The 72,089-nt window shown below is 34.3% G+C and overlaps 1 protein-coding gene across 1 annotated transcript; it reads left to right on the top strand.

Annotated features, from left to right (window-relative positions):
• The first annotated feature begins 13,089 nt into the window (after window positions 1-13,089).
• LOC145695053 (uncharacterized) lies at window positions 13,090-43,406 on the top strand. Its single transcript, XM_081771886.1, has 3 exons — window positions 13,090-13,248; window positions 36,145-36,714; window positions 43,262-43,406. Exons 1-2 carry the CDS (start codon window positions 13,105-13,107, stop codon window positions 36,694-36,696), a joined length of 696 nt encoding a protein of 231 aa, XP_081628012.1. The 5' UTR covers window positions 13,090-13,104; the 3' UTR covers window positions 36,697-36,714; window positions 43,262-43,406.
• The last annotated feature ends 28,683 nt before the right edge of the window (window positions 43,407-72,089 follow it).

Genomic DNA, 72,089 nt, shown 5'->3' on the forward strand with positions numbered 1-72,089 from the left:
GAGAGAGTTCCTGTCTTCTTCTTGCGTGGGCGTATGTAAAAGTACTTAATGATGACACTATCAAAGAGGCGTTAAAGTATACTCTTCTGAAGAAAACTATCACTTTTATTGTTAATTTGGTATTAAAATACGTGAGAAAACTTATCAGATGCAGGAAAAATAATATCCAGAGGAGATTTTAGTAATAAGTAACTGATGTTTATTTATTTACAATCAGATTGAATACATATTATTTATAGAGATGTACGGACTGACAATGCACAATACAATAATACAGAAATATTAATATAATGAGATATTCTATTCCCGGTGGGGGACATTCGGTCAAAAAGGTCCTGAAACCCTTTTTCAGGCAAGCCATCCTGAGTGAGGTTTTCCTCATTTACACCAGAATAATGCTGGGATGGTACATAAAATATGTCCCAGGCCGTTTCCTTCCTCTCCTAATCTTTTCTTCTTTCCCTTTCCTTGGATAGTGTGATCACCGAGGGACGGTTTAACATGAAAATAGACAAGGCCGCCGATCCTGTGGGGCCGAGGGGGCCCGGCCCCCCCAAAGCTCATGTGGGTCCCCGTATTGCATTTATAAATATACAATATTTTGCATAATTTGAATGCAATTTGTCTTAAAATCCTCATATACGTACTTTCTGCATCTGAATGGGCCCCCTCAAATTTACAGAGAAATAGGAGCCTTTGAAAATAGATGCCGAAGGCCCAGAAATTGAATTGCCTAATGTAATGAAACATAAAGAAAAATTATGATGCAGAGCGTAGAATACATATCCGTTGCTGTTTTCGCTTTCTAAATTTTATGTTATATTTTCCGTTACAGACTCCGCCTATTTCATGTCTATTTTTATGTCTTAAACATCAGCTACTGGATAAATAATAATAATAAGAAAAAATCATTAGAACGCCCCTACCTAATTTCGTATTCTATGAGAATACAGTGAAAGTTTTTTTTGGAGGTATAATAACAATTTGCTATAGAAGAATAATATACATTCAATTAACATCATCAAAAGGAAATCTAGTTTTTCAACTAATTTTTCTTTTCCTTTTTTTATTTCTAAAATTTCCAGTTGTGGATTTCTGACCTTTGCTAACCCTGGATAGATTAATGGATCCAGATATTTTTTCCTTTTTTTTCTTTCTTTTTTTTTAATCTGTCAATCTTACTTTCTCCAACCTGCAAATTCATCGAAATCCCATTTTACTTAGACTTAAAGCAATACAAACATCTGCCTTTAAAGAGAAGAAAGTCCAGATGATTACAGCATATCGAACTAACGAGTGAAAATAACCCTAATGATACATATTCGACGTCACCTCCAAAAACGAGACATCTATATGAAGTTGTTTGTTAAGTATCGCTTTATAAGTGTAAATCAAAATAAAGAGAACCAGTTTCTCGAAATGATGATAGTGAAACTTGTCGTTTGTCGACAAGGATAGAAAGAAATATCGTTTTGGAAGAGTACTTGAATTAATATGTTTAATGTCATTCAAAGCTCTCTGTTTGTTTCTTGAATTCAAACCTGTTGAAAGTAGAGTCAATAAACTGACTTTTGGGAGCGTTACAAAAATATTAATGGTCACATATATTTTATGGCGAAGGAATTTATGTCATGAATATGTCAGTGTTTCTAAGATGTTCATGGGAGACATTTCAATTTAGAAGATGGAAAAAAAATGTAGCCTAATATTTAGCTAGCTAGCAATTATTATGCGGGATCCCGGGTTTGATTCCAGATAAAAACTTAATATATATATATTTTTTCAAAGTGTTGATCCAGAAATGTGAATGGAAGTAAAAGGCGGATAGCTGTTTGTGTAAAGAATTACGAAACTGTATGTCAAAAATATAGTGACAACCTTTAATAGTTAAAACAGAGAACATTTTGATAATGCACATTTTTTTCTTTCTCGGTTTTCTTTCGTTTTTGCTGAAGTATTTTATTAATATAAAAGAGAAAATGACTTGAATTTATCAAGATAGCTAGCGATGAGTAGGTATCCGGAAATTGAACAACTGAACACATATTTAATATAGAAAAATGTATAACGATATCCTTATGGTTCTTAAATCCTTTATATATTGAGCCGTTGAAACACACTAATTACCTTTTATATTATTAGTTTAATAAATATGTTGGAGAAGCGTACAGTTTACTTTTTATACAAATTTCTAAGATATCTGCTTTCTTCTCTGAATAATTCTATTTATTTTTGTTGTCATGACGACGACATCGAGATTAGATTACATAAAACATTTGAATAATCTTTTTATTTATATATTAACATTATAACCTTATTATTTCTTTTTCTTTTTCTTCTTCTATTAGCAGAACCTGCCTAGTATATATTTAAAATATTTAAAACACATTATAGCCCAATATTACAAGTTAATAATTGTTACAAGTAGGAATATACAACATATCGTTGTAAAGGAAATCTTTCAGTTTAAAGTTCTACGATTACGCCCTCTAAGCTAAAGGAGACAGTAAAGCAAGTGAATGATGATGGAAGAATTGGTGACATCAGAATGTGGGAGGAAATGAAGTACCTGAAGAAACTTACGAACACTATGTTGTCCATCATGAACTTACGTGGCTGGGGATCGAACCAGGGACCCCAAACACCAGAGGTAAGAACTCTACCACTGAGTAATCGTGTCGACATATTTTATTTAGAACCGCAGTAGCCAGGTCCGTAGGAAGTCTACTTGCCAACTATACAGCCGAGTTCGTTCGTGTCAGAGTTGGAAAATTTCCTCGACCTAATATACCTATATATATTATGTATTTATATCAAAGGTTCATCTAGCCTGTTTAAAATGTATCCTTGGGACACCTGGTGAAGCAAAGGAGTTATGGGTAGGGTGCTAATTACATTACCTTCATGAGTGCCCAAGCTGAGAAAATGCAGAGCTTTTATCTTGGACTTTCATGGACTGTCTCTTAAGGTGTGCAATCTCGATCTACCACTTCAGCCGGCTTGTTAAATCCGTGCTAGAGAATGATATATCCAGGTTCTCTGAAGAAATAATTCAAGTCTCCATTCCTAACAATTTCTCACGTATTTCTAACAGTAAACTTACTACTTGTAAACTTATGAGGAAGGCTCAAGAATAACGTAAAATCTAATTTGATCCAGTATATAAAAATGTTTCTAATATTCATGCGGTTTCGTATGCCCCAAATATATCTCCTGATATAGATATTATATATATATATATATATATATATATATATATATATATATATATATATATATATATATATATATATATATATATATATATATATATATATATATATATAGTGAAACTTTATCTTATGATGCACCTGCTTGACGGTGCGTATTTGCTTGACAATCTTTATATTATATTTGTAATCAAGATTAACGATACTAACAAGTAACCTTACCAAGTGTAACACTCCGATTTTGATAAAATTTGGCTGGTAGATATTGCACATGAAATAAACGGACAAATAAAAAAACCCGTATTCGTTTATTTCTTGCGTATTGTCCCTACACAAAGTTTCGTTGCAATTCTTCATGTTCTTTAGACACATCTGGCATACTGTTATTAGCACTTTTCATATTTCGTGATCAAAGATTTGGAAGGATCCGTGCCCCCTTCAACCGCTTTTTCCGGAAAAATACGAAACACGTATTCCCTCATTTTAAGTTTACAATATCTGTGCACAATTTCGTTCACTTCGGTTCATTTGTTTTTGTCTTTCGGACGTCAACTTCCAAAAGAAAATTAAAAAAAAACGTATTCGTTTATTTTATGTATAATATCTACCTGCCAAATTTTATCAAAATCGGAGTGTTACACTTGGGAAGTGTTACTTGTACGTAACGCATAAAAGCTCACTAGTTATGTTTGGATCGCAAGTAGGTCCTGCATTATTTTGCCTTGATCTACAAAATGTTAGGTTTAAAATACAGTGTATCCGTAAAGTTGCGCAACCCAAAGTTTGATTGCGTATATCTTGAACCAAGAACAATAAAGATATGAGACTTGAAACAAATGTGCGTGTGCTATTTGGATATTTTCGAGATCATGACCAATGTTGGAATTTGTAACGTTTTTATATAGTGACGAAAGAAAGTACTGAAAGTGAAAAATAAAAAAAAAATGTACAAAATGAAAAAAAAAATCAATATTCAGTTGCAGAAAACTGATTTCCTGCGGGTGAATCCCTGTGTATATGTGCAGTATGCATCAACATTTACATATTAGTGCGAAAATATGACAAAGTTGATGCAGTGTTGCCATGCAAGAAGACTATTTAACATAAGCCCGTAAAATGGGTGTTTTTTTTGGCAGAAACGCGGCCCCCGGCAACACTGTTGTCGTACAATTACTGCAACAATTGTGTTTTAGGTTACTTAATGATAAACAATGAGAATTTGCACATAATTGATAACCTGAGTTTTTATTCAAAAATTTGCGATAAATAAGTACCCACCCGGCATAAAACTTTATGGACACACTGTATATAAATTGATTCTTAAATGGGGCGCTCAGAGCACAAGGAATTTAAGTCCAATTACCGAAGTTGTGATATAAAAAGATATAAAGTTCCTACGTTCCGTTTAAATATATTTTAAAGTGAACACTGTGTTTTGACAATGTAAGAGTTATTTATAATATCTAGACATGAATATCCTAAGCAGTAGTTGAAGCTTCAAATAGAGATCTTAAATATGAAATATGTTAAGACATTACCAAAATTGGACTTGAATCCCTTGTGCACTGAAGGAATCGGAAGAGGTTTCTTCTTCTTTTTTTTTAATTTTACATTGAGATAGTAACATCTCCATCTATAAAATAAGTAATTACAATAATTGAATCCATGATGTTTACCTCTCACTTGGTGCAACTATACTTTTACCATATAATTAGCTTTCAGAAAAATGAATACAAAGTTTAATCAACTTTTTTGGATCATACATTTTATTATCACTTTCTATACGAACTGATTACTGATATGTTATTTCGTAACAATCTCCATATGAGTTATACCTATAGGACATAGTTTAACTTTTTAAAGAAGTTTATGTTGAACAATTTTTAAAACTAAATTATTCAATACTGAAATGTACGTACATATCTGCAAGAAAATCATTCTTCTAAAGTCTACAATTTTGTATACACAATTCCAACTGTACACAAACACAGGTAAAAAAAAATCTATATATATAATAAAACAAACTACAACTTTTCTAAAATATAAGTTACTTTCCGAATTATAGCACTTTTCACCTAAACCTACTAAATTTAAGCAAACTTCATTTTTCAACCCCAACGAAAAGGATCGTTCACCTCTAATGAATCCATATGAGATTAGTATTACACTAATATTAGAACAACTAATATTACACAACTAATTCAAACGAATTTGCTATAGAAAATGATGTAAACATTAGAAGCCTCTTTGTCAGCGATTTCAATGCCGTACTTGACACTATCCTCAAATACCTGAATTACCTGAATGAGACAGCTACTATGCTTATGTCATATCACTCAACTCTAGTTTGTTACTTACATACTGAATAATCAAAAAAATATTGTAAGATGTAATCATTTCCAATGTTAATACCTATTTATAAATAGGCTATAACTATTTGTCTCGTATAATCATATTGATAATATGTCCCACTGTTTGTAATAAGGAGTCAAGTATTTTGAATAATACAAAGGCTATCTTTGAATCGAAGGGATTCTTGAAAGTTATATATATATATATATATATATATATATATATATATATATATATATATATATATATATATATATATATATATATATATATATATATATAATTTATTCTAATTTCTTGATAAAGCACACCGAGACAAATTTAGTTGACTGTGCCTGCCACATAAACATACATGTTTACGTGTATACAATAGTTCTTAGATAACCATTTATTGTGATTTATCAATAATGTAATGTAATATCAGCGTTGCTTAACAACAGTTAACGAAAAACTGAGAGTTTATTTAAAGTTACTAAATATCGCTCTTTCTTTTTAATATTATACGAGGAAAATCATAAAGTGAGTTTTCCTTATATATATATATATTTCACTATTGCAGGTAGAAAGCTGTTACCTGACTAACACGAAGTTCAGATCTTGACAATTTAGTGGTAGCGTAAACAGGTTTCAGTGCCTCATACTCCCTGAATAAGAGGTGCACAATATGGCTTCTAAACTCTCTGTGTGGATATTATAATATGTAGGATCTGTTATTCGGTTCTTGTAAACAAAAAGCTCAGAATCAGTTCAAATTCATAAGGATTTCAACAAGTATATGGCACAAATGTGATGACAGTGCAACATGAATCCAAGATTGCCAACAGATAAGAAGGTCAAGACATCACTTAGTACTGGTTAACTGATGACAACGATCTTTTGAGATATCCATGGTGAGCTCTTGGTGGACTTTTGTGCACCTTATCACATATTGAGGCTTATCGGGTAACACTCCGGAAACTGAAGAGATCTGTTCAACGCAAAAGGCCTCAACTGTTAGTCGAGACGATGTCATTATTCCACGACAATGCACACTTGCATACAGATCATGCGACAGTGAATCTTTTGCTGGATAATATTTTTGCATCCATTATACCGTCCGGATCTAGCCCCGTTCGATTTCCATCTTTAACCAAAATAAAAGAATATCTGTACAGCAAACGATTGAAATGACCACATGATGACGTCAAGCATACGGTTCAAACTGACATCGTGATCAGGATCCCAGCTTCTATCATCAGCATTTTGGATTTTCCGTACTGACATGTGCTTCAACAGAGGAGATGACTACGTCAAAAAAAAAAAGTCAAAAATGATATATTTATTCTTTACATATAAGCATTTCTCTTTATCTATATTAACAACAGATCTTAGGGCTTTCTTTCTTTTCGTATACTTATTTTATTTAGTTTATAACATTTTCAAATACAACACTACAGGAAGCAAGCTATGCAGCTGCAGCAGTTTGCATGATTACGCACAGTGCAAAATTTTATTTTCAGACATTTCCTGAAAAGTTTTTTTGAAATCTTAGGGTGTAAGGAAGATAATAGTACCTTTGTTATTCAGTGCAAGACGAAATCGGTGCAGCTTGCAAGAATCGAGCTGGGACCAAACCAGAGACCTGACGCAGCAGAGACGAACACTCTACCACTAAACCACCGTGCTCCCTTTGTTGAAATTGAGTTTAACGCTAATTTTAACAGCGATTCTATAAGAGACAGATACCTATACCACAACTTGGGATCTGAACGACGTGGCTCCTGCAGAAAAACGAACCAGGATCCTTTCAGCACCAAGTTTAAGGTGGAATCCGACCCATCGTAATGTGTCATGCGTGTAATTCTAACCTCACCCGCCAGGAATTGAACTATGCACCAAACGAGCGTGAAATAGTTATTAGAGGAAGGGAGAGAGCTACTATGTTCGAGTAAAATTTTTTTTATGCTTCGTTGATAGTAGGAAATGGATATTGAATAGCTGCTTAATACTTATTAGAACTCATATATTTACATACTACACTTACAATGTTCAGTTTTCCGTTACATCACTCATGAACAGTAATGTTACTGAGACTAATAATAGCTTTCTTCGTTTGCTCACATTTTGAAGACTTGTAATGACCTTCACGATACAATCTTGACATATCCTGTAACATGAGGTAGTATTCCTCATTTTCTTTCTTTTATTAGTGCACAGTTGTTAACGAGTATTTCATTTTTAAATTATTGTAAAAAAGCAAACTTTGATATCAATGTCGTATTTCTTCCTTTTCTTCCTTCCTTTGTTTATTTTTTTTAAACATCTAATGTTACTTTTAACCTTGAATCCATTTAAATAGAGTGTAGTTAGTTTGAATTAGTTACGTTTCAAGAGATTTCACCAGACACGACGCAATAGAAAAATATGTAATTTGCAATATACATCTACATGCATTAATTTACAAATTTTTGTAATGAATATTTGAGTAATTGAATTGCCAACTGTTCTTTTAATGTTTGTTGCGAGAGAGAAGGGGGATTCGAATTCAATCGAATCGTGGCAATGTCGGTCCTACACATTGTAGAGGTTCAACTTATGATACTTGAGTATATATTTTTTTCTTTTTTGCTTCTGCTAGTGTCAGGAATGGCAATGGCAGTTTCGACGCCACTGATTCGTACAATGGTAAATAGGCTTGTTCAGCGGCTTTACTAAAATAGTACGAAATAACAATTATTAAAATAACAATTCTATGACTAACTTAAAGGATTTCTTCGGCAACATCTGACATATGATCATACATGTTGAGCCAGCACTAACAATGACTTATATAACAGACTCTAGGTTCCAGAGCGTCATGACTTATATAGCAGACTCTAGGCTCCAGAGCAGCATTACTTATATAGCGAACTCCAGGCTCCAGAGCACCATGACTTACAGAGCAAACTTTAAGTTCCAGAGTGTCATATAGCTGACTCTAGGTTCCAGAGTGACATGACTTATGTAGGAGACTCTAGCTCCAGACCGTCATGACATATAGCGGACTCCAGGCTCCAGAGCAGCATGACATATAGCAAACTCTAGGTTCCAGAGCGTCATGACTTATGTAGCGGACTCCAGGCTCTAGAGCAGCATTACTTATATAGCAAACTCTAGGTTCCTGAGCGTCATATAGCTGACTCTTGGATCCAGAGCGTGATGATTTATATACCAGACTCAAGGCTCCAGGACGGATCGCGTATTAATATAACCATTTGCAATATCTTATTACAATTTATGATCTCACACATGTCTACTATCCTGATCATTACATCTTTCAAGATAATTACCAATCCATCCGGAAATTTATCTATCTTTAATACAGTACGAAGCTCTAGTAGTTAAGACTTTTGCTGTCTTTCCCATTGATCAACTGAAAAAAAAATGAAAATGAAATCTTTAACCATTACTGTTAGGCTAAGAGGGACGATGATTAAAGCAAGTGAATGATGATAGAAAAATTGGTGAAAAGAGAAAGAGGGAGAAACGGAAGTAGCTTGTGAAAACCCACAAGCACGATGTTGTCCACCAGAAACTTATTTAGCCAGGGATCGAACCAGGAACCCTGGACACCATAAGTAAACGCTTCATCACTGAGCCATCGTGTCCCTCTTGATCAACTGAACATAAATCTATATCGAACTGAGTTATCTATTCAGGTGCACACTTTATGTTTCACTATTAACTCTTAATACGACTATATCATACTTTAAAGTAATCATTATTCAATAATTCAGTCAAAAAATAAGTTAAAATAATATAAAAACTACGAAAAATGTCTAAATACCAATCCATCCGGTAAGGGCCACTGCACTAAACTTTTTTGTTCCAATTCCTCAAACTAAATCGTGTTGTGTTACAGTTATTAATAAAACTTTTTTTTTTGTAAAATATGAATAAAATAAAAGACGTTTTCGAAAAATTTCACCGAAATAAAACATTCCCAAAAGTAAACAACCCTTTCTAAATTTTTCCATAAGAAATAATTTATAAAATATGTTAGGGATTTTAAAGAAATATTTGTTTAGAAAAGAATAACATAATTGTATGAGTGGTATTTTAAAAAATTGTCAAAACAACCACCCCAGAGTAAACTATCTCTTGTGAATATTCTCATAAAAGTGATTTATGCAACATTACAATATAAGAATAATAATGATATGTTTATTTGTGAAATATGACCAAAATTTTCCGTATCGTTTTTTGAGAAAGTAGTATGCAAAGAAACTCATCACCAAGAGTAGACTATCTCTTTTGATTTTTTACGTAAGGAATTATTTACCAGTGTTATAGAGTAATTAGTCAAGCATTTAATTATGAAATATGAACTAAATGACATGACTCTTTTTTGAGAGAATCGTCCGCAAACAAATTAACCCCGAAGAATAAATTATCTGTCGTAAATCTTTTCAGCACAAATAAATTATGTTGTCTTGTCAGTTTATTAACGAAATATTTAGTTATAACATATATACACAAAATCTCCTGAGTCGTTTTTGAGAACACCATCTAAAACACCACCACCAAGGATAAGTTACTTTTCGTAATTTTTTTAATGCACAAACAGGGTCGGATCTTGAAGAGGGGCGCACCAATAACTACCACTATTTAGATTTAATTTTTTTAGTTATTAAATGCCTTTAGGCATCTGTGGTTTGAATGAGGAATATTACTTTGTTCAGTGAATCATTGTCCTTCAACCTTCAGAAAATCGATTTAAACTATGCTTTATTTTAAGCCTCAAATGGACACATGACAGCAGTAAGTTTCGGAATGTTGCTTTTTCACTGCTAGGTTCTCATTTTAGATAGTATATATTTACAGTGAATGGAGGTGCATGTGCTCCGGTGCACCTCCCCTTAAATCCAGCTGAATTATGCCATGTTGCCATGTTATTAATGATACAATTGTTTATGGAATATGGACAAAATTGCCTGAATCCTTTTTGAAAAAATTATCTGAAAGAAAACTCACTACGACACGATGGAATTGTTTTTGGAAAATTGATTTTTGAAATATAAACCAAATCGTTGGAGCCCATTTCGAGAAAATCACACTTTTTTATTTAAACTCTTAGGTAAGTTACCAATATAAAGAAACTTAAGTTTAAAATTTAGTTTTGATACGTTGAGTGGTATGGCCTTTAGGTAAGTAAGTGTACATCAAGACGACTGAACGAACGGATATCAAAAATCACTTCCTTGATATCAATGGCCTATGAAACGTGTAACTCCATTGACATTTCGAATTCAATTTTTCTTTTCATAATCATCAAATTGTCTTTTCACCTTTTGTCTCTCCAAAATAAAAATTAATGAAAGGTATACACCACCGCACTGAACTTTCTCGTTCCAATGTTGTGTTGCACTTATTAATGAAAGATTTTCTTGTGAAATATGTACAAATTATAAGATACCTTCGGAAAATTTAGCCCAGAGAAAACACCCCCCAAAATAAATTACTCCTTCTAGATTTTTCCATAATAAAATGACTAACGACTTTCAGCCATTTCAGCACATACATTTTGACTTCGTCGTCGCTGAACTCGGAATGCTGGAGCACTTTGACTCCGAAGTGTTATGATGTACTCAGCTCTCATCGCAGATGATTATTTTTGCAAGGAAGCTCTCGTCTCCCCCTGAAATCGCTGCAAACGCTTAGATGAGACGTTTTCCCTGCACTGCTTCTGGTCGTACGTTAGCATTTTGGGGACCCATCTGTCTGTGATTTCCTGGAAGTGCATGTGTTCGTGGATGGTCAATTCTACACTTCCGACGCTGATGATTGTTTCCGCACTCAAATCTCTCACACTGATGCGTCGATTACACCAATGAGCTGCTCTACCTGATGAATGTTGGTTTCATTGACTGCAGCAGTTCGACTGAAGTAAGGGCGAAGTTGAGAACGGATTCTCTTCCTACTTTGAATTTTGAACACCACTCTTACACTTGCGACTGAGATTTCATCGCCATATTGCGCACTTAATCTTCTGAAGATTTTAGAAGATTTCACATCTTCTTTTAGGAGGAACTTGATGATACAGCGCTGCTTCACCGAGGCCGCCAGATCTACTCTGCCAGGCTTGTTGCTGTCGTCCATTGCCGCTCTCTAAAAGTTTATTTCCTCAACCGCCCGTTGTCGCAGAAGTGTTCAGTTTGATATATATTTTGTGAACATGTGATATGCATAGTGAATTCTCATTTACAAGTGGAAATTAACAAAAAAGGATATTGAGACATGAAAGGATATTCACTCATTATACACTGTGTTGAAGTGTCCACTGATATCCAAACATGATTTTCCAATAGTATACATGGATGATTGTCAAACCATGGACTACTTCCATATTTACTAACAGTTACATGTTTTGTTGGTTTCTTGGTCGTGACATGGATTTCCATTGGATTCTTTGAATTTTGTTAGTTTGAATTTTGCTTTAAATATTTTTCTAATCCAGCTTTTAGTAAAAATTATACTGGTTAGAGCTAACAATGGAAGATTGGAAGGATGATTCTTCCTAGGATCTTCACCTTATATGACTGAAAGAAAAGGAAGAAAAAATTTGAACAAAATGACTATCAATAGGATTAAAACGCAATACCTCTAAATTGTGCACGATAGCTCATTGGTATAGCATTCCTTTTTGATGCGAGTGGTCCCTTCCTCAACTCGAGGCTAAGTGAGTGAATGGTGAACAACATCGCGTGAGTTTTCTCAAGGTTTCCCGTTCTGTTGCGTATTCTTATTAAACGAATTCTGTCATAATTACCTACTTTTATTAATTATTCCTCTCTCCTTTATCTTACAGAATATTTGTATAATCATGAGACATCGAACTAGAAATTTTATTTCAATTCATTTCATAATTACACGGAAAAGAATTTTATAAATTTACAGAAATTGTGTCTTGTCGATTTTCAAAATTAAGAGATTTCTAATCATGATAGTTCTAATTCTGAAGGAACAGTTGTATGACTTCTTCAATAACCTTTTTAATAAATAGAAACGAAAATTCCATAACAAGAACAAACCCTAATAAAACAGTAATGGCAAAACACCATTAGAAAACTTTCCACTGCCAACCTATATTAGACAACTTATATTACGAATAACGAAAAACGAAAGAAAAAATATATATGTATTAATGATAATACCATTCTCGTAATTCGTATTTAACGGACAAAGTGACATCTTAAGGATTGAAAAAAATACGTATGTGTATATTTTTTGGCAGGGTTTATTTTCACTTTTCTCCTGTCATCCGGTCATACAAAACAAGAACGACAATTGTTAATCATCACCAGGAGGAGTCAAAGAGGAACATAAAAAAATATATATTACACCCTCCTTCGTCTACTCCGCCCCAAAATAAACGACATAACCGGATTAAAACACTTTCGATTTTTCTTCCCAACTGACCAATTTGATTGCAAATAAAGAAGAAAAACCACAAACAAGATAGGGAGGAGAAGTATCAAAGAACGCATTTGATCTTATAAGAAGAAAAAGAGAATGAACAGGACGGATGGAAAGTGAAATCGGGTCTTGCGTCTTACATATAACAGGAAGTTGCGCTGATGGAGTTTGCTGTTCCATTCACCTCGCTGTTGAGGCACCAGTGACTCAACCCAACCTTAAGAACATTTCTCTTGTAGTCATGAAGATACCGGTGAGTGTATCAGACGCTGTTGCTGTCGGTAGTTTTGTGTGATTCTCTATCGTGCGTTTCTTGTTAAGAGGAAACATAAGGAAAAGGAAAGTTTGGTTGTTGTGTGTTTGTAGAACTCTTTCCTCTCTCTCTCTCTTGTATAACCTCACTTGACTTGAGAGAGAGAGTTGTTACCATACAGTCGAGGAGAGTCTGACTGACTGTTGCTGCATGATGCTGTGGTGTTATTGTTATCGGTGACTTTTTTTACAGTGGTGGTTCTGTTTTTATTTTTTTTAAAGTCCTCTTTATTTTCTTGCGGAGTGCTGTTGTTATCTAACATCTGTCATAGAGTTGTATGTATTACCTAATTACTATTTTTTACTTTACATTTAACATAACAATGTAATTATGTTATTATTTTCTAACAGTGGGTTCTTTTTTATTATTGGTATTTGTTAACTTATTACAATATTTCGTAGTTAACAGTTTTAAAAGTAGTTGTGGCTATTTAGGGAAATTGCATCGGTAAAAATTTAATTTTTATTCTTACGATATAACAGAAGGAAGTTTACCTAAAGTACCAATTATTGTATACAGCTTTCAAAAGTATATGAAGCATCCTTCTCTTAGCTGGTTAGATGAAATTTTAATCTTCGCTGATGTGAATTCCTTCAAGAGCCGCAACTATCTGGAGGGAAACAAAGAACAATTTGAAATAGTCTATTTAGTAAATGGACACTTTAATTGAACGATTATGCACTTTAACGTTAATTGACAAAAAATGTCAGTTAATGATATTGAAAAAACGTAAGTAGGATTAAGGAAAGATACGTAAGTATGAAAAGAAATTACAGATATCCTTTAGTGCCATCGAAAAAGCATTTCCACATGTTCTGGGATCAAATCTGTAAATACTCATTAACTGGACTTTGCGAATGTTACCTAACATCTGTCATAACGTTGCACGCGTTACTAAATTACTATTTTTTTTTTACTTTTCATTTAGCATAATATTGCAATTATCTTAATATTTTCTAAAAACGGTTTTGGTTTTTATTATTTGTTAAAATAGAAACATTTCCTAGTTGACAGTTCTGAATGTTATGGTAAAAAAAAAAAAGAACAATATGAAGTATTTAGAAAATGAAATCTTAGTGATTGTTAAATGATTTACGCACTGTAATGAATGAAGAATGTAAATTAATGAGAACGGAAGAAGTAGGCGGATTTAAGTTAAGCAACAAAAAGTATTAGAAGATCGCTTACGAGTAATACCTTACCAAACAAGAAATCGAACGAGTGTGGGATAAATTCTAAAAACACTCTACAACTAATTGAACTGTTTCTATTGCTTAAAAAGAAAAATCTACCAAAGTAGTGTTAAAAAAAATAATTCTACTGAAGCGAATATAGGAATATTACGTATCTTCTTCCACAAGCTGAATACCTTCCTTCCAAACCCGTGGACGACAATTTTAGTTGAACCTTTTCTAAAGGTTTTCCTCACTTTCATATCGGTATGATATTTTGAAATATAGGCTCTTCATTTGCCATTGTTATAAATCAGCAATTTTAGACAAGATTGCCGTCTTAACAATTGAATGAAACATTACCATATTCCAACAAAACTGTTCGAATGATTGTTCTAATAATTTATGTAAATAAAAGTATGAAGTTAACGTCCCACAGTTATCCCCTTAAAAAAGATAGATGATTAATGAAAGTGAATGATTGTGACACTTAATTTTTACTGTCCTTCCAGGAATCGAACCCAGGACCACGCGATCTAAGGCATACGTGCTAGTCACTTTATTAGCGGAAGGGCTAACGAATTATATAAATAATGATCGACTGTAGCAATAAAAATTCTTAATTGTGTGAATATTTTTTTTCGAATAACGTACAATTGTTCAAATTATTTAAAGAAGAATTTGTCAATTTTTTCTGCTAATATTGTTATCATAGGCGACTGAGACTCGATAGGACAGACCTGAGACTTACGGTTGAATATATTGAAAGAGTGTTTTACCACGAATAAAATGTGTAAGTCTATTTAGTTGCGATTTAACTTACTATATGGTAAGTTATGAGCGGTAAGTATTACCTCAAACACGTTGATCAATTTATTGCATAGTCATTTGTAACAAACTCCAAGCCACCATGCTATCCAAATTTTGACCTTGCTTCTTGTTTTAATGCAGTTTCACAATTCGAACAAAAAGAGTTAATCAGTATTGTTTGAGAATTACTTCCAGCTTAAGAACATTTTTACTTAAATAGAGCAATACTATAAATGAAACTTCTTTGGAGCGTTCAGAGCACAAAAGAATCAAGTAAAATTACCAAAGGTGGAGGTAAAGGATAAATATTATGTTCGTACGGTACGCTTAGGTACTTACTACTGTTTTTTTTTTTTTTTAATTATAAGAGCTATTTACAATATGTGCGCATGACCCTTTTATGCACTGAAAAGAGCTTCAGTTAGAGATCTTAAAGAAGAAACACGTTCAAAATGACCTAAAAGTAGACTTGATTGTTTGTACTCTGAACTTGCCATTTTATGTATGTAATGTGATGCAAGTTTCTATCTAATTAATTAGAAATTAAGATTTTCTTCTTGTTAGAGTAAATCTTTCTTGAAAGTATTTTAGGTGACATTTAATATTTTATATGTAATTCATAAACAATACTTTGACATTAAGAACATTATACTGTAATGCTGAAAATCTATTTACATTGTATTTAGCAAAACTTGCATGATTATTAATTTAGTAATGAGAGTAATGATAATTTATTTATGCCTACGGAGTGCAACTGTAACACATACAATTTTACAATTTAATTTTTTATTTCATAATTCGTGCAGTTCGCCTGAACATTGTAAGCAATGTTGCTACCAAATATTACCAATATGAAGAGATTCAGTGGATTGAACTTCATCTCAGACTGACTATATACTCCTCTTTCTCGATTTTTCTGCAGATTTATACCAATCAAAATATTAAAATTCACTATTAGTAGCTATTAATACAATTCTATTTTTGCCTTAATTATAAGCATATAATATAAGCATTATAATATTTTTTATGAACCTTATTTGAACTAGGCAAACGTGAAAATTCTTATGAAATAATACATACACAAAATGTATAATAAATTAAACTTAATAAGATATTGATTAGGTTATTGATTTATTCAATGCTAATCAGACCCCATTTTTAACTGCTATCAGAAAACCAGAGTTTTTCATTCAGTTGTCTATTACTTTTCATATAATCAAGAACTTTTGCTGGAAATGTTTCAAAAAGACATGGAACGTTATAAAAATACAGTTAATGGAGAAAAGTTATCAAATTATGCTAATTGTTGGATTTTCTTATCATATTCAGGATGTGACTGTACAGTGGAGATTTTTAAATGTAAATAAATTGATACTTCTTTTAATTAGAAAACAATTTCTAGATTCTGATGTATTCCCCTAATAGGCTACCTTAAATAATAAGTGAATGTTCGTTGAGTAGTCTGTGAGAAGAAAGTCCACGGCACGTTTCGCTATGGGGGCACAATGGATCAGTGATAGAGTGCTTAGCTCAGTGTGGTCCCTGGTTCGATCCCTGACCAAGTAACTTTGTGGTGGACAACATCGTGTTTGTGTTTTTCTCCGGCTACTCACGTTTCCCCCAACATTCTCATCCCATTACTTTTTCTCTTCATTCACTTGCCTTAATCATCAGTCTTCCTTAGCCTAACAGGCATAATCGTTGGACATTAAACTTTAAGCTTTTACTCAACACCATCAGAATAATGTTTCTGATTTGCATCGAGAGAACGTTTTTCAGATTAGCAATGGTAAGTGGCTGATCTACTTACACCATTGCTTCTCAATCTGAGGTTCGCGAAAGGGTTTCATGCGGGTCGCGAAGATAAGCGGAAGATGAATGAACTGACCAAATTTGGTTACAATCCATTTGTTTTAGGGAGGTGACTTTATCGACTACATACAAGAAATGGATTCTGTTATTACAGAAATAAGTTAGATGGATATCGTAATCTCCGGTACATTAAAAATCGGAGGTCCTATATTAAAACAGGTATATTAAAAATCCCACAAAAGCTTATTACAAATCATAAATTATAAGGAGGTCGCTGGCAAGAGGAAGTGATAAAATGGGGATCGTGATAGGAATTAGATTGGGAATCACCACAGTACACTGTATGATTACCCCCACATGAAGTAATCAAAAATTGAAATGTCTGGTCATTTGGTGTGCCTCGAAATGTTATCAGATAGACACTGATTTCATTAAACTGTTTGAGGCAAGACATTTTCATTCTCTCAGGAATACTTCCATAAATGTATGAATTTTTGTCAACCATATCATATTAACGAACATAATCTTTCAAAATCGTTTTCCGAAATCATTATTGTTAGTCTATCTTTATTATCTGTGGAGATATCTCGAAAATAAGGTTATGCAGATCGACCGCATCATAGTTTAGTGCCCAGCTGAAAAACAGCATTTATATAGAAGTCAAAAACTTTCTTATTGCGACATTTAAACGTTCTATGGATGGATTTTCGATGGAGCTACACAAAGGTCATATAAAACCAGAATATGGGTGCCCTCAGGATTTTCTTAACAATGCAAAAAGACTGTATAAAACCAAAACTTTTATGATTGGAATCTTGGGAGAAATAAATTGAACCAAACAGAAAGCTCATGTTCGGCTCGGCAGATCCATGCTCGATTCTCTCCTTAAACTATAAATTCACGTCTTATATAGCCTCGGTGCTGAAAGAAACTCAAAACATCAAACCAGGAGTAATAAAAAGCCAAATCGTGAAAATTAAAGATTTATAAAAGCATTAAAGTATAATATCGATTTTAAATTGACTGAAGCTACCGTTATTTTTATAATCTGAGTTTAACCAAAAAGAAGGAAAGGAAAAGATCAAGTATGCAATATTCCATTGTTACTTTCATATTTTAATATACATTTGTTTAATTAGTTAATTAATTTACTAATATTGCGATTTACTATGCATTCTATTCTCTTATGCAACCTAAAATGCTCTGAAAGTATTTTGTACAGTATAACATTCAGGGAATTTTTGTAAATTATGAAATTTACGATAGACTTTAAAGATTGGATTTGAGTTTAGCATCCCGTTCAGCAGCTACACTATATGAGACGTGGGCCTAGAAATTAATGTAGAATCCGAACCACATGAGCTCACGACGAGAACCGAAACGATAGATTGCTAGACTGAATGCAAAAACAGTTTGCAACAGAAAAGTAAAAATAATAAATGTAAATGTATTTTTAAAGTGCAATTTCATTCCTATCCAAAGAGAGCGGGGCGCAAAAGGTAATGGCTTCTCTGGGTCCATGACCATCAATTTATTTGTAGATCTATTTGGAGATGGGTATCAAGATTTCATTTATTTATTTATTTCGTATTTATTTATCCATACATAAGAAAGTGACATGAGCATGGCACGTAATGGTAATGATGAAGTGAACACAAGATATTAGTTAGGATGATTGGTTTAATCTTCTGCTCTGGGGCTACTCAGAGTGTTTTTAAATACTTGGTGCATTGATGAAGTTACATGCAATGCATGAAAGATTGCGACAATAGATAGGGGGGGGTGGGGTGGCAGAGCAACGGCCTGATAACATTCGTGGCGAGAAGATGATCTATTGGTGAATAAGCAGAACGTGGTAAAGCTGGAGTTCATGAAGTATCAGATGAGCGTCGGAAATGCGGCGTTGAATGTAGCAGATGTAGAGACTATACAGATGACGTAAGAGTGTTGGCATTGTTGTGCGACGGTAGATCTCGGGAGTCGAAGTGTGTAGCGGTAATGAACAAGCAAGGTGTAAGACAGCAGCATGGCCTTCCACGCCCTGTAACCTAGTTTTTCATAAAATGTTTGTGGAGCTGATACCAAGCGACATGTCCATGCGTAAGAGCAGGACAAACAAGAACTTTATATGTATGAAGATTTAGTTTGGTGCTAAGACTCCAGTAAGTGCCTTTCAAACCGCGTAACAATTTGATCCGACGGCGAATGTTAGCTTGTAAATTCGAAAATAAAAGTAATATTTAATGCTTTTATAAAACGTGCAAAAAAACGGAAATATTTTGTGAGTACAATAAATAAATGAGTGTAGGACAATAAAAAACACTGAACGTGATTGATTATAATGGATTAAAGCGAATCATTTAATTCTCCTAATGTTTTTTTTCTAAATCTTACTTTCGTTACTTCATTATACCCCAAAAAGAAGAAAAAACAATATTCTATAATGATAGAAAATGCATTTAGTTATTACTAACATTTGGAAAATAAAATTTAATATATAGGGTTATTTAAAAAGCGCACCGGATTTGTTACAGCAAATTTTAAACTTCATTAAAAAAAACACACATTAACAAAATTGATAAACATGTCATCACACATTCCGATTTCAGGTATGGTGAATGACGTCGGGCATATGACCTCCTCTACTGTGCTAGCATGCAATAAATCTGTTCGTGAAATTCGCTATGACTGCCTGACACCGCAATATTGTGCTTAGAACGACCACTACGACGACACCCAGGACTTTTTCACTGTTGAACTCGTTTCATTGAACTTTATCATAAGTCTGTGAACTATTGATTCATTCGGTGCCTCATTTCTCCCTAGAACTGCGTGAAGTTGCCTGACAGTTGCTGCATATCTTTCTCCGTTCTGATAGAAACTTTTCACTATTAGCACACATTGGGCTATAGTAAACTGCTCCATGGCGAGACACAGACTGAAGAAATGCGAAAAATTCAAACTAAGGCCACAATCGGAATGTTTGTGGGTAGATCAACAATACAAAACAATGTCTGCAACCGAGAAACAAGAATTTGCCAGACGATCCAAATCCGGAGTGCGTTTTGAATGTTCTGAATAACCCTATATAACCCAAGGAGGGCTATAGGGGTTACAGACCCCCTTTATGCTCAGGTATACACTGGATAAAATGGGTTTCAGTCCTGCTTTACGCTGGATAAAGCGACAAACTATGGTTTAGCCCCTCCCTTGATCATATCCTGGATCCGCCACTGTATATATATATATATATATATATATATACACTGAGAAAAATCCGTTCTCCGGACAGCGGTATATTCTTCAAATATACGGTATCCTCTTGCTTACTATAGAAATCAGTACGGAGCATACGTTATCCGTATGCTACATAGGCACTGCCCTTAGATGTTACATCATGTCGTTGCAGGATGTCTAACATCTAACAGTTTTCCGTATATCACTTACATATACTTATGTTACCTTGGTCGGCTATATGTTATATACGTCCATTTGTATGTGAAATCCTGACCGCCTACATTGTTTCATACGTAAAGTGCGTATAGATGGAACACTTATACAGAAAGTATTGTAAAACATGCGTTTTCAGTTATACGTCTGCTGTACGTTAAGTCCAAAAACTACAGGAATTACGCATGTAACCTATCTTTTTAAGTACGCCACCTACAATTTTTTTTCTCAGTGTATATATATGTGTGTGTGTGTGTGTCTTACGTATGATTAAAAACGATAGCATGGGTAGCGCGTTCATTTACAACATTTGGCTTATATGAGAGTTGAAGTATTTATAATTATAACATTACTTATTCTTTTTAAAGTAAAGGGTAAATACAACCTTTATTTTAGATGTAGTTTTCTTGAAAAATAGAAAATGAAATGAAGTGAAAATTTGAGTTATACGTCCCTCTTTTATGCCGGCTAGGCTTAAGGAGATGGTGATGATGAGAAATGAATGGAATGGTAGAATGAAGAAAGTGGGAGGAAATGGGAGAACCCCGAGGAAACCCACGCACACGATGTTTGTCAACCACAAATTCACTTGGCGGGAGCTGGAATTGAACCCGTGGTCCCATACACCAGAGGTGAACAATCTACCACTGAGCCACCGCGATCCCCTCTTGAAAAACGGAATTATTTTTTATTTTTAGCATGATTTGTTTTACTGCTTATTATTATTATTATTATTATTATTATTATTATTATTATTATTATTATTATTATTATTATTATTATTATTATTATTATTATTATTTAAAGAATGTATGTTTCTTTTTCATTAACACATGTAACACAATCAATTAAATTCTATTATGTAAAGCTCAATAATTAAATAATCCTTTTCAATCCTCTACGATTGATGGATTCTGTATTATGTCTGAACTACACATTTGTCAGAGTATTTTGGTAGAAGGTCCGTAGCCCGATATGTAAATGGCCCATTAATTAAATATTAAGAATACAAAATTTACGCATATTTTTTTTTCTATAAAATGTTATGTACTTGTACACGATGTCTTGCAAGAAGTTTTTGCTAAGAAGGAAAAAAATTCTTCACAGGTCGTTAACCCATACTTGGATTTTCCCCGATTCTTTTATCCCACTCTTTGAACGGCATGCGGTCATAAAACATATTAATATGTGAAAGTTATTTCTTAAAAAAAGAATTATTTTTTCTTTAGTTGTCAATTATAGTAATTGTCCTGTGCAGAAAACTTCCTATTTTCCTTGTTGCACATAGATGCCACAAATTTGAATGTTGGTATGATGCCACACCTACCTGTAAAACTATTAACCTAGGCAGTATTAAAGCATTTCGTAACTTACCTGAAAACGCATTGGGAGCTGTGAATAGGCTATGTCAAGTATTGAATATTTGCTGCTTTTTCAAAATATATATTTAGGAGTCTACTGTTATGTACAATCAGGATATATTCATAATTCCAGCAAGTGAATGAGAATCACAAACATGCCAACTATGAAAACACAAATGTAAACTTACTGTCACTTTTAACGCGATATAACCAGACTGACTTAAAAGCGTTTATCCATTCTATTCAATTAACTAAAGAGCTTTATTTAAATTATTACAAAACAAAATGTAATATTTAAATGTCTATATCATTATTACTTTTCGTAATGAATCATGTTTAATAAAAGTAATCATAAATTTGTGCGTGGAAGTATTACTTTCAGCCTTGGGCTTTTTGTTTCCAAATGCTTCTTGCTTAAACGCAATGAGTTTGAAAAAAAAAAGAAAAGAAAAATCAGACATGATACAAAATTGAGCGAAAAGGCAGCAAGTAACATGAGGAAAACGAATTATATACCTCTATAATCGGAAACACACTTAATTGTTTGCGTACTTCCACAAAACATACAAACACCAAATTTTGCATACTTGTTCGTCATGGGATGTGAGTAATGGGAAAATTCCGATATCACGAAAAAGGCGACATTTTCCATGTAAATGAAGTGTCGAAATTTTTCGTCGGTTTGAAATGCTGGTTTTTAGAGTAGTTCCGCACACCATAGAAACGTCATATTTTTTCAGGCAGTGAAGCTAGGAACATAGTTTATGATAGAAAAAAGAGCATTAAAATTCGTTTTCGTTTCGCGGCGCAAATCGAAAAAATGTGAAATTTGTAACGGCTGTATCTAGGAGGTAGAAATTTCGAGGTGATGTTTATTCTGATGCGTAGTTTGCGAATCCGCCCTTAAACTTGAAAAAAATAGTCATGTTCGGTGTAAGAAAGTGCTAGGAATATTATAAGGGGGCGTCTAATTCTACACAATTTGTAGATATGGTGGAATCACGAAATTGCGTTCAAGTGTGTAGAGTACAGCGCATGTGAGGGGAAAATTCCGACATGTTGGAAAAGTCGTCATCTTCGATTCAAAATGGCGGCTCAAAAATTTGTAACCATGAAAATTGTAAGTTGTGCTCTTGGTAGGTAAGCCAGGTTTCGCTATGTTATTAAGGACGTAGTTCAGTTTAAGTGAAGAAACAAATCATTGGAGAAGTCGCCATCTTGAATTCAAAATTGCCATATTTTTGAATTGCCTTCATTTGGCCTCTTATGTGGTATATTGAGGAGAATAGAACAAGCAGAATTGAACGTAGTAAGTTAGCTCCGCGGTAAAGTGTCTGGTTTCTGAGTAGCAGGTCTGGGTTCGAATCCCCGCCGACCTTGTTTTATCTTGCGTTTTTTTTCTTATCACGTTGCTTTGTTTTATCAAAATAATTTCTGTTGGCATTGCGTGAACAAAATATTTTCGTTATTACAGACATAGACGGAAAGGATATATTTATACGCTAACTGTTGAGATGGTCTCGAAACTAGGCAGTATGTTCGTGTAAAGTTTCGAGACGATACTGAAGTATTTAAAATCAAACATATGTAGCATTGGAAATGGAGCATCACCAGTGTCTCTATCGGAAGCAATGTTCGGGGGGGGGGAGTATTACCCCGGGGGCACTGCTGATAACATTCTATTTGTTATTGTATTATATACGTATTATTTTGATCTCGCCAGGGGCGCTCTGAGGAGGCGGTGTTCCCCAAAAAGAGTCTGAAAGAAACAATGGGCATCTTTTTCACGATATAGTGTCCATACAAGACAACAATACATTTTGTCTCGCGACAACAGTGTCTACTTCAAACCGGAAACGATTGCAAAGTATCTCTCTCCCCTTTTATGTCCCTCGTTAAGATACCTGCGTATACCAAATTTGGAGAGAATACCACAAATAGAAAGTATAAAATATTAATTTTAAGGAAATACACACACATACAGGGACGTACGCAGGGGGTGGTTCCTGGGGGTCTGGACCACCCCCGAAATTCCAACTTTTGTGTAAATGTAGCCTAATTTTTGGGACAAGTTTAGGAATTTCAATATAAAATACACAGATATTGAGTTGGACCCCTCCCGAAATAAATTCCTGCGTACGCCACTGCACACATACGCTCATACACACACACACAAATGGGCCCCTCTTGAAAATTGTCTCGTCGGCAGCGTACATATTTATAATATATAAGATACGTGGGAAAGTGCCCCTTTCGATTTAATAGTTTTAGTTGCGGGTCCGGTTGGAATGAAATGCCGTATATGATAGAGTCAAGCTTATTTTCAATCACCTATGCTATAAAAATAAACTTTCAAAGAAAGAAAAAGTGAGAGAAAAACTTGTTGGGAATCGAACCCATGTCTTTTGCACAGTAGGCTTACGTCGTTCCCCTACACTACTCAATTCGTTAGATTTTGGATTTCCTACTTACTGCTAACATAGTACTGGTACGTAGCTGGCCCGCGTCCGTGGAATTATATACCTCTATAATCGGAAACACACTTAATTGTTTGCGTACTTCCACAAAACATACAAACACCAAATTTTGCATACTTGTTCGTCATGGGATGTGAGTAATGGGAAAATTCCGATATCACGAAAAAGGCGACATTTTCCATGTAAATGAAGTTTCGAAATTTTTCGTCGGTTTGAAATGCTGGTTTTTAGAGTAGTTCCGCACACCATAGAAACGTCATATTTTGTCAGGCAGTGAAGCTAGGAACATAGTTTATGATAGAAAAAAGAGCATTAAAATTCGTTTTCGTTTCGCGGCGCAAATCGAAAAAATGTGAAATTTGTAATGGCTGTATCTAGGAGGTAGAAATTTCGAGGTGATGTTTATTCTGATGCGTAGTTTGCGAATCCGCCCTTAAACTTGAAAAAAAAATAGTCATGTTCGGTGTAAGAAAGTGCTAGGAATATTATAAGGGGGCGTCTAATTCTACACAATTTGTAGATATGGTGGAATCACGAAATTGCGTTCAAGTGTGTAGAGTACAGCGCATGTGAGGGGAAAATTCCGACATGTTGGAAAAGTCGTCATCTTCGATTCAAAATGGCGGCTCAAAAATTTGTAACCATGAAAATTGTAAGTTGTGCTCTTGATAGGTAAGCCAGGTTTCGCTATGTTATTAAGGACGTAGTTCAGTTTAAGTGAAGAAACAAATCATTGGAGAAGTCGCCATCTTGAATTCAAAATTGCCATATTTTTGAATTGCCTTCATTTGGCCTCTTATGTGGTATATTGAGGAGAATAGAACAAGCAGAATTCAACGTAGTAAGTTAGCTCCGCGGTAAAGTGTCTGGTTTCTGAGTAGCAGGTCTGGGTTCGAATCCCCGCCGACCTTGTTTTGTCTTGCGTTTTTTTTTTCTTATCACGTTGCTTTGTTTTATCAAAATAATTTCTGTTGGCATTGCGTGAACAAAATATTTTCGTTATTACAGACATAGACGGAAAGGATATATTTATACGCTAACTGTTGAGATGGTCTCGAAACTAGGCAGTATGTTCGTGTAAAGTTTCGAGACGATACTGAAGTATTTAAAATCAAACATATGTAGCATTGGAAATGGAGCATCACCAGTGTCTCTATCGGAAGCAATGTTCGGGGGGGGGAGTATTACCCCGGGGGCACTGCTGATAACATTCTATTTGTTATTGTATTATATACGTATTATTTTGATCTCGCCAGGGGCGCTCTGAGGAGGCGGTGTTCCCCAAAAAGAGTCTGAAAGAAACAATGGGCATCTTTTTCACGATATAGTGTCCATACAAGACAACAATACATTTTGTCTCGCGACAACAGTGTCTACTTCAAACCGGAAACGATTGCAAAGTATCTCTCTCCCCTTTTATGTCCCTCGTTAAGATACCTGCGTATACCAAATTTGGAGAGAATACCACAAATAGAAAGTATAAAATATTAATTTTAAGGAAATACACACACATACAGGGACGTACGCAGGGGGTGGTTCCTGGGGGTCCGGACCACCCCCGAAATTCCAACTTTTGTGTAAATGTAGCCTAATTTTTGGGACAAGTTTAGGAATTTCAATATAAAATACACAGATATTGAGTTGGACCCCTCCCGAAATAAATTCCTGCGTACGCCACTGCACACATACGCTCATACACACACACACAAATGGGCCCCTCTTGAAAATTGTCTCGTTGGCAGCGTACATATTTATAATATATAAGATACGTGGGAAAGTGCCCCTTTCGATTTAATAGTTTTAGTTGCGGGTCCGGTTGGAATGAAATGCCGTATATGATAGAGTCAAGCTTATTTTCAATCACCTATGCTATAAAAATAAACTTTCAAAGAAAGAAAAAGTGAGAGAAAAACTTGTTGGGAATCGAACCCATGTCTTTTGCACAGTAGGCTTACGTCGTTCCCCTACACTACTCAATTCGTTAGATTTTGGATTTCCTATTTACTGCTAACATAGTACTGGTACGTAGCTGGCCCGCGTCCGTGGAATTATATACCTCTATAATCGGAAACACACTTAATTGTTTGTGTACTTCCACAAAACATACAAACACCAAATTTTGCATACTTGTTCGTCATGGGATGTGAGTAATGGGAAAATTCCGATATCACGAAAAAGGCGACATTTTCCATGTAAATGAAGTGTCGAAATTTTTCGTCGGTTTGAAATGCTGGTTTTTAGAGTAGTTCCGCACACCATAGAAACGTCATATTTTGTCAGGCAGTGAAGCTAGGAACATAGTTTATGATAGAAAAAAGAGCATTAAAATTCGTTTTCGTTTCGCGGCGCAAATCGAAAAAATGTGAAATTTGTAATGGCTGTATCTAGGAGGTAGAAATTTCGAGGTGATGTTTATTCTGATGCGTAGTTTGCGAATCCGCCCTTAAACTTGAAAAAAAAAGTCATGTTCGGTGTAAGAAAGTGCTAGGAATATTATAAGGGGGCGTCTAATTCTACACAATTTGTAGATATGGTGGAATCACGAAATTGCGTTCAAGTGTGTAGAGTACAGCGCATGTGAGGGGAAAATTCCGACATGTTGGAAAAGTCGTCATCTTCGATTCAAAATGGCGGCTCAAAAATTTGTAACCATGAAAATTGTAAGTTGTGCTCTTGGTAGGTAAGCCAGGTTTCGCTATGTTATTAAGGACGTAGTTCAGTTTAAGTGAAGAAACAAATCATTGGAGAAGTCGCCATCTTGAATTCAAAATTGCCATATTTTTGAATTGCCTTCATTTGGCCTCTTATGTGGTATATTGAGGAGAATAGAACAAGCAGAATTCAACGTAGTAAGTTAGCTCCGCGGTAAAGTGTCTGGTTTCTGAGTAGCAGGTCTGGGTTCGAATCCCCGCCGACCTTGTTTTATCTTGCGTTTTTTTTTTCTTATCACGTTGCTTTGTTTTATCAAAATAATTTCTGTTGGCATTGCGTGAACAAAATATTTTCGTTATTACAGACATAGACGGAAAGGATATATTTATACGCTAACTGTTGAGATGGTCTCGAAACTAGGCAGTATGTTCGTGTAAAGTTTCGAGACGATACTGAAGTATTTAAAATCAAACATATGTAGCATTGGAAATGGAGCATCACCAGTGTCTCTATCGGAAGCAATGTTCGGGGGGGGGGGGAGTATTACCCCGGGGGCACTGCTGATAACATTCTATTTGTTATTGTATTATATACGTATTATTTTGATCTCGCCAGGGGCGCTCTGAGGAGGCGGTGTTCCCCAAAAAGAGTCTGAAAGAAACAATGGGCATCTTTTTCACGATATAGTGTCCATACAAGACAACAATACATTTTGTCTCGCGACAACAGTGTCTACTTCAAACCGGAAACGATTGCAAAGTATCTCTCTCCCCTTTTATGTCCCTCGTTAAGATACCTGCGTATACCAAATTTGGAGAGAATACCACAAATAGAAAGTATAAAATATTAATTTTAAGGAAATACACACACATACAGGGACGTACGCAGGGGGTGGTTCCTGGGGGTCCGGACCACCCCCGAAATTCCAACTTTTGTGTAAATGTAGCCTAATTTTTGGGACAAGTTTAGGAATTTCAATATAAAATACACAGATATTGAGTTGGACCCCTCCCGAAATAAATTCCTGCGTACGCCACTGCACACATACGCTCATACACACACACACAAATGGGCCCCTCTTGAAAATTGTCTCGTCGGCAGCGTACATATTTATAATATATAAGATACGTGGGAAAGTGCCCCTTTCGATTTAATAGTTTTAGTTGCGGGTCCGGTTGGAATGAAATGCCGTATATGATAGAGTCAAGCTTATTTTCAATCACCTATGCTATAAAAATAAACTTTCAAAGAAAGAAAAAGTGAGAGAAAAACTTGTTGGGAATCGAACCCATGTCTTTTGCACAGTAGGCTTACGTCGTTCCCCTACACTACTCAATTCGTTAGATTTTGGATTTCCTATTTACTGCTAACATAGTACTGGTACGTAGCTGGCCCGCGTCCGTGGAATTACACCTCTAAAATCGGAATAGTTATCGTGTTATATATGATTTTTTTACGATGATTAAGGAAATGATCTCTTGTTATTTGATTGTAATAAGAAATTTGAAAGACACGATTCTAGTACAATATTTTACTACAGTGTAGAAAGTGATGTTGTTTTAGTTGCTATAAACATTTTTTTTAAAAGCCTCCAATAATATTAATATTTAAATTACCTAGTAAATAAACGTCTTCATTGAAAATATAAGAGTAAAGATACAGGAAGACTGTATGTAATTGTCCAGTATAAATAATCATTTCAACAAGTCCTGCTGCCCAATAATTACTTTTGTACCAAAGGATAGCATTGTAATACAGTGTACTACGTTACTGTGCAAAAACTGGTGTTCAATCAAATGTTATGAACTAATGTTTAAAAAGCCTTAACAAAATTCATATTTGTAAATTACGAACAAATTTAGTCTTCATAAAAATGCAAGACGAGAGATACAGGTAGACTGCAAGAAATTGTCCAGTAAATATGAAATATTTCAAAAAGTCTTGCTGCAGGTAATATGTACTACTATGCCGAAGAGTTCTTTTATAAGGGACTTTTCTATATTACAGTGCAAAATAGTGTTTTCTCAAATGATACCAACAAATGTTTAAAAAGCCTCCAACAATAATCATATTTGTAAATCACCTACAAATTGTAGTCTTCATTGAAAATACATGAATAAATATACAGGGAGACTGCAAGAATTTGTGCAGTATATATGAAACTTTTCAAGAAATCTTGCTGAGGTAATATGTACAACTATGCCCAAGGTTTCCATTATAATCCACTGTACTACATTATAGTACAAAAGTAGTGTTCACTCAAATGCTATGAAATAATTTAAACAATCTCCAACAATATTCATATTTGTAAATTATCTAGTAAACTGTAGTCTTCATTGTAAATACAAGAATTAATGTGCAGGAAGACTGAAATATTTTCCCACCCTTATATCACAGATATGAATTACTTTTCCTGCTGGTAATATGTACAATTAACTACAAGGACACTATTATATTACATTGTACTAAATTACACTGCAAAACATAATATTAAAAAATGCTACGAATAAATATTTGTTAGGTTGCAAAAATCACATTTGTAAACAGTGAATGTTTTCGCAAAATGCAAGGTTTAATAGGTAGGCTATTGGAAGACAGTGTCCGCTGTATATGTTTCAGAAAATAAATTCTGTTATTGTCTCTAACATGTATAGGTGTGCGCAAAGTGCACATAATAAGCCATGCACATGATAGCCAGAGTAGAAGTAGTAATAGAGTTCTTTCTAATAAATTGTGTTTGGTTTTCAAAGTTACATGGAAGGAATAATACCGGTTGAATTGAAGTATGTGTTGGTAACAGGTGTCTGCTGTAAAGGGAAGTGAATTCCTGAAGGAATAGTTTTCTAGAACATGACAACTCATGGCAAAGGCCTGACCGGGGGCCTGGGGGCGGAGCCCCCAGCGAGCTTTAGCGAGTACAAATCTATAATATACAAATAATAATACGTGATTCCTTTGCCTTGGGGAATGCTTCTTCCTGAACATATTTTGAATTGATCACATATTTAATGATTGACATAGCAAGCTCATTCCATCAAAAATTTCGGAGGTGTGTCTTCAATAGACTTATAAAAATTATATATAGAGAGAGGCTTAAAAATCATTCAAAATCATTTTTTCTATTATGTGTAAAACTGAAAATTTCGAGAAGAAGGGCTCTGACTCATATTTTCCTTGGCTATGACATTGTAACATGGAAGATATTATTTTACAAATCTCCATGTTTTATGGAAATTTGATATTTCCCTTCCTCCCCGATACATAATTTACTAATAAATAAAAAGCTAATCATTGCAGCTATTCTTATAATGGAAAAGAGCAATGTTAACACAATTAAAGCAAAAGTAAAAAGAATTCCTTGTAATATTTTTTATCATTAGATCTGAAAACAATTATACTCTCATTTACGTGCTTCCTTTTCTGCTTCTATTGCAGAGTGCAAGGCGGTAGGTTGTAGAATAATTATTATTAAGGTTGGCAGGTCCTGGGACTAATGAGATTTTTGTCAAATTTTAGATTTGGGCCTGAAAATGTTTCTTCCACATTTCTTGATCTTCAGTTTCCTCTTTTAACTCCCAATATATTTTCTTCTATTTTTCAAATCATCGATCAGCTGTATTTTTCATTTTTCTATTCCTCGTATTCTTTCCATCTCTCTTTCTAATATCACGAAGAAAAAGGGATTGAGATTACAATTTCTGTATTATAACAACATATTACGGTATATTACAACTATTCTCTTATATGCTGAGTAACATGGACGAGGAAACAAAAGATTTGTAGACAACATAAATTGACTATCATAGATAAGGAAAAAAATACACTTGTAGGAGAAACAATAAATTTATTATCTAACTTCCTCGTGGCTATATGGTTGGCATAAGCGTCTTCGACGCAGGACATTCAGGTTTGATTCTCGATTGGAGCTCACATAGTTCAGAACTCACACTAAGCTGTAGGTTCCACGTCTTTTATAGCCTTGTTGTTAAAGTGAACGCTGCACTCCAAATTAATCAAATTAATCAATGAACCAAATTCATTGCCATGGATAATCTACTAAGACGTCTTAATGACTGTCGAATTAATATTGTATAGATGGACAATATAGCCATCTAGAAATTCAAATTTAACTGTTTGTGAAGAATTTTGTAACTTTGGTGCAAAGGCTTCTGCCCTCTTCCCTTTAGCAACGGTCTCAGAACATTAAAAGTTCTTGCTTCGTTTGGTTCAATGATAAGTTTACCTAAATATATCACGTAGACATATTGTAGTGCGTTATTTGAAATGAAAAATGAAATGAAATCCTTGAGTGTTACGTCCCACGGTTATGCCGGTTAGACTAAAGGAGACGGTGATTATGAGAAATGAGTGAAATGGTGGAATGAAGAAAGTGGGAGGAAACGGGAGAACCCCGAGAAAACCCACGCACACGGTGTTTGTCCACCACAAAGTCACTTGACGGGAGCTGCGTTATTTGATGTTTACGTTTAGTTTTATTGTTTCTCTGCAGTCATAACTAAAGGTTTAATTTTATATAGCAAAATAGATCTACGATGCATGATATCTTCGAGATGAACCGTGCGAAAATGCTAAATAGTGTGAATTAACAATCATAAATCAAAGCTATCAATTCAGCTAGGTCCAAATTGTTTTCAAATTAGTATTTTTTACTAATATTAACAATGAAATAATAGTCATATCAGCGTTAAAAGAATGTCAAAAAGAAAAAACTCTACCATTACTGACTTGCAGTTAATTGAACTTCCATAAACTATGGTTCTTAGATGTTTTCCTCATCGTGAAGTAGCTGTTAAAATCTGTTTGAATACCATCCAATAATTGTGCTTATCCCTCTTTTACATTCTACCATGCTTTGTATCACATTTCTTAAAGCACAATCCCTTTTCAATATCCAAGCCGCTAAAAAAAAAAAAAAAAAAAAAAAAAAAACCTTCACTTAACAGAAACGCCTAATACAATCTTACCAATTACACTATTTGTTTCTTTATACGCAGTAATTGTTCTCAACTTAAAAGTATGTGAAATCCAATAGATTATTTTTTTAACTGTCTTCCTTTTCTCTCTCTATTCTTCTTCTTACCGGCACATTAATTCAAGTGCATGGTCCTCCCATCACGAATTCTTCAAGATTAATTGTTACCCCTTAACTCACATACGTAATAAGTGACGTTTCACTTCTTGTGTTGACGTAGAACTTGATTCAAGGTCGGAATGTGATGACGCATGTTAGCTAAACAAAAATTAGGATCTGTAGGATCCTTTATGACTAATTGAAGCAAGCTTTCAGCAGTCGTCTTAACTGATGTGTGTCTGTCCATCCGTTCCTTTTGACTTTCGTAATATTCGTTTAATTATGATGATTCTTAGCATTTTCTTTCCTCTAATTTTACCGGGGGAACTTACTGTTAGAGGTTGTAATCCATTAAAGGACGACGTGGCGAAATTAACCCCATGATGCAGGTTTTCACATATACATCAGGTGCTAACAGAACAAATATTTCAGTATAAATTCGGAAATATATATATACGATCTCAACGAAATGAGTTGTATATTTCTTTAGGATTTTCCGATCGTTCCCATTGCTTGAGGTTAAAATCTGTCATGGGTTAATTTCACTCTAACCTTCGTAAAAGGAAATAAAAGATGAGTGTTTATGAAGTTTTTTTTCTTTCGTCCCTTAATAATAGTTGCTTGTTAATGGAATTGGTTAGGTGTAAAATATTAAAATCCTCCTACTTCAGGTCTTTCCCTTTATTCTGCGGAATACTGGAACGGAAATATATATTTTATTCTTAGTGTATTATTATTTTTTGCAGAGTAGTTACTGCGTTAAAAACCATGACTTTTCTTATAAAAACAAATTTCAGTTCTTCTATGGTTACCTTATTGCAACGTGTAAACATATAATTTAATTGAAGATTACCATTTTTTAAAAAAAGACCTTGTCCAAAAAGTGAAAGTTTTCATGAGAACAAATTCAAGCGTAGAACTACAACGCACGTGCTTTTTTGGATTGGAGGTTAGAAACCTCTTAACGCCAATCCTGAATGATGAGTTGAACTATAGCTTAACATGGGGCTAGAAGCATATAAGCTAATTTTGAGGATCTAACTCTAGTCCCCCGTGCAAAATACAAGGAAATTAAGTCCAGAAAGAGCTCTGCACAGTCATACGGATGTAGCTAATATTCACTGAAAGTGGACACTCCATTTCTTTTTAGTCTCCATAACTTGCAAAATTTAAATTATTATTAAACACAATTGAGTGGTATTATGGTTTAGTTCTGACGTATCCTAGACTAAGATAGGTTTTTAAAACTTTTTTAAAAATATTTGTTTATAGTTATTTAATTTTTTAAAAAAATATTTGTTTATAGTTTTTTTTTTACTTTTTAAAAAATATTTGTTTATTAATAGATGTCTGTAAAGCATCATTCTACTTCAATAATCCTTTAGGAAGAGAATATATCTTAACGAAGATACAATGGGTTACAAGTTCATGGAGTATACTTTATAACAGTGTTCCTAAAAAAAAACTGGGGTCCTTGACGTAAGCCATTGTATATCCTACATAAGTAAATAAAAAGATAGTATGAATACAATTCAAGTCAATTGCATATCACACACTATAGTTCAAAATCCCAAGTAGATATATTTTATATAAGTAATATATTATATATGTTTTAATGAAAGTAAATATTTTAAATTCGAATAGCTTCTATAGATGTAATATTATCAAATATTGTTAATATCCTTGAGTTATTATTTAGGAAAATAAAATAATATGTATTGTCCTTATTTAATATCAATATAAAATTAAAAGGGATTTTAATCATTACAAATATTTTCAAAAATATGATTACTCGTATAACATTCGTATTAACACAATGCTCTAAAAGTGGTTCTTTGAATATTGTGACTAAAAAGAAATTGTGAAATGGTGCTTTGCAATAGGTCTATTAATTAACTTTTACAAAATCTCTTTAACAAAAACATGATTGCTTAGTTCTTGTCTACGTGCTATCTCCAATATCATAAACAGGAATCACATTAAGATTTTGCATTAAAATTACAGTGAATGTCTGCAAAAAGTTTATGTATTGTTAATAAATTACAGTCTTGGAAGTACGACAAATACCCTGATATTAAATATAATAAATAATTCACGATTAAAACGTAACCTTTGTCTTTATTACTTTAATATTAATAACATTTCCCGTAACTCTACAACGATTAAAATATAACGATTAAACTTTTCCTTCCTTCCCGGGTTTCGGCACCATATACAACGATAAACGAATCACTGGTTCTTTTTATAATGTATATATATTTGAGCCATTTAATAACACACACTCCGTTCCTTATTTCATTCCATTTATTTATATTATATTTCTGGTTGCCCCTGACAACCTGATATCCAAAACCTTATTATTTTTTGAAACATTTGAATATCTTTTATACACTGACAATCACATCATTTAGAACATTTCTTTCTCTTCTTCAGATAGTACAAATCAGCCAGCCTAGTACATATTTTGAATATCTTATGACCCAAAACTAAAAATATACAACGTACTGTTGTAACTCTAGTAAACCATAGGGAGTTATTTACCAATTATCTCGCGACAGCATATTTGCCTGTAGTTTGTTGTGAATATTATTAAATACCTTTCTCAGTATATAAACTCGGTTGCATGTAGTATACAAATATTTTACGGTTTCTAAGTGTTCCTTTTTGTTACAAATTTACGTAGTTTATTTTTAGAAAGAAACTGCATCTACATTGTAAACTTTCTGTCTCTGTCATACTATTCGCAATGTGATATTTTGTGGCTGACAACTTCCGTGTGCATAGGTTTCCGTTCTTTCTCATTGTCATCATCCCATCATTGGATTACGCGGACCGAAATCGATATGCACTGGCCACTTGACCAGCTGGAAATCATCATGAAATTCCTAACTACAGTATCTGCTTTGTAATATTGTACAGAAATTTTACTGTACATTGGTTAAGGTTAACTTTTGGTTCTTGTTAACCAAACTGCATAGCTGCATGCAATTTTAATTTTAAACTTTCCCTCTTTCAGAATACCTTATAATTTTTGAAACAATAATTGAGTTATTTACAAAAACAAATAAATGAAGAATGATTAGGAAGTATAGGAAAACCCCGCCTTAACTAACATTATAAACCAATAGAGAAACTTGTTGAATTAAAAGATAGAGTCCTCCAATCTAGAGTGCTAGATAAAACTACGATTAGAATCGATGTATAGACCATATACCCCTTAACTATACGAATTGGTGGCCGGTCATAATCCTGTGTAGTCTGTAACACAGGTAGCTAGTAAAATTCATAGCAGAGTAATTTTTTGAGAAACAAAGATGGAAATAACTTTGATGATAGTTAAATATTTGATAGTTCAATTTACTTGAAACAAATGGTTTATTTCTTGAGAAAGATAAATGGGCTACTTAGCAATTTAGAAGCTGAAACTTTTAAAATATTATTAGTTTATGTGTGACATTTAAAGCATTCTATACAATATTATCTCTGCGCTAATATCATTAGCCGATAAAACTGTTCATTGCTTCAGCATGTAATCATAATGTTATAACGATACCTGGTTCTTTTAGCAATTATTGAGACTCTACAACATCTATTTTCACAATTCATTTAATAATCAAAATTCAGAAGTGTACATTACGTTACACACTTATCCTTCAAGATGTCTACCTCCATACAAACCTCTATAGCTCTATTTTTTCTGGTTGTCCTGACAACAACGTTACCAAAATCTCATTATTTAAAACATTTTTTTTATCTTTATATATTAACATTATATCTACACACTATTTCTTTTTATTCCTCTTCTTCTAATAGTAGAATCAGACAGCCTAGTTCATATTTAAAATACCTTATGACCCACAAACATACAACATGACCCACAAATATACAACGTACCATTGTAATGTCGATAACGTTTTCATAATGTCGATTTTAACTGTTTAAATTAATTAATATCTCAGCTAAATATATTATAGTGTACTTATTTGATTCAATTTCATTCTTTTTCTCAGATTTTTGTCTGTCTTCTGACTTCAACCATTGCTGCGCCTCAACAGGGTCCATCATCATCGAGACGGAAAATCCAGAAACGAGGCCTCACATCCTTAGACTATGGTAGCTTAGGCTACCGAAGTTTGGGTTTTGGAGGCCTGGATTACCTTAGCAGCAACAATTTGGGTATTCAAGGATTGGGTTTGAGTCCATTGAGGGTTGAACGAGGCCTTTCCTCCTTTGGCTATGGCAGTAGCTTGGGCTCTAGCCCTCTGGGTTTTGGTTTCGCTGGCCTTAGTGGAGCTAGCCTTGGCACTCTTGGCTACGGAGGAGGCCTCCCCCTGGGCTATAGTGGCCTTCGTCTGGGGTATTCTTCTGCTCCAGCCTATACTGCTTTTAATACCGCTGCTTCTTCTCCAATTGCCACTTCTGCTGCATATACTGCTTCCTCGTCTTCGCCATATACATACACTGCATCTCTCGCACCGAAGGCCGCGACGTATGCAGACCCTACTTCCGCTTCTAGTGGACACCTTGGCTACAGTTACGGCGGCCATAGTTATCATGGTTAAGAGATGAGTGAGTACCTGGTAAGTTTTGCATACATTTCTAATCATGTTGAATTTGTCTTGTTTGACTTTATTTCTAAACTTAGAGAAACAGAAAAATATTATTGTGAAGGTACGCTTTGTTCATTTGTTGTAAATGGTTTTGGAGTCACTGAATTAATAGTCAGTGACCGTAAATTTAATTTGTATAATACAAATATTGCTAAATCTAGTGTAAAAAATATAAATAGTATATATTGAAAGAACAGAAAGAAGAAATAGTTGCCATTTAGTACTTAATAGTGTTTTTTTTTTTTACATAAACAACACAAAAATACATATAGATCTGCTTAGAGAGAATTTTTCTTTAAAAAAATGAGAATTATGTTACAAGGATGACGTAACTTTCTAGCACTATAGAAATTCGTTTTAGTAGATTTTCTCAAAAATGACGCATGATATTTCAACCTAAGCTATTCGATTTTGTTAAGCTTGATGCTATCTATCGATTCGTATATGTCCCATTTTGGACAAATTTATAGTTGAACAAAAGTTAAAGTTTTAGGAGTTAACCAAAATTTTGAGTTAGATATATATCGCCTTGGTCACACGGTGTACTCTCATAATAAAAAGTTCAATGAATCTATACTTTAATATTACAATAGTTTTATCTTAATAGGGGCCATGGTTATCGTACAGTATCAGCTTTTAAGTTTACAGTTTTATATTCTTTTTTCTTTTTATCGAGTTTCTAGAAAACTAAACATGAGGTTATACATTCCCCGATATCGTTCTTTTTAGCTTAATGACGGGATATATTGATTGAAATAGTGTTATCTTTGGACATTTAACAACAAATTACACTAACACTATTGTAGAATTTAGAGCTGGAACAACTAATTAAAAGAAAAGGAGTTCAATGCTCATTTAAGAAAATTCGAAATTGTGTAAGTAATCGAGAACGAGTGATATTTATTGGAACGAAGATTGCCTGTTAGCTCAACTATTTCTTTGTTGGCTTTAGATTCGAAACTATTTCAAAATATTGTGTCTCATCTCATATTTCATTAACTTTTGAATACGAATCTTTTTTTCTTTTTGCTTACCATAAATTTATAATTTTAAGTGTTCGAATTCTTATAGTTGTTGATGAAAGTGGAAAATATTAAGAAAAAATTCCTAATTATGATTCTCTTGTTGCATTCGTACTGATTTATGAGCGATATTTCTAAGATCCCTATTTTTGAGGTAATTTTTCTCGAGACCTGATGGACATATTTTTGAAAGCAATTTAATTTAATTCAATATACTCAAATTAGTATTATAAGGCTAATTCGAAATTATCTAAGCGTTTCCATTTTTTTTTACCAGTGACATGATCATTAATTCTTTAACTGCCTGTAAAGTTTGTTAAAATTACGTAACCTAACTTAGCAAAATTATTCGAACCTCACTTTCGAAAACTAAGATAACCTGATTTAAATTTGACTAACCTAAGCGATCATAAGCTTAAATTAGCTACTCTTAGAACATAAAACTAGGTAGTAGTAGATTTGCTTCAGGTAAAACATCTAATTTTCTTAATGCACCTCCAAAATAAATGTAACAGAACGCAGGTCAGGTTATAAATATGTATGCTTAAAGCATAAAGTCGATATTTATTCCAAGACACACCACATTAATAATAATTTACAAATCCTAAAGTCAATATGTACGTAGATTCTAACACGCTGCAGTACAGAATTGTTCTTTCCTTTACTGATAGAAGTAAAGTTAGTTCTTACTATCTTTCCAAATGTGACTCCGAAAATTGGAATATCTAACGAAATTTGCTTGCCTATTTGTTATCTAATACACTCCAACATATCATTATTCCTTTCTTTCGACATTCTTAAAATTTTGTTTAATGTGAAATTTAATTTCGTTCAAAGATTTACTTGGATTTTAAAACCAGTCGCAGTTAAGGAACAACATTAGTGCTATAACTTAAATCAATAGCGTCTATGATAGCAATTTTTGAATAGCAATATTACGACACTCTGGTAAATTCCAACCTATAAAGAAACATAAAAGCTGAAGATCGAGAAACTTGCAAGAAACATTTCCAGGCTTGAACATAGGGGAGAAAAACTCACCAGTTCCAGGACCTGCCAACAAGGAAAATAATAATAATAATAATAATAATAATAATAATAATAATAATAATAATAATAATAATAATAATAATAGAAGAAGAACGCAAATCATTAATACTAAAATTATAAAGAATTATAACTAGAGAAAAGCTGCAACTGTAACGTTTTCATTAAGATTATTTACAAGATAGTATTAGGTAATTAATTAAAATCGATGGTTTGGATTCAAATTGTATAGCAAATATAATATCATTTGCAAAAGGTTTTGCTTAAGATCACATTATCAGTAAGGAAAGCTACTATCAAAATAATTGAATTAATTTATTTCAGTTCCTGAACCATTAATGTGATCTTTGTAAGAATTGCAAGTATCAGAAACAAATTTATTATGTGTCAGTACATTCAGGTAGAATTTGTTTAGGTCTTACACTAAGAAATTTTTACAACTTAATGTTGCTGTCTTTTCATTTCGAAAAGTACTAATAGGTTTTCACTACTATGTTATTACACATACCAGGTATGTACATATATGAGGGTAGCTAGCTCAGTGTGAAGATAACTAATGTAAACATTTTCTTCTTATTAGACTTTCAATGACACTTTTTCAGGTATATTATAAATGCATGTTATTACATAAAGTAAAAACAAAAGAATGCTTGTGACTCTGATTTGAATAAATTACTACATGCTTATTGTTAATATTACGGCAATTAAGAAAACTGAAATAGACACAGACACAGACAAACTTTCCCATGTTTACGCATTAGTTAGTGAATTAATTGCCATGAGAAAGAATATGTATATAGCACTCTGCTAATTGAGTTCTGAAGACAAAAAATAGATAATTATATAATGTTTGATTTTTTCTAATTTTGATAAAATTTTACGCGCTAATAAGGGTAACGCGAGAGAATGTTGTGGATGGTTATGACATAATAACATAGATAAACCATGACAGTAAACGCAGAAGGTTACATGATAATGTGATGTAATGTGTAGTCTCCTCCTTTTTCTTTTTATATTTGAAAATAACACCAAAAATTCTTCTGGGTAATGATTCTTCCCCTGGAAACATGAAAATCAATAGATCAACGTGAGTCGTTTTGGAGATATAGTCGGGGACCCGGTGGCTTAATAGTGGAGCGTTCACCTCTGGTGTGAGTGGTCCCTGCTTCGATGTCAGATTTTCCAAGAGGATTGTGTGGTAGAGAAACACTGAATACGTAAGTTTCCTCGGTATTTTTCCGTTTTCCTCCACTCTCTTCAATCCACATTTTCATTCATTATTAAAGGCCGCGATGGCTCAGTGGTAGAGCGTTCACTACTAGTACATGGGTCCTTGTTTCGATCCCAGCTCGCGCCCGTGGGCAAACACCGTGTATGTCGGTTTCTCTCGAGGTTCTCCTGTTTTCTATCACTTTCTTTATTATACCATTTTCTTTATTTATCTTATCATCACCATTCCCTTAGCCTAGCCGGCATAATCGTGGGACGTAAAACTTAAAGATTTCATTTTTTCATTCTTTATCATTCACCACCATCTTCTTTAGCCACGTTTTATTTTGGAATTAAAGACCACGTAAACTAGTCAAAAGTATAAAATGAAAGGTTATAACTAGAGAAGCAAATGTTAGGTCAAAGTCGGATGTTGAGTCCGTCCACATACCGGTGGGTGTGGAACAGAGGTAGCAAGAGGGCTAGCCTCAAAGCAAAGGACAAAGCTCATAAGATAATCTATAAAATAAAAAAAAATATAATCCAAAGAGTGTAAAGTGGCACGCATAAATATCGACTAGCACATTAGTTGAATTTACAGCTCAAAATATTAACTACGTTCTTTTACCCGATCCTTAATCTAGCAATTTGTTCTCATAATATAATTCTTTTTGTATACTTTCTATAAATTTCCAGTATGCTATAAGTCCTAAATGATGCATTTGTGCAACTTTATTGGACCTTTTTTTATGTTTTCGTGGGAAAAATCATTTTCCAACTTAATGGTTTTCAACACTTGTGTATGTATAAATAAAGTAGGTAGTAGAGAAACAAAATCACGGAGAAGAAAATGAATGAATTTAATGTAGACTGCGATTAAGTGTAAGTGTAAAATATTTGTTTTCACGACACTAAGATGGAAACAAAGACTGTGGCAATTTTTATTGATTCCCAAAATCCTAGTAAAAGGAGTATCAATTTTCTGAGATCGAAACACTTGACAAATTACATGTTCTATGACATTTTATTAAAAAAGAAATGATGGTGTTCATCCAAGAGAAACCACCATTTACGTAGAAACTATCTTACATTATTTTAAATATATAACAAGATTTACAATTTTGAATTCAGACCAATACAAATCTAAATAATCAGAAATGAGTGAAATTGATCGACTTATATCCAAGATAAAAAGATTTTTGATCTCATTACATCGACAGAACGTATTACATGTTTTGATTCTATTTCTCCTTTTAAATAATACATATATAGGTAGTGAAATTTACACGTTGCATTTCATTCCATTTTGATCACAACGATCTACACTAAGATAGCGAGCTTCATTTTAGTTTAGTTTTTGTAACATATAAATGCCGTTCAGGAGTAATACATTTTATTCACTTCTAAAAACAACATTATATTTCAAATATGATTCTACATTTAGAAAAGTATGGTTTAAGACATCTGCAAGAACAATATTGTTCTGAAAGAATGTAAACTTTCCTTGAGTTCTCGTAAATTACATATGTATAATGGGAGAGAAATGAAAATTTTTAATAATAATGTATTATTATTATTTTGCCGTATTTAACTTGAGAACAAAGTCGCGTAATCATTTTTTTTTATCTCGAAAATGAACCTAATTGTAAAGTCGCCAGCTATTTGAAACGATTTCTCTCGGGGAAAATTTCTATACTCTAGGGATTATACCCTTAGTAGGCGGCTATTCGAAGCGTTCGCAACGCCTTTATATTGCTCATGTGTACGCTTGGAATACGCTGACCACATATTTAAATGTAGATGGCTAATCACAATGCGCTGCGAACGCGAAAGCAATAAAAACGAGCACAAAACGTCTTTTCGAGTGTATTTGATGCGTTTCGCAATAATAGACCGCCTGCTGTTCAAAAGGTGTCTAAAGGAATTAAAGGAAAAAGACATGTTGCCAGGTAAGGGGATTTTAGCAAGAAACAGCTGCTTGGAAGATGCTTTGTGCAGAATATAGGAACTCTGCTATTATAGACTTGGATCTGGCAAAGAGACCTGGAAATCCTAACTGCCTCACAGTAGGATTTATAACTCTGGCGAAAGTAAAATTACCGACAGGCCATCTAGGTCGCGAACGCTGCAGGGGGTAATGTACAGGAAACGAATTTTCGAATAGCCATACACTTATTGAGCACGATCGGAGATTTGCTTCCCGGAGGATTTCATACCTACAGGGGGACTCTTCCGCAGGGCAGCCTCTGAAATTATTACTGCTAGCCATTCTTTGGCATGAATCACAAAACATTTTTCTAATGATCCCGATATCTGACATACTGTCCCAGTATTTGACTAATGAGAGATTTATAAGCTACAAATACAAGTAAAATTTGTGATTCCATGTTTCTCCAGCCTTGTCATTACCGCCATACCATTTTATCGTGTCAATCCCGCCATGGTATTTGTCATATTTTACTTCAAAGATTTCTTTCGAATCTGGAGTGTCAATTCGCCCGCGATAAACGCAGCTCGAAAAATGTTCATAATTACGCAAATCTCATCTCCCCTTTGTTCGTGTTCTTATAGTATCTTCAAAACAATATATACTAAACATTACATAACCAAATCTTACATACTAAATACTTGTAACGTTATTCACATAAATTGCGCGTAAAATTATAATGGGCCATTACTAGGTAATAAACCAGAGAGCCAATTACATCTACACTTATAAAACTTGAATTAGAAAAAAACATACATACAAGGTTTCGAATAAGTGAAAGGTTACATTTTAAATTGGAGGTGTTAAACATTAGGTAAACTGTAATGATACGTTATTCATATTCTTGTTCTCGTTCTCATTCTTATTCTTATCCTTGTTCTCATTCTTATTCTTATTCTTGTTCTCATTCTCATTCTTGTTCTCATTTTTATTTTTATTCTTTTTCTCATTCTTATTCTTATTCTTGTTCTCATTCTAATTCTTATTCTCGTTTTCATTCTTATTTTTATTCTTTTTCTCATACTTATTCTTATTCTCGTTCTCATTCTTATTCTTATTCTTGTTCTTATTTTTATTTTTATTTTTATTTTTATTTTTATTTTTATTTTTATTTTTATTTTTATTTTTATTTTTATTTTTATTTTTATTTTTATTTTTATTATTTTTATTCTTATTATTATCTTAAATGTAACAAATAAAACTATTACTGAGAAATAATAAATATTCATATTACTTCTTTTTCTCTTTGCAGGTTGTTTTGTTGTTACCGTTATCATTGTTACCAGTCAACTTCAAATTCATCAGATCATCATCATATCATCGCCAGCTTCATTTGTATATAGAACTTCACACTCTAATTTTTATACTTCATTAATAAATATTTTATATTAAAATTATATCGTGCACTTTATTTTTATTGTATCTATAGGCAAATACTCGAAAGGTGAATATTTATCTTTAAGACACAATAAATTAAACATATGGTATTATTTTAGAAGTGTAATCCAGTGATGTGCCGTAAACTATAATTTTACGTCTACGCGATTGTCTACTGTAATCTATACGTAATCTACATTACACCTTTTCCCGTGTAGACTATGTAGACAACCACTATCAAATGTAAGGAACAATTTCGTTGCTCGTTTGTTCATATTTCCTCATTCAGTTGTTTTGCTTCGGTGCGGCGAAAGATAAGGGAAACGACTATCATATAAAAAGTAGAGGGAATTGTTTAACCTGTATGTTTACTCTGCTCTGCACATACCACTTTCTTAGATTTTCCACTTCGAGCACTGCTTTTATAATGAAATTTACAAAACTAATTCTCACCTTTGGGCTTTCAGTCTTGAATCTGCTGTATTTGACAATTTTTTCTTGCATATTTTACAAAATGCATAATATTTTTCAATTTCCTTCATCAAGACGAAACTAAGTATTCGAAAGTTACTATTCGCTGGTCTAGGCATTTTATTTTGTACGCAATTTCGCAAGGTAAGGACAAAATAAAGCTCGTTTATTGTCCACGATGCCATATTAAATTACGTGTTGTTGACATATTCTACATAGTCTACGTTGTTTACATTGTCTACGCATAGTTGACACGTAAACGTAAACTATCGTTTTTTACGCGTAGACGCACATCTCTGGTGTAATCATAGCTGTTAAGCTGCTAGGATTGAAGGCTTTATGACAATTGTTATTTGGACAAGTATATTATAGATTGGACTTGTAGAAAAATACTGTGAAATGTTAGATATCTGGGAAGGCTGAAGTTTTACCATGAACTTCGTAATAGTCATTTCCAATTGGCCATTATCTGATGTAAGAGCGTAGTTTTACAGTCTGAGAAAAGCAGAGAGTAATACAGTGACGAAAGAAGGCAAGAGAATGGCGTAGAAAGCAAGTGTTGTCAGTATACGAGTTCATGAGAAGTATGCCTATAAAACCATCCAGTGCATCATCGGTGATCTTGTTGGCCTGTCCATACCAAATTTGCCTCCCTTCTCTTCCTCTCGGTGTGACATTACAGTATATCATTCAGTTGCAAATAATTGCTCTTTGAATTATATTTACGGCAAATATGTCATTAATCTACGGAATGTTCGGAACTTCAATAGTGAAATTTTGTAGTTTCCAATTGCCTGATATGACCGTAAAATTCACCAGAATTTTTAAACACTACAGTAGAAGAGGGTTCGTGTTGATCATAACACGAGACGATACCAGAAATAAGTTTCTTTTCGTCTTGTTCCGTAAATTTTACAGAAGTCTCGTCTCAATTGTCGAAAAAGATTTTCTAATCTTGTCTCGATTTTTTTTATCGTCTCGTTTTGTAAATTTATGTACAAAATATATGCCTTGATTTTCCTTTCTTAATTTCGTCTGGAAGTTATCAGAATTATTCTGTGTCAGGAGAGGTACACGAAGGATGTTATACGACAACATTCAAACCATATTTATTATCGGACTAAGTTGTATAATGACTTGAGCGTCTTTAAACGTTAATAAACGCTTTTCAATTTGTTCATATAATCAGTTTATTAATTTGCAGTTTATACACTATGAATCATGTGACACTAATACAGTATTTGAGATATAAGATTCAGATGAATTAATGTTGCCCAGTCTACTTGAGAAATTTCTTGTCCCTTCTGATAACGAGATGAAAATTCCATATTTCTTGGCTCGTCTCGCATTTGAAATGGTTCTCTTCTCATGGGCAACACTAGTGTTCACTTCTGTAGTGAATGGCTGGTTTAGCACCTATAGCCTGGATAGGTTAAAGCCTGAGGCGGCATGTAGCTTAGCAACGTTATACTTGTCCCCTTCCTTAAATATTACAGAATAAATTAATTTACGGGCTAGAAATATTCCTTTGTGAGCGTTTCTTCAATATACGTGGATAATAATATGGTTTTCTGTTCCTGAGTGATCTTGTCATATAAGTATGTATTAAACAACGAGACATTGTATAACCGTGACTGAGTAATAGATCCATTATCAACAAGAAGTCGGTCGTTGTAACTTATAAAAAAGTAAATTTTGGTCAAAATGTAATATTTTCTTCGCGTATTACAACAGAATTGGAAACAGCGACTTCAAATTTGATACGTAGAAATATTTTGAACTTAACATTACTCTTTTCTTTCCCAGGGAGATCGGTTCTGGAAGTACAGCCTAGGGTGGGAGAGTGGATTAATTTGACTCTGCCATAGTGCAGGCACCCGTCTTTGAACCTTGGTCATAAAAAGTGAACACTGAGAGAGAAATACCGAGAAAATTATTTTTGTCAGAGTACTCATTTTCAATGTAGTGATTAATTGTTTCAAAATAATTTGTTCGTCTTTTTGTTTGTCTCTGTTGCAATGTTTTCCTCCAATTTGCCTGATATTTATTACTTGCTTGACTTAGTGCGAATAGCGAGTCAAAATCTTGGTTGTCCTTCAGTCTTAAAGCAACGCACATACGGTCATTCGAGTGCGACCACGATGTGGACGAATGAAATAAGCAAACTTAGAGATGGCTGCTACGAAAGCTGCCCTTGATGCACCACATCAAAGTAAACAAGTATACTATCCCCCAGGCTGAATTGGCAACAACCGTGTCTTTTCAAGCACTGGGATCTGTCAGTACTATATATTAAAGTAGTTGTTCTCAAACTTGTTTACCTGTTCGTTCTTTCTCGTAAGCTTTGAATACTTCGGTCCTCCCCTTCCTAAATTAAATTCTGAAATTTCAGTAATAATAATAATAATAATAATAATAATAATAATAATAATAATAATAATAATAATAATAATAAACATATTGTGAACAAGTTATATTTATTTCCACTAAGAATTATACATATTATTGTAGTACAGTATCATTTTCTTTTACCAGCTTTGTTCTTAATGAAATAATAATACTGCTTATTCAATAGCTGTTTTGTGTTGTACGGTATTAAGAAATCATGTATTTTTCTGTCATTAGCTTTTGCCCCCGTCCCATTGCAGCTCTTCACGACCTCATAGAGAGGTGCACTCCCCAGGTCGGGAACCACTGTGTTAGAGAATATCACAAAAACAGACAGGTATGTCAGTTCTCCTGTGTTATGAAGCCATAATTGCACAGTTCTTACATTTCTTCTAGAAGTCGTATATCCAATTCCAATCCTTAGCCCATTTCCTTACTCTGATCCAGCTATTGATTTTCTGTTTGCCGTAATCTTTTTTGAATTCCGTCAGTCTGCTCCAGTTGGTACCGATTAGCAATTAAGTATGAGGTGATTATTGACTACAACTCCATTTCGTTACGATTCTATTATTTTTGCTTCTCTGTCATTCCAATCTGTTCTTGAAATCCAACTGAGTGAAGTCGAATTCCTGTGCAATTAATTTTAAAGCTTCTGCTGCAAAATCTTGATAAGTTTGTTGCACAAGACCGAGACTACCTTAGATTTGTGGAAAATTCGAAGTATACAGAGAGGGATGGTATTATTTATTTTAATTTCACAAATCTTCTGCAAGTACTACAATGAATAATGAATAAACTAGACTATATTCATACATAATCTAACTTTTACAATTTATACACAATATTACGTTATACTATTATACTGTTTTACAAAAAATCAAAACTCGACTGGAGCGGTCACAAAGAATGAAATCTGTTTAAATTATTTTATTACTTATGTAACTATTCATTCTTATTAATGTAATTGAATAACACTCAAGAATGAACTATTATGGTTGGAACACTCAGCTTTGTAACCGATTTAAAAGACGAGAGCTGATTACCGCTTCTTAGCGGTTGGGGAGTTAGAATATATGTAACACTGGAATATTGAGATTCCAAACTTTAAGGTAATTATTATTAATATGTGTTGAATATATAATTTCAAATGGAACATCCCATGAGTTCATTTAATGTTCTTGTGTTAGAAGATTTCTTTAATCCGAGAGTTAAATTACAACGAAACTATTCTAACATAACCTAAGTCGATTCTTAAAACGCACAAAAATATTAGAAATCATATGCTGTTTTGACTTTGGGGCTTCCTATTAATGCACGAAGCCTCAAAACAATGGATGTGAGAAGGATCTTCCAATGAAAAGAAAGAAGGCTGAAGTTGGAAAATATCCACAAATCAGAAGTAACTCTATCCACCACTACTCTGGAACTCACTAAAGGAATAATTAATACTTCTGACAAGAGCATATACACTTTATTACAACTAAAATACAGTGTAACGGTTTTGACAACTTAACGTTATCTTCATTAAGGTCGTTACTTGTGAGATAGAGGAGCAATCGTTGAGACATATAAACAAATTTACCAGTCCTTGAGTTCGATCTTTGTCAAAACAATCACATTAACTGTTATTGTATATTTCCTGGATAAGTACCCAAGAAGGATGCATGCTCTCTTGCCTACATGTATGTGGGAGTAGACGGAGGTTGTGTAAATTGACGTTATTGAACTTGACTAGATTTCCTTCTTACACGCTACATAACTCTAGTTTAATACAGTTCTCACCAAATGAGTTCGATTTGGTATCTCCCACAGGAAGGAAATAACTAAATTTTGGCAATAACATAAAGTTTAAATTAATAAATAATAAAATATTTTTACATATAATACACAAAGTTGATCTATGGCCTGGATGCGTAATTTACTATCAGTCCACCATTTTACGGTAAATACTAGATTCTTTTTCACTCTGGAAACACAGTTATGTTCAAAATTAACAATATATAAGCAGGCATATGATTGATTATCATCGCTCTTCATGTAAAACTGTTTTAATGAAATAGCATAGTTTGCATTTCTCAGTGAACGGTAGTACACAAAAGTAATATAGAGAGGCTTTTCCGCCGAAGTAACTCCGAAACTCCGGATGTTAAGTAAAACCTAGTTAAGAATAATTGTCTTATTGATGTGATGCGAAATTTTTTGGTCCTGGCTACACTCACTTTTATAGTACGAGTAAGTTCAGTGACCATACGTATGTCAGTTCAAGGTTAGCTACATTGTTTATCTTATTGTCATTACGTTAAAGAAATAGCAGGAGCACTTGCGTAGATTAAATATTTTGTTGACTGTTGACCTCTCTTTATTCGAGATAACCTTTAGGAAAGCGCAAGAGTTTGTTAGGGAAGATAGCTCTTTCACATATTTATCTGAACATCCCATTTCATTAAGTGCATTAAACGCGTGAGAAATTGCAAATGCATTTGCGAGCACAAAGGAGAAAAAAGTTGATAATTTAATAACTGTGAAGATCTGGTAATGGGAAAAGACAGGAGCATTTAAAGAAACATAACTTACCGAGGGGAGTTGTGAATGATATAATAAAAAATAGCAATTAACTTTTGATCTTGAAGGCAAGAAACCAAATCATTTAAGCTTCGTTTTCTTGTCAATAATTGTGGTTACACGCTACATACGCTTTTACAAGAGGATGTAAAAAAATATATATATATTGGTTTGTGCTTTTAAAGAGCATATAAGAGATTACGAATGTTTGTTTTCGAATGACATTAGGGGAGAAGTATGTATGGTAAACGTATTTCCATTAGAAAAAAATCTAATTCAAGATTTTAGTGGATTTACATCAGCATACACTTATAAGCCCACTCTTATCCACCCGTATATATGATGTATACACCGTCGTCCAGAGGAATTACCGGTTTTCAAATAAAATTTTAAATTTAAGGCTTTTGTAAGATTTCCCATTTCTTCAACTTTTCTTTTCTTCCTACCCACACAATAATAGTAGTACACAAGGGCAAAAAAAATGTACGAATTTCTTGAAAGTTGCTCTGATGATTTAGTTTATAAATTATAAATCAATATTTCATAAAGTACTTTGCAATATAGTAGAAGTCATTTTTCAGGGAAAACTTTAGAACGGATAGTTTACTCCAGGGAATAAATTCTTCCCGGACAATTTTCTCAAAAACGACTCAAATGATTTTATAATATTTCATAAATAAATATTGCATAATCAACCCTGTTTTATGGCACACATCGTTTATCCTGAAAATTCCATGTGATGTAGTTTACTGTTTTCTTCAGGAAATTTTGTTCATATTTTATAAATAACAGTGCCGGACTGGCCACGTTGGCTACTTGGCAATCGACAACGGCCCAAGGTCGGAATGGCCCCGCAGAAATCACGAGGTGCAGGATCTGTAGGCCTTGGGCGAAGTTTTGCGATCGCAATGCTTTCTTGAGTCTTTCTACCCAAAAGCTTGCGGAAGCCTAAGTACGTCTTTCCGAAAGAAGTCTTAAAGGGCCCCCTCTTCTCTTAGTAATTTTCACACTGCTTTCAAATTTCTTCTTACCCTCCCATGTACTCAAGTCACATGTAAGAGGGCATTTTCTACTTTGAAAATTGCTTAACTAGACTAAGATCTACGATAAGTCAAAACCATTTGTCTCCTTTACTTTTTATGTTTACAGAAAAATATTTATTCCAGAATGTAGACAAAGAAAAAGTAATTAATGTGATTATCTCAACTAAAAAGCTGGTAAAAACTGTGAAAGTAACTGAAGTAACTTCATGATTACATTTAATTGTCTAGTATTATTGTAACTTTCTTGCGATCTGTTTTGTACTACATATTTATTCAATACAGAAGATATGATTTTGTCACTTATATTTTTTTGAAACTGATATGGGGCCTTTAAGGACCCGCGCTAAGAGCCATCGACTTGACCAGTCCGACACTGATAAATAAGTAGTTTGATGATAGGAACAGCATTACGTGATTTTTTAAAGAAGTGAGAGTGAGATAGTTAAGCAGTGTTGTCTATATATATATATATATATATATATATATATATATATATATATATATATATATATATATATATATATATATAGTTTCAAGTTAAGTTCAACATTAAGCTTAATAATACAGTAAAATCACTCTGTCAGATATCTATGATTCCATCTAAAATTGTTCAACTACTAAATTTGGTAAGATATCGGGGTTTTCTTTAAAGTAATATATGCGTGGAGTTCTTTTTTATGTTAAGAAAAACTTAAATAAACAAGATATAAGGGGATCCTGCTTCAGTGGTTTTCTTTGAATATTTTTTAAATAACTTTCCACGTGTTTGCCCGTTAGGGTAGGGAACATGGATGATTAATGAGAGTGAATGACTGTGAAATTAAGTTTCTTTGACTGTCCTATTGAAAATTAAACTAGCATGAAGAGCTAACAGGTTTCTCGTACTACCTGGGCTAGCGGTTAGTTGATCATAAGATGGGCCGCAGTGGCTCTGTGGTAGAGCGTTCACTTCTGGTGCATAGGGTCCTTGGTACGATCCCAGCTCGCGCCAAGTGACCTTAGTGGTGGGCAAATGCCATGTGCGTGGGATTTCTCGAGGCTCTTCCGTTTCCTCCCACTTTGTTCATTCCACCATTTCATCCATTTCTCATCATCACCATTCATTTCTCAGCAACTAGAAAATTCGAATCTAGTTGCTATGTTTTCTTAACGATTACAGTAGCAAGCATGTACTAACTTTCTATTATACGAGTGGCAAATTTCCAATTATATTTTACGTAAACTGTATTTTCCTCACTATATTCTCATTTATTTACTTATTGTTGAAGTGTAAGTCCGATGGTTATGTCTTTTATATTAAAAGAGACAATTAACATTCATTACCTGTACTGGGTTTGGACATCTCATAACAGGCATCTTGCGAGAGCCAATACAGTTCGGGACTCACCTTCGTGAGCAATATAATCACGGAATCAAAAGTATGAGGAAATTTCCTATGTTACTTCAGAAACTAGAAGATCAAACCTATGTTTAAAGTGGATTTTCACACAAGAGTCTATTGTATTCTTTGCTTGCAATATGGCTGAATAGTCAATTGAGAAAGTTGTTTAAGTATGGTTCCACCCTAACACAACTTTCTGTTGGCTACACATAGAAATTGCAAGCAACGAACGCAACGAAAGCTTGCATGAAAATCCCCCCTTACTCAGAGAATTAGTGAGGATAATTTGCTTCTTTTTCTTCTTTTCTTTCGTAAGCTGCTCAATGACGATTAACTTAAATCATAATTCTGAAAACACGTATATTAATTGACTTCCTGAGTTTTGTTTTTACTTGAATCAAATAACATTATCTTGTTTCATTTAGTCATATACATTGAAGAGTGATATGAGCGACTTATTGTTTACCCGAAATTTCCTAATATTCATTCTTTAATTGCATCAACAAAACTGTTAAGCTATATGTTACAGACAATTTAGTTTCCATTAAATTTGTCTTGAATAATGTTTGCAATGCATGTTTTCCAACGCAAAATTAAGGCCTATTAGTACAATTAAGATCTACTACTCAATACTGCATGTTCAAAAATGAATTCTTAATTTGACGTCCCATGGTTATGCTCTGTAAGCTAAAGGAGAGGACAGATTTATGAAAAAGAATGATTATGAAATAACTGGTGAAGTGAAAGTGTAGGAGGAAACAGCAAAACCAAAGGAAAATCTACAGTCAAGATGTTGTCCACTACTAATTTATTTCGCCAGCGATAATAAAGGCAGGGACCTCTCGCATCAGAGAAGAGCACTCTGCTACTGAACTACCGTGCCCTCATTCTTAAGCTCTATCCTGATTTATCTTGCCTAATAATTTTGACACTTCAATTGCGTTGTTTGCTAGCAAGTATAAGTTATGCAATCCAGCCTATCATAGGTGTCTTTTTGGTTGCCTAAATATTGTACAACTGTCTGAAAAAAATTTACATCTTGTTCGTGTATTTTATGGGTGGTCCAAGTTAATACTGGCAGACAAGAAAATAATGCAATGTTTTTGGAATAGAAAATCTAGGATGACGATTTTAGCTTTTCGCCTCCTCAATTTTTAACGACCTGAAATATTATTTACTTTATTCGGTCTATGTTCCCATACAAAATATGAATTTAGTTTCTGAAACATATGAATTAAAGTTCTCGTTTGTGTAAAAATAGTGAATAATGATTTAATAAAGCAAACTATGCTTTAATCATTACATTTTAAATATAATTATTGCTACCACTATTCAATCATTTTACAAGAACGCTTTCGTCGTTCAACATTACATTATCAGCCCTAAGAGCAATCCGTTGCAATTAGAAAGCCTACTAATTCCACCAATTTTTCCTTTTTTTTCCTACTGAATGAACAGTTTTCTTACAATCTTGTCAATATTGCATGCACTTGTCCATTTATTGAAACCGAATGTGCCAATATAAAACAAAACTCAGAAAGAAAAGAAAGAAAATCGAATTTGATTAAAATTTACCGTATTGGCTATTTTAATTCCTTTTTAACTTTCGCACAATAGCCAAATCTTTGTTCTTCCAAATAGTACTAACCCATAAAATGTAAAGCTCTGAATTTTTCGAGCATGTATAAAGTCACAGGCTACACGAAGAAACTTGTAGAAAATGAGTTGTAATATTGTTATATCTTCTTCCTTGTCTGCATGATCTAATACACTTTCTGTTGCTTCAAATAAAACTCCTTTCTTGATTGTTTTTTTTTTCTATACAACATACCATACGTTGATTCTTTGGCCGGAAGGAGCAACGAACGCCACATTAAAAAGCACAAGATACTACACAATTTTTCCTGGCATAATAAAATAAAATATTATATATATATATATATATATATATATATATATATACACTTTGTTTTGCGTGCTATTCGAAAATCACGCAAGAAACAAAGAATATTTTACAGACACATATCATACGCAAGGAAAAGAGAAAAATCAAACTAACTTGTTAGAAACTAACTTGTATATCTGCAGGTTAGAATTTCTCTTCAGTAAGAATGGTCTTAAAGCAACTTGTTTTCGTTAGAAAGTACTCTATAGATGTCGTGCGTGGCCTCTTTATGAACCGTGCAACTAGTAATTTTGTGGATGGTCAAGATTGTCTGGTCAACTTAACATTAACCTACATTTTAAACAGTATTCTTTTTTTTTAAAAAAAATAAAAAGTAAAATAGTGCTGAATCCAGCTAAGTATTTTCTACTAGATCTGAAAATGTTTAGAATATACAATTATAAGCATATAGAACCAACATATCATGCTGAAGTAACGACTTTTTCAGAACAAACAATATCGTATAGTCATAGACGAATGTCCAAAATTATTTCCCGGTAACAAGAAACATTTTATGCATTATAAATCAAATTAAGTACTGTGACATCAAAATTAATACCATTTTTTTTTTACATAACAGATACTGCTTTCGCCCAAGTTCACGCTTGAATATTTACCACGAATTTGCCAACAGGGAGTAAGGATGGCGACTGTCCCTTTAGGTCGAGGAACTGTCCATTTATAGCAACAGGACAACTATAACAATTCCGTACAGAGTGAACTGATTGTAGAAAACCAATTTTAAAATTCCATAGACAATATTCCATTAAAATTAATTTTATTTCCTAACGCAACTTTGACACTTGATTTTAGATAATAGATTTACACAGCTTTTGTAAGCAGCAAAGCTATGTAGGATGAGACCCGTAGCTTAAAGTGTATTACTGCATTCGATACTCCTCCATCGGAAATCGAACGGAGAACTTGACATACCAAAGCAGTCGTGAGTTTAAGGATAGCTCGGGGGAGGGGAAGGAAGATTGATCCGGTCATAAGAAGTTACTTCTTCCTGGGCCAGATCTTCGATTGTGCTAATGTAGGTTACCAGTATTTTGTCAGTACTACTCTTCAACCCTGTATATTGAAAACTCCCCCGGGGAAAATATGAAATCACTATTATACCTAAGACATATGTGATAGCCACTAGAGATAGCGGAGAGTCTCACGTCTTTGATAGTAATAGTAGGATATTGGTACAATAGAAGTTTAATTTCGTAGGCTTGAGTCTAACAATTATTGTTCAAAATGTCCCGATTTCAAACAAATTCCTACTGAAAAAACAGCGTTAACGTCTCCGGAAAGAAATACATATTGTTTTATCCTACCGATAATTGTTTGGACTCTTCAGAGTTCAGTGTTTGTGTAGTCTATGCAATGACGTTTATAATGTTGTTCGTTAATTAAAACTTAACTTTCTCCAAGTATAGCGCAACTGTCTCAAAAATAAAACTTTTCGACATTTCGTTCACCTAACCCATTGAACGATCTTCACTAAAACTTTTCATATACCTACAGTATGGAAGGTACTTTATATACTGTTAGTTGGTGGGCTGTTTTGGAGTTTAAAGTTCAATCAACACTATGATTATGTAAGGAGTGAAAATCTGAACTTCAAATACGTGAACTTCAAACACGATGTGCTCCTGATGGGGAATTATACATGGATATTCCCCACCAAAGAAGGAAAACTAATAGATTAATCAGAAGGAAATCTTATTAGAATTGTTGCTATTTGTAGGTAGAAATATCTTATACAAGGGAAAGCATTTGAACGAATGTAAATATTCACATCTCAACCAAAGCCGAATACACATAAACAAGTATTTCACAAACGTGCAAATAGTTATCTCCGAGAAATGAGTTTAGTACCAGGTACGTAAAGTTGTAAAAAAAATGTATATGGAAAAAGAAAAAAAATATTGCTATAGTCACAAATCACATAGTTGATTACGATTAATTGTTCACAATCTTTACACTCTAAAAAGAAATTGTATCATGAGTGACTTCTTAGAGATATGGTGGCAGGAAAGAGAGGGAGGGGCGAAGAAAACTACAAGTAATGGACAACATCAAACCAAAAAATTCCTGGGTGAAGACGAAGAGATTAGCGGAAGACCGTGGAGAATGGAAGCTTCTCAGTTGCGGCAAGTGATCTACCAATAATGGCAGAATACCTATGATGATGATGATCTTTTCACTTACCTTGTAATACGTGATTGCCTCTTTACCGTTAACATTACATATCTATATCTAAAAAAATTTCGGTTCTTTTTTTTTTTTTTAAATGCAAGTCGACTTACAATTTTAAAGCAACTGCTGTAAACCGCAGATAACTTCCTATATTAGTATAATTTATATTTATTTATTCATCAAAGCGCACTCTCACTTAATCAACACATTTATTAACACATTTCTTTATCTTCATATTCACCAAGAAAGCAGAATATGTATGATATGTTACCTCCCTTGATAATTTATAAAGAGTTCCACTGTTTAAAAATGTCGGCTTTTAAAGGGAGATTTTAACGCGTGGAAGAGAGAATAGTTGGTAAGTGGAAAGCTACTATGACCGTCTTTAATCAATTCGATGTAGATCAGCTAAAGAATTGTCTGAATACGAGTCTGATCAGAGTTGTAAACTATTTTTCTGTAAAATGTACAAAGAAAGAAAGCAATTATTAAGAATTTATAGAGACAATGGCGCCAGTTTTATAACATGATGAAAGTATTGTGCAAATAAGCAGAATGTAGGTGTGCTAAGGAGAATATAAAGCTTAATTAATACATAAGAGGAAAATGTAATTGTCTAATAACTTCTCTCAAAAAAATTATATTAAACTATACCACACTATTGGTATTAGAAGGCGTTGATTTCTTTAATTTCTTCGGTAATGAAATACTGTTCACCTATTTGGTCTATGGGTTATCCCACACATGTTTCTAAGCTTAAAAGTGTTTTCAATATATTTTTAGCCATTGTGCGTCATATAATTTCAGAGCTACGTAGATCGAGTAACGCTCAATATAGCATCGTACAGTAGTTGTTGCAAAGACAAACTGGCATTTTGTTTCTGCATAAAATTTTAAATTGAAAATTAAACTCTTGCTCTCTACGTCCCATACTTAATTCCAGATTACACATTTGGGAAACAAGGAATGCGAGTCTTTTCTAAATTAGGAAACAGTCTTCGATTAAAAATGAAATCTTTAAGTTTTACGTTCCATGGTTATGTTGGCTAGGCTAAAGGAGACGGTGATGATATGAAATGAATGAAAATGGCGGAATGAAGAAAGTGGGAGGAAACGGGAGAACCCCGGGAAAACCCACGCACACGGTGTTTGTAGTTTTGGAATAGTCCAAAAGTCATTCATTTATTAGATTCATAGTGCATTGAACAGCTTGCATGCTAAAGTGACGTACATGCAAATCTTTCACATAAAAAAGTCATATTTCTTTTATATTCGCAACCGGAAATATAATTAAGAAATCTATTTTCTAATGCTGATAGTGATAACATTCTTATAATGCGATTTACATGCAGTGTAGAAGTTGAATGTTTACTTCGGAAAAATTTCAATTTTGGGGTTACACCATTTGGCTCAAAACAGTACAATCTAATAGATTTTTACCTACCACAGATGTATGTACATCTGAAAGAAATTTAAGATTTACATTGTTTAAAATTAAGTTGTAAATATTAATATGTATTACTCATTTTATATATCTATGCATGCGGCAAATTTGCGAAATAATTTCACTATTTACAAGTGTCATCAGCCACATTTCAAAGTTGTCAGAGGTATTGGTTTTACTTGAGATTTCTATCATGTGCAGTATTTAAAAAAGTCATAAGGATATGCAGATTCGAACGAAATTTACTGAAAGCAGCTATGTGTGTTTTGCTGCCATTTTGCTCTAAATATACTAGCATATACTGGCATATATATGTAAGCCGATGCACTGATCACGTGTCATTGTGAGTATTTTTATTTTAGTATATAAACGTGAGCCGAATTGCAGGGAAGACGGATAACAAAACTCACTGGCGCTACAATTCACGAAGGGCTATGTTTAGCCAGATGCAACACATTTAACTGACCGATACGTGGTCAGCGTATCAGTCCTTAGGTGCCATTATTTCTGACTTTCTGGTCTGAGTTTACTACTTCTTAATTCACGTAGTTCTCCAATTACATCATGATGAAAAATGAAATGAAATCTTTCAATTTCACTTCCCAAGATTATGCCTCGGAGGCTAAGGAAGACAGTGATGTTAATGAACAAAATGATAAAATGAAGGAAATGGAAGGAAACGGCAGAATCCAAAAAAACCGACGCAATTTTGGTTGTCCATCACAAGACCCAAAGACCACATACACCAGAGGTAAGTGCTCTGATACTGAACCACTGCTGCTCTTCATGATAACCTGTCAAACTAGGAAACGTTAGTAATCCAATTGGAAATAGAATCAGGGACTACGTACTGCGAGGTCGAGTGCGCTAACAGTTCGGCTAAGCGGGAACTCAGTAAAGTTTTTTTTTTAAACTTGAGCATCATGTTTCTTTTCTTAGTGCTCTGTCTGTATCAAGCCGAAAATTTTGATAAAAATGCCGATTGGAAATAGTCCTTCCCCCCGAAAGAAGAAGAATACAGTACACAACCAGTTTGTTGAAATCTTATGTAGGGTTGTTTTGGGGAAATAAGTACTTTTAATATGGCTGTACAATACATGTGATAAATTATAAGGAAAGTCGTATTGTCGGGGATCACAACTAAAATATACTGTATATTAACAGAATCAATTTTTGCCATAAGGGGTGGGCTTGAGCGCATCAGCACCTTCTCAACGCCACAGGTCTACAGTATGAGTTCATGCATACACTTGAAGAGTATGATTGAATAAAATATATTAATTTCAATAACAGTTCCCACACATCTGTCTACCGCTTTAACAGCTCTTTCTGCTGTTTTATTAAATACAATATGAATCCACATTTATCTTTCTTTTTCACAAGGTTGTGTACGTACAGGGTGTCCAGAAATAATCTTTACAATTTCGAACGTCAATAGCTGTGTAATGAGCCTACAACTATACCATAGATACTATTTGTTCAGTTCATACATATTACGAATATCGAATCCGATCCGTCATACTGTTTCAAAATGGAGGCCGTTTGAAAATTTTAAAACTCCATAACTCCCTAAATTTGGGGTCATATGAAAAAAAATAAAGTAATATCTCATGTTGGTTAAAAAAAGTTATTAATTTTCGAGAGGTTTCCACTTTCAATTACCTCATATTATTGTCAATTTGGTACATTGTTGTGTATGTGTTCAGTGTCACCAAAAACTGTTAAAAGCAACTTTTGTACATTTAAAATTTAGGAAACAAAAATCTACCACACACCAAAAATCTACCTTCATTGTTGCCAGCTTGCTGTGGAAAAGACTATTCTATCACGCACATACATATACAATTCTGCAAAAAACAGCAAATAATCCTAAAGAAAAGCAACCCTATTTTGCCTATATAATAATTTATCAGTTGTTGAAATTTTTTTTTTTGTTCTTAACAGTATGTATAAAAATGAAAATATGCCTATCAGAACAAAATTCAAAATAATATTTGAAAATATTTTCCGTGTTAGATTATAATTATATTTATCTTCCTCTTATGTTCACGACCACCATACAACCTTCTCGCGATACCCCTAAGGATCGTGACCCCCAGATTGAGAAACCGTGCTTTAGTGTAAATTGCTCAACACGTATTTGAAACTATTCTTGTAAATAAATAAATAAAGTTCAACTATATGACAGTGATGACAAATTTGTAAAAACATGTATTAAGAAGAATTTACATATAATATATACAGTAAGTACAAGGAGAAATAACGATAAAAATGCAAAACTTCTATTAATTTCTCCATGTCTGTTCTTTGCAAATGCAGCGGGTGCTCAATCGTTTCTACCCATTAAGCTAGGTTTATTTTATCTTGCTAGTTCCATAGTAGAATTTTATCATCTCGGTATTATATCTTAAACTTTCCACTTTTAACAAAGCGACTGCTATTCAAATATCATCCCCTGGTATATATTCCACTATTGTTGGTGGCACTACTAAGTTTAACATCATAACCGTCCATTGGCTTGGAGAACAATTAAATTCATCATTGTTAATATTCTTTGTTTCTTATGTAGTAAGATGACCACACGTGAAGAGACATTCTGTTACAGGAGATGTTGGTTCCTCTCGCAAGCGAGCAGGTTATCGAAGTAATTGGAAACAGTAGTTCATGTTGAATCTCAGCCGTAACCTGAAGTAGGCAGGGTTGGGATTCTGAAGCCTCTCTAGTTTCCAGAGGATTCGCAGGTCACGGGTTGGATTCTTCTGGATTATAGTGTACTATGGGATCCAGGTTATCACGCCTTCTAGCACCAAAAGGGGATTGTGAACCTACCTTAATGCTTCGACAAAGACATTGACACACGCGTGTATTGACTCTTACTCGCGGGGAGTTCATACTAGGCATAACCGGTAACTACGCTCAGCCCATCGCATTAAGATCTATTCCATTACCATTCAGCTGAACGGTTTAGTTAGAGCCATGGCTGTAATTTATGGATTACTGTTCAGTTAAGTCTAACGCCCTCATTCAAGCAATATCCGCTTAACTCCCGAGGGTAAACAGCACTATGCTACCCAAATACATCTCTATCAGTTTAAAGTGCATTAGTCGGTAAACCTAAACCAAATTGTATGTCTGGTTTAACTCTGTCTTAATGCTGAAGAAGAATATCAATATTCTTAGAGGAAAATTAACATACTATAACTCACATTATCTTTTTGCATTGAGTTCTACGTATTTTTGTATGTATGATTACCTTATTATGTATTGAAATGTAATACATGACCCTTGCGCCAGGAAAAGTTTTTTTTGTTAGCTTTTTTTATTTGCGCTGTTTAAGCTCACAAATGAACTGAAGCGTATTTCAGTTAAATAACAGATACAAGATATTAATTATATGAGATAATGGAAAATTACATATAAAACATTCTAACGGTAAGAAAAAAAATTAATAGTAACAATTCTGTAATCTCTAGTCTGTTGCATATATTTAAAATTATATAATATTTACACGTAGCCATTTATCGTGACAAACACTTATTTCACTTGTTTTATGTTTAACGCTGAATTAATTTAACGCCTGTTTCCAGCACTAAGGCTGTATGAGACATTACTAAATCACATTCGCTTTTATGGAGAAACAAACCTTGAACCATGCACATTGAAAGCACGTACTTGCCTCTTGCGTATCCGAGCGCAGAACCGTTAATAAGATAACTTTTGTGGGTCAAGGTTGTCTTGGCCTGATGTGCTGAATAACATTCTGGCTACATACAATTAAATATTATCTTTATTTCCTTTCCTCGCCACTTACACTGCTTTTTGTTTACAAAACTGCAACATCAAAATGCAATGATGAAAATGCATTGAAACTCACAGCATTTCTACGAGTGTGAAATTCATACAGAAGATTGTAATTTCAGCTGAATGATGCAAGTGTGGGATAAGCAGCATATTCGAATCTATACAGGAGTAGTATCCCAATTAGACGCTTCGCGCAGAACTCAAGTAATGGTCTAGCGGACAGAAACTGTATAGCCAAGCGTCACTAGACCTTTGTCGACGCTAATGATCGCTGTATGAGAAACGACTGTTTACTAACGGGCCCTCAAGATCAGCTTGTACCTCGAAGTGAGCAGATTATACCACCACGACAGGAATATGGGTGTAGAAGCAATGGACAGAAGAGAATCGCATGCATTGACTACCGGACAAAGTCCGGATAATGTGATTACAATACGGGATGACATATATCTTCTTGTCTGCATGGTTTGGACACTTGAAGTCTACAGCAGTGTCGACTCTTTGTGCTCTGACGGTTTCAGTGATATCAGCTGGACGACGGATTAGTGCCGGACGATATGCCTTTGCATCGAATATCCATAATCTAAAACCATAAACAATAGGTGAGTGAACACTGTCACTAATGTGGGCATTGCGGACAATTGTGTTTTTGGATGAACCTCCCTTCAACCTACTCTACAATAATGCATGTAATCGTGGTGAGCGCAACCTTCTAGGCTAGTACTGAGCGTCATAGCAGCCGAACGACAAATGTCATTGTGCGACGTGCCATTTCGTGCAAAACGCAATCTTGGCTTTTATGCATTGAGAGCAACCTCAACAGTAGATTAGCATCATTTGGAGATTAGGAACAGAAAACAATTGTCTCAATAAGTTATAAAACCACATACTTTTTCATATATTCTATGCTAACTAAAAACTGAAACTCTTATGTCAGTGGGCAATTTTGATTCCCTGGAAAAAAGGTGAAGTGACGTTGCTGTACCGGTGACCGTTTCTTCGCTATGGCATACTCTTCCTTTAGCCAAATCCGGACACAATATTTCAGAAGCCAAAGTTCGATCTCATGCATCTCAGAAAGTACAAAACATCTTCAAGAAATACAGAATTGCTAATTCTCTAATGGGTATTGCTGATTTCTTATCTTGCATAGTAGCCTAACATGTTACTAATTAAATATGTGTGAGATAAGGTAGCACTTGTTCATGATTCTCCAGTAAACTCGCATACAAACAGTATATTCGAAACTTCTTTTACTTGATGCAACTATGGATAAAGAGGCTCGGTTGCAGGATGTAGAGACTTAGCACTATACTGATTTATCAATATAAAGATGCTACAGTAGGTTATATCGAATTTCCACTTTTTCTTTCAAATCAACGTAGCCCTATTGATGTTTATGCGCTGAATGGCCTCCATAATGTATACAAAATCACAAATTGATTGGTAATTTTTTCAGGTTATGCCAACATCCTAACATTTAAGAAAAAGACTGTTAATACATTTACTCTTTTGTACAAAAATAAATAAAATATTTACTTCTATGATATCAGCTTACTCTTACTAGTATTTGACTTTAAAAAATTCTCAGGCCAAATCATTCAGTTATCAATAGTAGCTTAAGAATGGGACAAAAGTGTCAAAAAAGATATTTTTATATTGTTTAATAAAATTATGTTTCAATGTTTCTGTTTAATTAGGTAAGAAACAAATTCATATACATCTACAGTTCTCGCTTTTTCCCAAACATTGCTGATAGAAATAACCTAGAACTCAGTACATGGATGAAGTGGGGTGGGAGTACAATTCGAGAACCGTCCACTCGTACATACTAATTTAAGTGATGGTAGAGGCTCATATTGTTACTCTTTTGTCATGAATTATTTTCTTGTGCTATATTCTAGAATGTTATATCTCGAATGTAGTATTGCTAGGATAAAACCATATCGCTTCTCTTTCCCACACGCTGATGCCGTTTCTGTCACCAACTACACCACTGCTTTTACACACGAGAGTGACAAGGTAAGGATGTAATATATTCATCAGCCTATATAGCTCTTACACACCTAACTTGAAAGAATGGTGATATGGTATTGTATATTAAAGACTACGTCAACTAACCTCTTCAGTTAATCGTCTGTACGGTACACACGAATGAATTTCCATTTTAACATTTGATTGAATTTATAGATGCTAAAACTATCGAGTCAAATACGATTAAAGGGTAAATCGAATCGAAAGGGTGAATCGTTGTATTAGATGACAGGAATCATGGTAAAATAGATCAAACCAGGCGCTTGACTACAGCAAATAGGGTCTTGCATTTGTACGTAGGAACAAAGGAGCCAAGTATGGAAGCTAGGATGAAGGCGGTCCTAAAAGCAAGATCAATGTTCCCATCTAGGGTCGTGTACTGGTGCGTGAATTCGTCGGCCCTAAAATCAACTTAGAAGTGAAAAATTATGTTGATAGGATTAATTGGTCAACATGCACACTGATGGAGCAATACTAAAAAACACTTGAGCTGGAAAAGCTATATGGATTTTTCAATATGGAAGAAACGCGACATGGGTCTATCCTATAATCGAGAGAGAACATGCCAGAATTCAACACAAAATAATAATTCAAGGCAAAATGAATGAATATAAACTTGTTCCACCATATATACTACACAAAACCTTTGAGTTCTACGTCCCACAGTTATGCCTTGTGGATTAAAGATGGTAATGATAAAGAATAAATGAAATGATGGAATGAAGAACGTGGGAGGAAACGGGAGAACCACGAGAAATCACACACATACGGTGTTTGTCCACCACAAAGCTCACTTGGAGCAAGCCGGGACTGAACTAGGGACCACACGCACGAGAGGGAAACGTTCTACCAGTGAGCCTCCATGGCTCCTACCACATCCAAATCCACTAGATGAGCGGTACTTAAACTGCACTCCCATCCGCAATGTACCCCTGTAGTGAGTTATGGGTTATTTCCGTCATCAATATTTGGAAGTAAGCGAAGAGCTGCAGATGCTTAAGATTTGGTTCTTCCCTAATTGATCGTTCACAACAAGCAGAAACATTGAAACAGTTTCACAAAGGAAAGACTTTTAAATTTTAGGCCACTATTGATACCCGAATGACTTGATTGATGAAGTTGACAAGGGAACATTCCGATTTGATGAATTCAATTGCTGAAAATGATTGCTAGCACTGGATTCAGCATCAAAAGAAACAGAGAAAAAGAGGGTGTTTAGTGGCATACAGTATAAAGGGTGGGAGATTAATGAGGGCAAAGTGCGAAGATAGAACGTAGAAAATGTCTAGAAATGCCATGCTAATTTTCAAACGAGCAGACGGATTGAGATTTAATGTTGGATATGAGGAATGCCTGTAGAACTCCACTGAATAAACGTAAAGTAAATCATGGGGGAGATCTGAAAAGCCACCATGTTTGAATTAGCGCAAGAAGAATATACGAGAAAGGGACCATGTGACATATGGCTCTTGACACACACCGTCTATTGAAATCAATAGTGGTCAATACAGTTTGAGACCTCTGTAACAGGAGGCGTACCACGCTATGACAATGTAGCTATACTGTTCTAAAGGTAATGTCCATGAGGCCGCTTTCAAGCCAACAAACTTCCCGATCCACCCAATTTTCGTTCATATGCTGGTAAAAGTGCAAATGTGACCACGGACAACCTGAAAGAGTTCATGACTGACGTTTCCTGGCTTTCTATAGTGCAGCTAAAACTGCTGCTCCTCGTTGATTCATGGAGAACCAATAAAGATGAAGAGCTGACAATGTTGAACTTAGGCGACTACTTATCCCTGATGGTTGCACGTCATTCATACAACCGCTGGATATATTCTTCTTCCATCAGCATAAGCATTTCGTAAACTATATAACAAACACCATTTTCCTGTCATGTGATTTTAAACTATGACAACGGAACAACTTCATTAATTTAGCAATTACTCACCCACTTGCAGTTTACAGCACCAAGGTTCTAAGCTATGATTAGATATGCTTTCTACAAAACTGAATATTTGCAAACAGCACTTGGCGCATTCATGACACCTGTTGACTACTTCAATTTCATTGCCGGAGACAGCTGTGACGAGCCCGATTGTCTATCTTTATCGTTTTTCAAATGTGAATACTATTGTCTCCGTTTTCGTATCAACTACACAATCATTCTTAAGTTCTATAACAGTTGCAATTAAACAGAGGTCTAAAACTGTATTCGCCACTGTTAATTTCAATAGACGATGTGCGTCAAAAGCCATATGTCACATGACCCCTTTCCCGTAAATTCTTCCTACGTTAATTCAAACATGGCGGTTTTACAGATGTACCCCATGATTGACATTACGCCTATTCAGTGGAGCTCTACATGCATTCCTCATATCCAACATTTAACCTCAATCTCTCTTCTCGTTCCAAAATTAACATGGCATTTCAAGACATTTTCTATGTTTTATCTTCGCACTTTGCCCTTATTAATCCCCCATCCTGTATACAGTCTGCCACTAAGCGCCCTCTTTTTGTCCGTTTCTTTTGGTGCTAAATCCAGTGATAGCAATCATTTTCAGCAATTGAATTCACCAAATCGGAATGTTCCCTTGTGAGATTTTCCCACGTAAAATGGTAAACTGATTTAATAGAAGTAAATATTCAATTTTTGTTAATAAAAAGGTGTATTTTTTAAAATGACATTTTAGGCTGCTGGGGGCATCTGAAGATATTCAGAAATCGACCTTGCGATTTTATATACGTATGTGGAGGCCATTTTGCAAAACAGCATTACTAAGAATAAATTGATTAAGAAAAAACGGGGAAATCCGTACACTCTACTGTGCATGTCTGAAACTCTATTATTATAAATTGCAAAAAATCTGAAATTGTCACGCTAATTTATAGTTAGGAAAATGTAAAATAATGAGTGTCTCTAGCTGTGCTCTATGCTTACCTGACTCCAATAAGTGTCGCTGGAATGCAAGAAATTTACACATAGAAAATTATTCTAACAATTTAGTTGGAACTTAAAATTGCTCTCTTTCAATTCAATTAACAGTAAAGCCACTATTATCTCCTACTGCAGCGAAAATATTTTTAACCATGCTGCAGTCGCACTCAATTATTTTTTATAATTGTTCCCTACGAACTGACACTCCGCATGCAAATAAGTAGTGTATGTCCTAAAACATAAAAAACAAATTGCATTGTAAAAATCAATATTTCCAATAATTGTGCACGTTTTCAAGTGCAACTCTGTTCTGATAAAAAGAAGTTGATTGTTGTAAAGTATGTAGAACTGGAATTGGAGAGAGTAATTTGAGTGGTAGTAAATCACATTCATTGTTCACTGTGGAATGAGAGTCCGTGGATGATCACTGGAGGGTTAATGACGAACTTAAAAAAAAAGTAATCCAAGCAAACAACCGGTAAAATACAATAAGCCCTACAGCGCGAAGATAAAAAATTACTGATAAGTTTACAATACAGTATTCTTTTTGTTTACTTTTCTTTATTTTAGTGATTTAGACCTAGAGCAAAGATATTTTAAAAGTTTTATTATGTTTTTCTATAATAAAACATAGTTTCTATACTGTATCTTTCTTCATGTTTCCACTGTATTTTTAGTCCTTTTTCGGGTTATCTGCGATTTTCACTATCCGCGGCGCTCTTGCCACCCAATTCCGCGGATAATCGCAGCTTTATTGTATTTCAAAATAGATAGATTTGAGCATTAATATTTGCGTATTTTCTACGGTAATATAATTCTGAAATGATTTGACTTTTTAACTTAAAATGTATTGTTTCAACTTAATTATTTGATAATGAATAGGGATGATATTGAACATGAACATGGTTTGCTGTTTCTTATTAAGATTAGGGCTATAAACAATATTTGGATTTAAGGAATTATATTTGTGTAATCTCAAGTTAGTTGATGGGTTTAAGTAAAAAGAAAATGTGTAATGTGTAAAGTTAAATGTGTACAATTAGAGCTTTTAATTAAACATTTTTTAAACATACAGTGCAGAACAGGGGCGCACCAAACTTCTAACTCAACATGCATTTGTAAACTTTCTCCATAAAACTGTTCTTGTTTAACAGAGAAATGACTGATGTCGCATGAAAATTTGATCTTACACTTCATCTGTATTCTTTCTCTTATAAAAACATTATATCACTTTTTTTCTGAAAATATAGGTGTAATTAATTATTTTACAGTTACTTATCGTCTTCTCGAGTGCAGAATAATATCCATTCAATATTACATAGACGTAGTGGATTGAAGTATTGGACTCCCCCCACCAAAAGATTAGACCTTTCCCAACAAAAATTTCTGGATGCACGCACTGTATTCAGCGAGCCAAAGGCTCGGGCACAAGAACTAGTTGTAACAGTTTATATTTAACTGTATAAGAAATGTAGTCGTAGTAGAAAGTTGCCCACTGCAGGGTCACTTTTTTATATTTCAGTATATTTCAGCTTCATACTGTAAACGTTACGAGAGTATTGAACCATTTTGCATGGGAGGCCATTTTGTCCCTTGGTACACACTGAGTATGTACTAAGGGGCGATTGATGTACCTAGGAAGAATATTAAGTCTAATGATAATCGATTTATTTCAACGATTAATGCATTTGTATCAAAACAAAAGATAAAAAGTACTATACAAAAATCACAACCTGCTTCCTTTTTATCGTTAGACTTGATTTTGTTACTTCAATTCTAATGGAGTTACTTCTTTAATAACAAAAGACAAAATATGCGTTTAGAAACAAATATATTGTGTTTACCAAATCATTTGATGCAATGAACATATGGAATTAGAAATATTTATTTCAAAACTAGACATATTCATAAGATCTTATAGCAATATACCCATTTGACACATGAAGACCCAAATATGTCCCTTTGTACGTCCATTGCTCAATTCATGAATAAAATCAAATTTTAGAAAAAGGAAAGCGCATAACAAATTAAGATTACTTACATATAGTAACAGTATTTAGACATCTTATACATACTACAGTATTTGCTTGTCAATTAAATTTATATGAACAATGAAAAATAGGTTTCAAATGTCGAAACTAAAAATTAGGCTACTTTTATACACGAAAAACATAAATATGGCCTTGTTGCCAGTTTGTTTCGTTGCCGTACGAAGCTATTTTATAGTACAGAAATCACTTCTGAACAAACAACTCCACCAGAAGAAAGATGTGCTAGATGATTTAGAAGGACTATAGGTATGTGCTGTCTCGTTGCACATCTGCTCTCTGAGATGAGCAACTTCCTCTAATATGTAAATTACAGTTCGCTTTCACATGTCTTTCTAGGCGTTATAATTTTCACAAGTAGCAGTGTATAGTCTTATGGACAAAAATAATTAGATTTATTTCTCCTAAAATATAGTTCAAGGACAATTCTTATACTGACGAACTTAACACCTTTTTACTTTGACGAATATTTCTACTCTATACTTTGTACAGCCACTGACAGAAACAAAAATTCCAGAGCCTTTGTCTTCTTAAATAACGACAAATGACATTCTGCAGCAGAAGTAGTAGCAGTAGAAAAAGTATTCCATTTTCTGAGCGGCTTTGAAGGAAGAAAACAATAATAATCCATACTTTATTCTTTAAAAATAATCACATTTGTCCTTGGTTTATCACGCACATCACCACCTAATTTCCTCACTGTGATTGTTAGAAACGTAGTAATCTTATTATTGGCTTGAGCACACTGTATAAAGACTGTATAAGAACGAAAGGGAAAAGTTCAAACAACAGAAGTTGTAGTCTACTGTTATTAAGTGGAATAATAGGTTGTCACTGTAGAAGTTTTTTTTTTATTATTATTATTAAAATTTGAACTACCACGCTTGTGATCCATGCAGCTTAAAGAAAACTAAGTTATGAAACAATGTTCATACAACTTGTGGATATTAGAACTTAACACCTTACGTCCGTAATTTTTGGAAAATTTTGTTGCAGGAATGGCCTTGCCCGCATGACTTTTTTCTTGCATGAGGTGGTAACGCGTAATAAAACGAAAAATTGTTTTGTTCTTCTTGTATTCTCCGTATAGCGTAAGTTACTCAGGAGTGATGTCACTTTCAAACTATATAGGTTTTGCAGAATTAAAAAGAAGTTTAAAAAATGTAAAAAAAAAAAAAAAAAATATGCCACTGAGGCAACACTTTTACGCAGCTGATACAAGATACGGGGGCTCCTGTGTTTACGGGTTACGTAAGTAAAGGGTTAAAACAAGTATTATTCGATAATTGAGCTTAGAGTTACTGTAAACTTATACAGCCAGCACAGACAGTATTAACAGCAAAATATTGTTCAGAGAAGCTAAGAACCATTTTACGGTTTGTATTTGCAAGAAATGAAACAGCTCGCAATACGCACTTTAGGTTTTCTATTGAGTGTAATGATAGTAAATTCGACAGTAGTGTATAAATCATGTGCACTGTACTTAAGAAAGTTAGAAGCTAAACAAATTAATAATCATTCACGATATCAGCTGCAAAGAGAGTCCATTTATTTCGGATGGACGTCTTTAGCTATGTTAATAGTTAGTTGGCTAGTTAGTTACCTCAACTATAAGGGTCGGGTCTGCTCTAAAATTTCTTGTACTTAGGAATCTATTGAAGGTTATTATTGCAAATTATGGAATTTTATTAAAAGTATTTTTTTCTTATTTGCAGTAGATGGAAGAATATTTATAAAAGGATAGGTATAGTAGCCCCTACGTAGTAGTAGAAAAGTCTCAAATTATATGTCCTTTACATTCTACTTGCCAAATTTCTCTTCAGTATGTAATATCTGCATCTAGCATAGCAATAACTGAAATGTATTCCAAATCGGTCAATGAAATTAAGTTATTTTCAATTTTACGTGCATTATACTACACTGCTCCACAAAACTTAAGCAACTCGAAGAAAGTAGCAGAAAATAAAACTACACGATCACTGCACCAAGTATAATGAACAAACAGACGGTCCAGACACACAATGCAACACAAGTGAAGACGAACAATATAGTTAAGATGTACAGAGTGACCAAAAAGTTCAGCACAACGATACCTCAACAGGTGAAGCTGGATTGTGCGAGTGCATAGGCAGTCAATATGGCGTGTGACCACCACGAACACCTATACAGGCACGACATCTGGCCTCCATGCTGCAAATCAGAATGTTGATCAAGTCTTGCGGCAGATGGCGCCACTCCTTGAGGAGAACTGTTTGCAGGTCAGGGAGAGTGCGTGCTGGTGGACTGCGCTGCGCTATTCGCCGCCCAAGAGCATCCCACACATGCTCGATGGGATTCAAGTCCGGCGAATATGCAGGCCATGCAATACGCGTAATGTCTTCGCTCTCCAGATACTCGGACACAAGATGTGCACGGTGTGGGCGGGCATTGTCATCCATGAACAGGAAGTCTGGGCCAAATGCTCCGCGGAAATTGCGCACATGTGTATTGAGAATTTCATCCCGGTACCGTTGTGCTGTCAAAGTGCCATGTTGCACAATATGATTTTCCCATCCAGCATAATTCCACCTCACACCATAATGGAACCACCGCCATAGGACGGCCGTTCAGCAATGAAGTTTGGATGAGAGCGTGTTCCTGGCTCTCTCCACACTAAAATCCGACCAGAATCTGACGACAGGCTGAATCTCGACTCATCGGAGAACATGACACGCGCCCACTGGTGTTCCCTCTATGTAACATGTTCCTGACACCATATGTAACGCGCACGTTTGTACTCCAGTTTTAATGGCACACACAGCACAGGTCATCTTGCATACAGTCCTGCTCTGTTGAGCCGCCGACGAACAGTTTCACGACTCACGCGCTGTCCTGTAGCCTGAAAAAACTCATTGGCCAGTTGAGAACATGAAGTTTGACGGTTACATTTGGCAGAAATTGTGAGAAATCGGTCTTCGACGGCCTACTTCTTATTCGGACGGCCTCCTCCATGACGTCTGCTGACTTCACCTCCATTTCGGAAGCGACTCCACAGTCTCGACACAACACATTTGTTCACGTTGAATTCCTGCGCCACTCCCACTTGCAATCGGCCCAATTCCAACCGCCCAATTATTCGCCCGCGGTCCAAGTCACTCAAATGTCGTCTACCAGTCAATGCAAGGTGTGTACCCCACAGAAGAACCACTAACTCTATGCTTGGAGCCTCGGACACTACTGGGCTGTGGTGTACGCCTCATGGCATAAGTTGTTCACCGCGCTTGGAACGGTGTTGCTTATGTGATAGAGTGTGTGATCGCCTTGACTGTGTGTCTCTGTGTATGTACATGCCACCGACCAGTGTTGAATGAGCCCCACACGTCACTTATACCACGTTCTCTCGGGTTGCTTAAGTTTTGTGGAGCAGTGTATATACTTTGGAATATATCTGTGCGTGTGTGTGTGTGTGTGTTTTTTTTTTTTAAGTGCATGTGCTTAAGTGAATTACTCAATTTTAGTAACATTTAAAGTTCGTTGTTTCACTCTAAAGTAAAATAAAATAGTGCTATTGGCAGGTAAAATTATTCCCGAAGAAGGAACATTACAGGAAAACTTTAAAATAGTCTAAACAATATAAATTAAACTGCACTTAAAGGTTTCCAGATAAAATGATGATTTGAAAATGCAATAAAAGTTAAACTATATCATATACAAATAAACTTTTATTTTGGATCATAGTTGGTGACATTATGTTTTTAAAACACATCAATTTGAGTACCATCTCGACTGAGTGCACACAAGAGAATTCGGAGAAATCCTTCCTGACTAAGTGGTTACCGCATGGCCTTTGGCATGAGAGACCCGAGTTCGATTCCCGGAGGGAGCTTATGTGTTTCGGATTCCACATTAATCAGTAGGTCCCGTCACATATAGCCTCTCTGCTGAAAGGGACGTTAAACTCAAAATCAACTCAAAGAGTGAATTCGGTTAATTCACCTTTGGATGACTTTGTGCAATAACTCGAGACCAATGTTACGAATGCAGCGTTCGATGTTAAATTGTAATTCACGAGGCATTCATGGCTTGTTTTCATAGATTATACCTGCATATTTCAAATATTCCCATAAAAAGTAACATTGTTAAATCATAACTCCTTGGAGGCCAACTACCAATTGAATTTTTTGGAATTATGCTTGCGCCAAACTTTTCTCGTCAATAGTAGAATGAGCAGTGTGACATGTAGTGCCGTGATGTGCCATCAGTTTGCATCTCAGAACAATCTCTAAATACCCATAAAGCGAATGTGACAACTGGGGATGAAACTGATGCTCAACACGATACTTAATTGTAAAAGTTATAGTTGAATTTAAATAAGATTCAAATGTTTCAATTTGATAAAAATGAGTAGTTAAAGGAAAGTTGAGAGAGAGAAAGGTTTAAATTATGAAACAAGGAGTGAGCAATAGCCTGATAATTCCA

Source organism: Thermobia domestica, chromosome 9, assembly GCF_964235325.1.
Source record: "Thermobia domestica chromosome 9, izTheDome1.hap1.1, whole genome shotgun sequence".
NCBI classification, from domain to species: Eukaryota; Metazoa; Arthropoda; class Insecta; order Zygentoma; family Lepismatidae; genus Thermobia; species Thermobia domestica.

What these genes read in the sequence shown, in the direction of transcription:
- LOC145695053 (XM_081771886.1), top strand. Translation starts at nt 13,105, where the DNA reads ATGGAAAGTGAAATCGGGTCTTGCGTCTTACATATAACAGGAAGTTGC. An exon ending in TTGTAGTCATGAAGATACCG is followed by an intron (nt 13,249 to 36,144) that starts GTGAGTGTATCA and finishes TCTTTTTCTCAG; the next exon opens with ATTTTTGTCTGTCTTCTGAC.